At 37.8% G+C, this 72,089-nt stretch overlaps 1 pseudogene; it reads left to right on the top strand.

The window, feature by feature from the left end:
* The first annotated feature begins 64,912 nt into the window (after positions 1–64,912).
* Positions 64,913–68,995, top strand: LOC147483313 (uncharacterized; annotated as a pseudogene).
* Positions 68,996–72,089: the final 3,094 nt, after the last annotated feature.

Genomic DNA, 72,089 nt, shown 5'->3' with positions numbered 1-72,089 from the left:
AAAAAATAGGAGACAAAAAACTAAATTGCTAAAAACAATAATTTCCACCGAAAATGATTTTCTTAAAACCCTTTAGATTTGATGCGCCATCCACAGTGTAATTTAGACATTTATTCAGTTAAAGATTCAAAAAATCACAATTACGACTACAATAATTACGACATATTATAATTCCTTAGATATATATTATAATTATACCCTCACTAATCTAATTTTTGGAACACTCGTAGGGACTCCAATTTTTCTAAACTCTATTATTACTTATAAAAAAGTAGGATATAAATAAGAAAACAATCCCATCTAAAGTTTCAGAGAGTCTCTAACTTTTCCTAAACACTATAACTAATTATGAAAAAATAATCTCATCTAGAGTTTCACAAAGTCGCCAACTTTTCCTAAATAATATAGCTAATTACGAAAAAAATATATGAGACAAAAACTAAGTTGTTAAAAACAATAGTTTCCACCGAAAACGATTTTCCTAAAACCCTTTCGATTTGATGCGCCATCCACAATGTGATTTAAACATTTATTCATAGTTAAGGATTCCAAAAATGAGATGTACCTAGTTTGAGAATGTGAAATGAGGTATGAAGCCATGTAAAAGTTGTTTCAATGTACCTAGTTTGAGAATGGTTAGACTATATGTCCAAACCACACAATTTTGTAATGTTTTCTTTTTTATATAATTTCTACTTAACAAGCAAAAAAAAAAAAAAAAGGATTCCAAAAATCACAATTCTTGCCACAATAATTACGACATATTCCAATTAAATTTATAAAATTAGGTTTGAATTCATTTTATAAGTGAAGTTTTACTTACATACTTATTTTAATGTACTTATATAATTCGGCGGAATAACGAGATTCAGTTAAAGTGGACGTTGGGCTTAAATAAATTATATACCAAACATAAACAAATTACATGTGAAAAATTAAATTATACAAAAAATAACATCAAAAATATATAATAGAAAATGAAGAAAAAAATAACGGCAAAACAATAATGACAAATATTTTAAAACATATATAATACTGCATGAAACTAACGTCAAAGAACAATTAATGGGGAACCGAAAACTGGATGCAAATGTATCGAACTAACCTCAAATAATATTTAACAGGAAATCGGAAACTGGATGCAAATGCAAGCATTAAACTAATTTTAAAAAGTAATTAATAGAAAATCGGAATATAGATACAACTGCATTAAACTAACCTCAAAGAATAATTAATGGAAAATCAAAACTTGGATGCAAATACATCAAACTAATATCAAAAAATAATTGTTGGAAAATCGAAAACTTTATACAAATGCATTGAACTAACCCTCAAATATTAAATTAACGGGAAATCGAAAACTGGATGCAACTGCATTGAACTAACCTCAAAGAAAAATTAATTATAAATTTGAAACATGATGCAAATGCGTAGAACTAATTTTAAATAATAATTAACAGGAAATTGGAAGCCGGATGCAACTGCATTGAACTAATCTTAAAAAATAAACTAGATGCAAATGCATTGAACTAACCTCAAAAAATAATTAACGTGAAATTGGAAACTAGATGCAAATTCATTGAATTAACCTCAAACAATAATTAACGGGAAATTGAAAACTAGATGCAAATACAACCTTATCAAATAATAAACGAGAAATCGGAAACTGTATGCAAATGTATTAAACTAATCTCACAGAATAATTAACAGAAAATTAGAAACTGGATGCAAATGCATTGAGCTAACCTCAAAGAACAATTAACAGGGTATTGGAAATTAGATGCAAATGTATTGAACTAACTGCAAAAAATAATTAATGAAAAATCAGAAACTAGATGCAACCGCATTGAACTAACCTTAAAAAAATAACGGGAATCGGAAATTGGATTCAACTGCATTGAACTAACCTCAAAATATAAATAATAGAAAATCAGAAACTGGATGCAAATACATTGAACTAACCTTAAAACATAGTTAGATTATATGTTGTGAGAATGTCTCGATAAGTATAGTTTTGCATTTAAAATTGTGTTTATCTTATCTCTTTCCGTATAATTGGTAACTCCTTGCTATTCAAGTAACTTGTTTTCAAAAATGGGGACCAAAGCTTGGGCGACTGGATTCAACATAACTTAAGTTATCCCAGTGATCTAGTAATCCTTTTCTTGCCGCGTTTAGTTAAAAAACTTTTGGTTCTCTATTCTTATCCAAAACCCTTCGTTGTTTTTTTCCTTTCCAGGCAAAAAACCCATTGCTGTTCGTTCGAGCTCGGCAATGAATTGTATTAGCTGTTATTTCTGTTGGTTCGTTTTCCTTTCTCTGGCAAAATCCTTCACTGATTGACAATGTGAGTTCGGAAAGGAACTTTTTTGTTTCCACTTTAGGTAAAATCATTCACTGGTACTCCTCTGGTTATCTACAAGTGTTGTACCCTTTCCGGTCAAATCCTCATATGTTTTCAAAGTTGAGTTTGGAAAATATCTAATGCTTAGTATCTCCATCATCTTTTTGGTTACATTAGTGGTAAAATCCTTCATTGTCCACAGTGATAGTTTGTTAGTGTAATCAAATCCTTTCTTTTTTTGTTCGCATCCTTTTTATTTCCTCTCTTCTATTAACCCCTCGGTTTCGATTCCTATGGCTACGGTACCCCTTGGTTTTAGTAGAGGCAGACACCAAGCTACCTTCCCAAGTGGGAATGGTGTTAAATCTTCAGCACAAGGTGAAAGTAGGAATAGCGTGGAAGCTGAGATAACCAGAGAATCTTATGGGAATATAGCTAAAGGCAGGATGAAGCAAACTGTTGATGTCTCAACTCTGCCTCTGCCGACCAAGAAAGATGATAAGCCAGCTATTAAGATCCCTCTAAGCTCGTTAGAAAGAGGAATAGAAGCATGTAAGTTCGCTCTTATTGCTCGCTTGGATTCAAAAGTGTTGAACTTAGACTCTATTAGATCGGAAGTCAGCAATGTTTGGGGCTGACAGGAACTCTAAAGCTGTCACCTTTGGGAAAAGGATATGTGGTTTTTAGACTGGATAATGAAGGAGACTTTAATAAAATCTTTTTTGGGGGACCTTGGCACCTACAAGGGCAACTGATAAGGTTTATGAGGTGGATGCCGAACTTTAACATAGAGACTCACAGACAAACCTCTGGTTTTGTTTGGATCAAGTTTCCAGAACTACCGTTTGAATACTGGGAGGTGGACATTCTAATGAGTATGGGCAGAGGTTTTGGAAGCCCTATTCGTGTTGATATGAACTCGCTGGAACACAATAATGGTTACTATGCTAGCATACTTGTGGATGTTGATCTGTCCAAAGATATACCAGATCAAATATATGTTGACGTGTCAGAAAGAGGTATAGAGTTTTGCCAAAAAGTTCAAATAGGATCTCTACCCAAGTTTTGTAGCCAGTGAAAAATTGTCGGGCATCTAGTAGCAGAGTGTAGGTAGGCATCCAACAATAATGCTCTAGCTACTATGCCCCAACAGGTAGTATCCACATCACAACATCAAGCTCGGGACAAAGGAAAGGAATCGATGACACAAGATGCTCAGGGACAAGAAAACAATGTAAGATTGTCTAAGAGCCAAAGACGAAGATTGAAGAGAAGGAATCAGGCTACAGAGTGGAGAACTATCACCTCTACAACTATCTCGGCGCAGCCACCATTGCGTAGAACAACAAACTGAAGTAAGCAAAGGGCTTAAACCTCTTCAACTAACTCGGCGAACCCATCGCCGCAGCAGACAACTCTGAAGGATGCAGGGTCGTAGCTACAAACATGGAACAACCAAGTGAAGAAGGATCAGGTCCTTATGTAATAGAGCAGACTCCTTCCATTTCTTGCCAGGGGGAGGAGGTAGTGCAAAGAGCTCCATAATCTATGGAACCAAATATCTCTCCTCACATTGTGGATGTGCCTATTGAGGCAGAACAAAATGGAAGTATTGTTGTATGGAATGCGTAGCTGCAGAATTCAGCTTTAGTTGAGGAGCAAGCTCTAGTCCTTCATGACCATGAAATAAGCATGAATGAGATATTAGAACAGGAAATGACTATGGCTTTTAACATGGAGGCTAGCAGGTTTCACGTGCTAACTGACTTTACTGAGGAGGAGGAAACATTGGATTTAGAGGAAGTGCAAGAGGAAATTCAGTTTTTTCATGACAAAGTGCTAGAGAAGGATGCTACTGAAGCTAAGCCAACTACACCATTGATGCCCAATGGGGTTGTTACACATTCGGGTAAAGTCTGTGGAGCAGCAATCAAGCAATCTAACAAAAAGTACCAAGAAGCAACATCCAAGAATCAAAGCAGTGGTAAAAAGGGATGGGGCATACCAAAGGGCTCCAAGAATAAAAATCACAGATGATTACATCAATGTGTTTTTGGAATGTCAGAGGTACTAATGACATTGAGAAAGCAAGGGAGATAAGTAAAGTACGAGTAAATAAAAAGCTTAGGTTTTTCGCTTACTTGAGACCAAAGTTAGACAAAACAAGTATGACTATATACGAAACATTTGTTGCCCTCAGTGGGAACATACAAATAATTATGGTAAAGATCCAGCAGGCAGAATTTGGATTTGCTGGGATTCTTACTTGGTAAATATTGTGAAGCTACAAGACTCCGACTAGTTTATCCACTGTCAAGTTACATTTAAGCCTACCAATGAAGTCTTTTTGCTAACAGTAGTGTATGCTAGAAATTCTAAAAGTCTCAGAGAAGCTATTTCAGGGGATATAAATGTTCTTCAAAGCTAAGTGATGCTTCCTTGGGCAGTAGTTGGTGATTTCAATAACATAACTAAAGCCGAGGAAAGGATGGGGGGAAGTCCTATGCACCTTAGAGAAGTCGAGGCCTTTGTGGAATGTTTACAAAGGTCAGGATTGTCTGATCTGAGTTTTAATGGGTTCTTTTTCACTTGGAATAACAAAGTAAAAGGTAAAGGCAGAATACAGTCCAAGATTGATCGCTGCCTAACCAACAGTTTATGGACTGATGTGTATCCGCTATCAAAGGCAGAGTTCTTACCACATGGGGTATCAAATCATTCACCAATCCTTCTCTTTTGGCATGATTATGAAAGGAAAGCTATACCTTTTAGATTCAAGGATTATTGGGTAGAATAAGAGGAATTCCAAGGCATGTTGCAAGAGGTTTGGGAGGTACAATTGTTTTCAAATCCAATGTACGTCCTCATGCAGAAACTAAAACTTTTGAAGGCCAGAGTTAAACCTTAGGCTAGAGCTCAGTTCTCAGATATTCATGGTAGAGTTGAGCAAGCTAGGGAAGTGTTGTATGATATGCAAAGGCTATTACAAGCTACACCTTGGGATTTGGTGGTAGGACAAAAGGAAAAGGAAGCTCTTCAGAAATACAGTGACTTGGCAAGAATAGAAGCGGCTGAAATCAAGAGTAAACAAGATGAGTTATGGGGCTAGAGACGGAGACAAATGCACGCCATATTTCTTCAAATCACTAGAGGGAAAAAAAAAGCTAAGAATGGCATATGGTGCATACAGAATGCAGATGGGGATACTGTAACTGGGCAGGCCAAGGTTATACAATCGTTTGTGGGATACTATACTGAGATTCTGGGGTCTGAGGCAGGGGAAATATGTGGTATGGAGTTATTCAATAGTCTTCAGGTTAAATATATCATCTCACCTGCCATGTATCTTCATCTAGACTCTGAAATTACTCCTACGGAAATTAAAGAAGCTCTTTTTGGGATGAAAGAAAATGCAGCTCCTGGGCCAGATGGTTTCACTCCGTTTTTTTCAAGAGTTGTTGGGAAACAGTTGGTGGCGATTTTACACATGCTATCCTTAATGCTTTTAAATTTTGTAGATTTCCTAGAGGTGTCAATGCTACCTTTATATGTCTCATTCCTAAAGTTAACAACCCCTCAAAGGTTGAAGACTTTAGACCTATAGCCTTGTGTAATACCATATATAAATGCATTTCTAAGGTGGTAGCGAACAGAATAAAACTAGTCATTAATGACATTGTGCAGGCTAATCAATCAGCTTTTATTCCTGGCAGATCTATATAAGACAACATTTTGCTTTCACATGAACTTCTCCGGGGGTATGATAGGAAGCATGGCACTCCTAGATGCTCAATCAAATTGGATATCAGGAAAGCGTATGATACAGTGAGCTGGGATGCTATCTTAGCTATGATCAAGATTTTCCACTTTCCTCCTTCAATGGCTAAATGGATAGAGATGTGCATTGCATCCCCTTCTTTCTCAGTCTTGATCAATGGTGCCCCAGAAGGTTATTTTGCAGGCAAGACATGTATACAGCAAGGAGATCCTTTATCACCCTATCTGTTTGTTCTAGTGATGGAAATCCTCAGCTCGGTTATTATGCAGAACATCAACAACAAAGCCATCTCTTTTCATGCAAAATGTAACAGAGTGAGATTGTCACATCTAGCATTTGCGGATGATGTCCTCTTGTTTTGTAAGGGTGATTGTGCCTCTGTGAATGCTGTTAAAGAGTGCTTAAAATTTTTCAGAGAATCTACAGGGTTGAATATCAACAAACACAAAACATCTTTATTAGCCGGAGGGTTAAATTATCAAGATGCTCTAGCTTTGGCAAATATTTTGGGGGTGGAACTTGTGAAACCTCCGGTGAGATATTTAGGCCTTCCACTCATATCTGCTAGATTGGGAATAAGGGAGTGCCAACCTTTTGTCGAGAAGATCACTAAGAAGATTGCAAACTGGAAATCAAAGTTACTTGCTCATGCAGGTAGATTGCAGTTGATCAACTCAGTTCTTATTTCTTTCTACACTTATTGGTTGAGAACCTTTATTCTCCCAGTAATTGTTCTTGAACAAGAGGAAAAGATATGTGCACAATTCCTATGGACTGGTACAACCATGAAGAAAGGCCATCACCAAGCATGTTGGAGTACAATTTGTCTCCCCAAGGATGAGGGTGACTTAGGAGTTATTAATCTACAAAGGTGGAATCTAGGAGCATATTGTGGATTAATCTTCAAAATGGTGACAAGAGAGGTTACTATTTGGGTTGATTGGACTTGGAAGCAGCATATTAAGGATTTTTTTTTTGGTCCATGAGTATACCAAAAGACTGCCCGTGGACTTGGAGAAATGTGTTAAACACTAGAGTGGTTGCAAAGAAGTTTATCAAGTATTCGATAGCAAATAGGGAAAACACTTTCCTATGGCATGAAATATGGTGTTCCCGATCTCCGTTAATCCAAGACATCGAAGCTATGGCTGCTTGGAATTTTCCCCTGAACTTTAAAGTGAGTGTTCTCATGACTGATGGAAGCTGTAATGATGAAGTACAAGGGATACAATTCCCTGCACTGAAGGGAATCATAATGACAGTGGAGATAAATCAGCACCTTGACGCGGACTTCGTAGTCTGGACACCACATCAGAGTGGACTTTTTACCTCCAGCAATGCTTATGCAGCTTTGTCTCCTGAACGAGAGAAGAAAAGATGGTGTAAAATGGTGTGGGGACGATGGGTGATGCCGCGACATTCCTTCACCACTTGGCAGTTATTTTCGAACAGTATGCCCACACAAGACAAGTTAGTCTGTAAGAAAATTATCACTCAGTCGGCATGCTGTCTTTGTTCCTCCAGTAGGGAAATTCTCTGCTCACCTATTCTTTGAGTGTCAATACTCTAAAGATTTCTTCTCAAGAGTAAAAAGACTGATGGGCATCTATACATACAATAGTAAAGCAAATAGGGAATCGGAATCTTTGTTGAGATTGTGTAAAATACCGGAAGTGGGTGAGATATGTAAGGTATTCTTTTGTGCTTCGGTCAACTTCATCTGGAAGGAGAGGAATGACCAGAAGTTTCGCCATACTACTAAACCAACGGAGGCAGTGTTTCATAAGTTGGTTCGTGACTTGATAACAAGTAAAAACGATAGTTTTACCTACGAATAAGCTACGAAACTCAAACGCAAGTAAAACTAAAACTGATTTATGCTTAATATTATCAAAGTTTTCTACTCTCAATGCTATTTCAATATAGTTGGAATAGAAAGTTCGTTCCACTCCTAGTTCTTTAGAATTCATGTTAACTAAGATTATCAGTTCTATCAAAGTCAATGAGAGTACGGATTATATAATTATGCTAACAACGATGGAAATGACATAATCGAAATATTCTAAATAATAAGATGGCAATTAAAATACTAAGGTTCGAATCTAGATAAAGAATTAGGGGAATTTGATTCTACCTTAACTCGACTTAATTTACTAATGAAGAATTGTCGTAATCCGAATTGCAATGCTTTCGCATAACAATTGGGTCTTTCTAATCCCTAATTGTTCATGGTAATCTCTACCAACTAACAACTAGCATGTGAAGTAATCAAACATATTCTCATGGTGAACTAATTACTTTCTAGAATGGAATAGAATATTACGATCTATTCTACGCTAATCAAAATCAAGTTTCATCAAGGCTTCCTCAAACCCCTTTAATAGAGGTTTTAGCCTTGAATCATTGCACTATCATTTCTAACACAAAAACACATAGAACAACCCATTATTGAATAAATGATTAAACTCATAAATCTAATTGAACAATAATAATAATGATTCCAAATGAATTAAAACAAGATTTAAACTTAATCTAGAACTAAGATGATGATTAACTAATTATCAAATTAAGACAACCTAATTATGAAATTAAGACAACTAAAACTAAATAAGGATTAAACCAATAAACTAAATTGAAATGAAAACTAATAATTTCTTATAAAACTAAATCTAATTCTAAATAATATTCATTCTTTTCTCTAACTAATTTATTGGAATGTAAAACTAATTATATATAGTAAAAACTAGATCTAAAAACAAGTTATTGGATAATTGCTAAGTTAAAAAAAACTAGATGCTTAAGGGCTAAGTTTTAAGTCTTCAAATGGAGGAGACTAGATCCACTTTTTCGTGCATGGGCTGAGGAGTAATGTTTTGGGCCGGAAAATCGAGCCAAAAACCTAATTTCTTCAGTCCACAGGGGCCTTTTTAGCTGGAAATGATTTCAATAGCCTCTTCATCTAGTTTTGCTACTCTTATTGGGTCAAGGCTTGGTCCATTAGAAATCTCTTTCCGAATCGGTCGTTTTAACATAATGTAGGCCCAATTTTGAGGTCTGAGTCCAAAGATATGGCCTTCGGAAGTTCAGCTGACTTTTGTGCACTATTTCTGCCCGCGTTGACTTTGACTTTTTAGCTTTGACCGGGATTTAAAAAGGTTTTTTCTCCTTGAATCTTGGCTTTATATTATAGAACTTCTTACAACCAACCTTTGCTTTTTTATCCGCAAAAGGGACGCATTTATGCACATATTCGACTCCAATGCCTAAAATACACAAGAACACGATAATATTACTAACTCTTACTTATTAATCACATAATTGGTCAAAAGCGATATTGTTAAAGGGGTTAAAACAACTGTTTTGGGCTCTTATCAAACCACCCCCAAATAGCATTTTGCTTGTCCTCAAGCAAATATGAGAAATTAGAAAAAGTGACCAAAAATGGAGTTCTAACTAATCTCGTTTCGCCGAGTGCGATTACATTGACCATATGCAACAAGGCCTTAAACCACTAGAAATTCCCTAGTAGACGAGTTATAACCTCGTGAGAGTTTTTCAATGAAGGTACTCACAAACTTCATCTATACTACAACGACTAAGAAATATAACTATTGTTTCCTTATTTATTGTCTCAATTATCTATACATCTCACTAGCAATGAATACAGAATAATCAAGTCGAAACCTAAGCTAATATATGCATAATAATCAATCATCTATGAATAAACATATATACAATGAGTAATACTATGAAATGCACTAACAAAGTCGGGCCAAACTTTGGAATATCGTCCCCAAGTAGGTCCTCACATAAATGTCAAGACAAAAACACTCGATTTTTCTCGCTCAAGTTTTCATTTACTCTGTGTGCAAGCACACTTTTACCTTACACTCTCAATGACACACAAGGAAGCCAAAGTCGATCAAACACATCTGCCACTTACTATCACACTAACATATTCCTAATTGAGCTAGAGGTCTTACTTAGGTGTTGCAGAGATTAGGTGATGGTTTAAGAATGAAGGAAATAGATATTAAAAAAGAACCAGTCTGAGATAATAGAGTCTTCATATTATGTAACTAGAGAAAACCTTGTTATTTACTTTTGCTTCTACACTTTGTTTCCATCCTTAGCCATTTTTTCTTTTTCTTTGGCTTTTGACTCCTTTGATTCTATTTTTGGAGTTATATTTATTTATTTATTATTATTTTTTTAGATGGAAACTCTCTTTTCTTATTTGAAGCGACTAACAAATTCTTGATTTCAAAGGTCTTTCCCTTTTATATTCTTCATCTCTATTCTCAGACTCATTCAAAGAGTGGGTAGGCTGATTTTTATTTTGTTTTGTAAAAGGGTAAAGGATTTGAAGTTAATGAAAGGGTTTAGGTTTGAATTCATAAGTTTTTATCAGAGGGGCGACTAGCGGAAAATAATTCATAAGTTTGAATTTTTGGCTATATCGATCCAAAGAGGGCCTAAATTCTCGCTTAGGATATGGTATAGTGATCAAGCAAGTAGACGTGTGATTTCTCTATCCGGAATTTACTTATCCTTTGTGTCATTCTCAAATGTTTCACTCATATAAGGCTTTATGCTATATTCTCAGAGGATTTGTAGAATAAAGTACTCTAGCCTAGATTTCAGAAACTTACTGCCAATACAACATAGATACTCATGCAATATGTTTATAGAAAGATGCAAAAATTATTACCTACATATTAACCTAAGTTTCTAAAAACTATTCTAATGCAAAAGCTAATGTGAAACTTCTAGATTATTAAGAGCATAGAGAAAGAAACAAAACCAATATTCCTAAGTGTATAACATAATCTTTTTATTTATTTTTTTGAATTTTTGAAATTTTTAATAGAAAACAAGTGCATATTATACATATCTATATCCTAACAGATGCCTTAAATTACATGTGTTTCTATGCCACCCCCAAACAAAAAACATGTTTTGTCCTCAAAGTATTGAAATAAAAAGGGTAGAAAAATATCATGGAAACGCGTGAAATTTTGTAACATCTGCAAAACAAAGTTAAAACATACTAATATAGAAAAATAAAAATAGACGCAACTCTATATGAGTTCCACCCGTTATGGGGTTAACAAGAATCAAATTTCTGAGTTCCACCCGTTATGGGACATAAGCAAACATTAACTGAAACTAAAAAGTTACCTTATCTCCAGCGTTTAAACGTCATCCTCATCCTCTTCATAGGACCAAGGCTCTTTTGCGTCCTGCCACGCTATGATAACTTGCCAAGCCCTTTCCCATGTATCATCAACCCGTGCTAACCTATCAAGTGTTACTCGGTCTGATAGGGTGTAAGGAGCAACCAAATGAGGTTGCACCTGCCATCCCGACCAAGTCATAACTCAAAATGAACGAACCACGCAATTGGTGGGTCTCATGGTTTCAACCCTAACCCAATCCGTGAACTGGGTACAGAATACAGGTAAACAACCGCGCATGATGCGGCAAACCAAAACAGGCATAAGAAGATACTTATGCCTCATGCTATGGGCTCTCTTTAAACTAGCCACTAAAACTCTGGGAATGTTATATAGGCGACGTCCCTCAGCTAAAGCAAGGAAAACGTCACTAGCGGTACTATTTGTAGAAGTGAACTGCTATTCCCCTAAAATATTCATCAGGATGAATAACATAGTGGTGCCTACATTCAGGGACAGGCTACCAAAGGCTATGTTATATCCCCCCTGGTCCATTACACGAGACTTACTGAATTCTAGTGTGTATAGGACAGACTTACTCATGGAAATACGCATAGTCATAGAGGTATGCATTATCGGTCATATATCTCCACGTGTGTATAGGATCAGGCAAAGGCAATCCCGAAACCAATGCTACCAAAGACTTACTGAATTCTAGTGGCGTGTCATCAACTACAATGGAGAATTTCTATTCTCCATCTTGGTTACAATAGAAATTAACATGATTGTAGAAATATGCAGTAAGCTGAGGTGAATACGAGTCGTCGTCACTTACCAGTAGATGTCGCCATCCTAACTACAAGATCCTGTCGCGGAACCAACCTCCATAGGTCTTGCTTCCCAACAAGTCTTCGAAAGACTGCTCAAGTATGACTGTAAGAGATGTCATCACAAAACTACTCTTTAGAAGAGCTGCAAACGACCCTGGAACAACCTACAAAAAATCAGAATTTTTCGCGGGTTACGAAGGTCGTCGGCGGGAGCGCCGAAATAGCCTTTGGTAGGTGCTGGTCGCTTCAGGGCTAAATCGAAGTTACAGCGCTTTTAGTGCTAGGCTACGTAATTGGTCTTGGTAGGGGTGGTCAAGGTCCGTGTGTGAAGAATAGGGTGCAGTGAAAAATAAAAGGAAAAATTGGAGTTTGAAGGTGAGAGATGAAAGTGAGATGTGTGGGTTTTGAGAGTAGAATGAAGGAAGTTTATATAGGGTTTTAGTTTCTAAAACGAATTAACAAGTTGCCAAAAAAATTTGAGGCATATGCCTGAAACAAAATATTTCCAAAACCTAAAACGGAAACAACCCATATTCCTTATTCCAAAACAAACCTAATATCTTTTAGATTGAATTTAGAATAGTGATAATAGAATAAAATGAATAGTCTACTCACGAAATGAACGATGAAATCAAAACGTAAGTAAACTAAAACTATCTTAAGTGCCTATATTATCAAAGATTCTACTCTCAAGTCTATGAGATATAGTGGAGTAGAGTGATTCGTTCCACTCTTAGTCCTTCCGCATGCTATGTTCTCAAGTGTAAGTACTCTAAACTTAAAGTCTAATGAGAGATTTACGAAAAAGGCAACTAGACTACGATGCAACTACCCACGAAATGCAACTAGTTGACGATGGGAATAACTAAGGGAATGCTACGTTGATTCTATGACAAGGAGTTGGAGGGGGATTGATTCAACCTTAACTCGACTTAATCCTATTAATCCACTTTAATCGTCAGAACCGAATTGAATCGGCTTCGCTAACAATTGGTTCTTCCTAATCCCTAATTACACATGGCATTCATACCAATTCATAACTAGCATGTGAACGATTAAACCCATTCTCATGGTGAACTAATCGTTTCTAGAGTGGAAAGGAAATTACGATGATTCTACAATATTCGGAATCAAGCTTTCATCAAGGCTTCTCAACCCCCTCTAATGGAGGTTTAGCCGAGAATCATTACGCAATCATTTCCGATTACATTTAAACTAAACATGATATAAATAATTGAAATTTACTTAATTAAACAATAATGAAATCTAATTTAATGACTCAAATGAAATAAGGACAGGAATTGAAATTAGATCTAGAAATGGAAATGACAAAAATCGAAATTGATAAAATACTACTTTATTGATCTAATCAAAATGAAGAACAAGATTCAAAGGTTTAATCTAATACAATAATTGAAATGGAACTAAACTTAATTAATCTACATGAAAAACTAGATCTAGAATCTATTTTAATGGCTACTTTCTATTCTAAGCTACCTTTATTTTCTAACCTAAAAATCTACCCTTAACAAAGAGCTAAGCTTTTGTTTTTATACATTCAGATCCAAAAATCGTGCATGGGCTTGGAGCCATGTTTTGGGCCAGAGAATCGCCTAAAACCCAATTCTTTTCAAATTCAAAAGGCCTCTTCACCGCAGTTGGCTTCAACAGACTTTCCGTCCACTTCTGCTCCTCTGATTGGGTCAAGGCTTAGACCATTGGAAATCTCTTCCGAGCCGGTCGTTTTGACATAAGGTAGGCCCCATTCTGAGGTCTGAGTCCAAAGATATGTTCTTGGAAGTTCTAATCGACTTTGTGTGTCAAGTTTACGCCAAGGCCGACTTTTCAGCTTTTGGACGGGCTTTTAGAAAGGCTTTTTGTCTTCGAAAACTGGCCTTTAATCACGGAATTCCTTAGTAACCGACCTTTGCTTCTTTATCTCGCTAAAGTGGCACATTTCTGCACATAATGGACTTTGAAGCCTGAAATGCATAAAAACACGTAATCAGTGTTAACTCTTAATTATTACTCACATAATTGGTCTAAAAGTATGACTGTTAAAGGGTTAAAACTACAGTTTTGGGCTCTTATCAAATAGCAACTTTCTAACTAATTGAAATTTCATCCTACCACAATATCTAATCATAGTCATGCCAATCTCGGCAACATTACCAACAATTATCGCAAGATTACTTCTAAAATGGTGGATCATATAAAAACAATGCTAAAATAACAATAAAAAACAATGCTAAAATAACAAGATTACTTCATCGCAAGACTACTCAATTCAACAACTTAACATCCAAGCTAATAAAAACAATAAAAAATAACATCAAAACAACAAATTTTTCTAAACAGCTAGCCACAACATGAAGATGGACCCTGAGATGAAGATGGGGCCTGTGGATGAAGATGGGCCCGAGCTATCCGATCCTTGGCGACGACGCCATGCCTCACAGACTCCCCTCGAGGAAGAACCTCCCATGGGTGGCATCGTTCTAGAATCTCTACTTGGAACCGGCGTTGGCCTCCATAAATGCCTTCATCTACGCCAATGCACATCCCCGACGTTGACAAGAGTCTCCATGTTATAATCGGTGTATGGTAGTTTGACGAAGTTTGGGAGATCTTCACAAATAGTATTAAGAGAACATATGCCTCGATGCAAAGATCGACATGCGTTCCAAATCAGAAGTACAACTCTCCAAAGCATTGGCATCCAAACATGTCATCTCCTCATCATCCGACTCAACCTTTTCCACAACCCTCTCCGGGCAACCTCCAAGTCTTCGATATATCATGTAAATACTTTGCATTTGAATGCGAAGTTCAAGATAATCCGATCAGATTTCGAGTAGCTCTCAAACTCATCATGATCTTTCTTATCAAAATAGGAAGAGGTGTAATACTCTTCCCAACTCCTCTAATCATATTTATCAAAAACTTCGAGGATACATAATTCATACTTCCTCTCCTAGAGTATCTATAGAACGTGACGACAATTCAGACTGATGTGACTGACTTTCTCTTTTCCAATGACATTCCTACCAATCCATTGAGCTACAGCCGGCTGGTTGGTTCGCAGAGACGACTGCCGAATACAATGTGAACTCGCATTGTAGTTTTCCTCTAAAACCGTCTTTTTCATCAAAGGCTCGATCCCAACAATTTGGGATTCCTGCAATGTGGCTACTAGATTGCGTTCTTCCTCCATGCCGAAAATATGAGCCAACAAATTTCTATCCACTTCTCTCTTTAATTTATTCACCTTCACAAAAAATTTATTACCATCCAACTCCCTCGCCTTATAGAATTGTTGGACCAAATCGTCGCGGATAAAAGTCGTTTGGTCGAATACCACAAATCGCCCAATCCCTATGAATCATCTCGTCACTGTGAAAAGTGGTTGACAATAAAAGTTTGTTCCGGCAAAATTCTTCGTCTTTGAGTCATTGAAGTTTGGAGTCGATTTGTGGCTTGAGTGCAATGTGGGGAATGCGTTTGAATCAAACTAACTCAAAAATTGGGAGTGGGCGCGGTGGTGGTTCAATTTTTTTTGGATTTTTGTTATGTTTTGGTGGTGCAAACTGTTGGAATTGGTGGTGGAGATGTTGTGGAGAAATTTTGGAGTAGGGGAATCCTAATTGGAGTGGTGGGTTTTGGTTTTGGTTTTGGGGGGGTTTTTTTTTTTTTTTTTAGGGTTTAAAATCGTTAATGGCGGAATTGGAATAGAAATCGCAAACTGATTTTGGTTTGAGGAGGGAGACGCACGTGCGCGACACATGGTGTGAGATTTGGGCCCAAGCCCAATTCGATTTTTCAAAATTTCCATTTTGCCCTTATGTATAAAAATTTAAAATTGAAATTGCCGATTAGTTATTTGTCCGATTTTTAATGAGATATGAAAATGATCGGGAGAGAATTTCTAATCCAATGATACATAAAACACTCTATTCTAACCGTGGTTGACATATAAAAAGTGGAAAATGCCTCAGATCGCGGTATATGACGACTTCGAGTATGATATACCGTCGCTGAAAATCCTAAAAATCGTTGGCAAAAGGCCAACTGGCGTTGCAAAGGCATTTTGCAAAAGTGGGTCACAAAAGCTAAATTGCGACAAAATATATGGCGTTGCAAAGCTTCCAGTCTTTTATGACGCCATGGGTCGTTGTTAATACTTTTTCCTCATTGCTATTTCTATTTTTGAAACTAAACTAATTTTGAATTATTTGCCACGCATAGCATTGCAAAAATCTCCTTGTAACGACACTCAATGGCATTGCAAAAAGGTCACCTGTAACTGCACTTTGTGGCATTGCAAAAACCAAAGCCTTTAGCAGCAATATTGTCTGTCACAAAAGGCTTAAACAATTACCAACACCCAGAACGCGGCAAATAGGCTGTTTTTATTGTACCTCAAAATGCTCTACTTCTACATTTTACGTATTATATTATATATATTTTGAATCCTTTCAATTTATAAAATCATGCCCAATGCAATTTATGAAAATAACAATAACAACCTCATATCAATTGACAAATCATAACAAAATATATTTTATTAACTAACATCAATAATTACAAAAGTATTTGAATCATCCACACCATTGGTGTTTGCCAAAACATTGAATCGCACAAGTTCTTCAAAACTAGATTTTAGGGAAATTCCCAAATGTCGTATTCCGCCAATTGCTGATTTGAACAACATCCACCCAAGTTTTCTTCAATAACCTACCGGCAACCAATGCCAATCTGGTACAACAACAAATTAAGAAAAAGACACATAAGTAAACTTGTCTGATACATTACTAAAGCTAAAATGAATTGATGTAAGTAATGCACGATAACATTGTTACATCTAATAAAAAAAAATGTGGATATTAGCATTACAATTCAAATTGTTTTCCACAACAAATGCTTCACATCAAACTCTCTACTGATCTCCGGAGTAGTAATCAACTAATCATACCATGATTCACTTGCTAAACACTACTAGAGTGCTTGAAAAATGACCTAATTAAAGACCTAAAACAAAGAATTTATATAGAAATAATTGGGATAAAATTAATGAACTTATTTTAATTTGCCATGGATATAAAAGCATAACACTAAAATGTCAAAAAGAAAGTAAGATGGCAGCGGCGCCATTTGATAATAAAATAAAATGAATAGTCTACTCACGAAATGAACGATGAAATCAAAACGTAAGTAAACTAAAACTATCTTAAGTGCCTATATTATCAAAGATTCTACTCTCAAGTCTATGAGATATAGTGGAGTAGAGTGATTCGTTCCACTCTTAGTCCTTCCGCATGCTATGTTCTCAAGTGTAAGTACTCTAAACTTAAAGTCTAATGAGAGATTTATTGAAAAAAGGCAACTAGACTACGATGCAACTACCCACGAAATGCAACTAGTCGACGATGGGAATAACTAAGGGAATGCTACGTTGATTCTATGACAAGGAGTTGGAGGGGGATTGATTCCACCTTAACTCGACTTAATCCTATTAACGATTTAATCGTCAGAACTGAATTGAATCGCTTTTAACAAATTGGTTCTTCCTAATCCCTAATTACACATGACATTCCTACCAATTCATAACTAGCATGTGAACGATTAAACTCATTCTCATGGTGAACTAATCGTTTCTAGAGTGGAAAAGAAATTACGACGATTCTACGATATTCGGAATCAAGCTTTCATCAAGGCTTCTCAACCCCCTCTAATGGAGGTTTAGCCGAGAATCATTACGCAATCATTTTCGATTACATTTAAACTAAACATGATATAAAGAATTAAAATTTACTTAATTAAACAATAATGAAATCTAATTTAATGACTCAAATGAAATAAGGACAGGAATTGAAATTAGATCTAGAAATGGAAATGACAAAAATCGAAATTGATAAAATACTACTTTATTTATCTAATCAAAATGAAGAACAAGATTCAAAGGTTTAATCTAATACAATAATTGAAATGGAACTAAACTTAATTAATCTACATGAAAAACTAGATCTAGAAGCTATTTTAATGGCTACTTTCTATTCTAAGCTACCTTTATTTTCTAACCTAAAAATCTACTATTCTTTACTAAAAAATCTACCCTTAACAAAGAGCTAAGCTTTTGTTTTTATACATTCAGATCCAAAAATCGTGCATGGGCTTAGAGCCATGTTTTGGGCCAGAGAATCAGGCCCAAAACCCAATTCTTTCAGTCCAAAAAGGCCTCTTCAGCTGCAGTTGGCTTCAACAGACTTTCCGTCTACTTCTGCTCCTCTGATTGGGTCAAGGCTTAGACCATTGGAAAGCTCTTTCCGAGCCGGTCGTTTTGACATAAGGTAGGCCCCATTCTGAGGTCTGAGTCCAAAGATATGTTCTTCGGAAGTTCTCACGACTTTGTGTCTTCAAGCTTTCGCCCGCGTCGACTTTTCAGCTTTTGACCGGACTTTTAGAAAGGCTTTGTCTTCTCGAAACTTGGCCTTTAATCACGGAATTCCTTAGTAACCGACCTTTGCTCCTTTATCTCGCTAAAATGGCACATTTCTGCACATAATGGACTTTGAAGCCTGAAATGCATAAAAACACGTAATCAGTGTTAACTCTTAATTATTACTCACATAATTGGTCTAAAAGTATGACTGTTAAAGGATTAAAACTACAGTTTTGGGCTCTTATCAAACCACCCCCAAACAGCATTTTGCTTGTCCTCAAGCAAAGATGATAAATTAACATAAGTGACCAAAAATGGAGTTCTATCTACTTCTAGTTTCGCCGAGTGCGATTGCATTGACTATATGCAACAAGGCCTTAAACCACTAGGAATTCCCTAGTGGACGAATTATAGCCTCGTGAAAATTTTCCAGTGAAGGTACTCACAAACTTCATCTATACTACAACGACTAAGAAATAAAACTATTGTTTCTTTATTCATGCTCCAAACTATCTATACATCTCACTAGCTATGAACAAGAATAACCAAGTCAAAAACCTAAGCTAATATATGCATAATAATCAATCATCTATAATAAACATATATACAATGAGTAATACTATGAAATGTCTAGCAGGTCCGTTTTGAAACTCGAATAAGCGTCCTTAAGTAGGTTCTCACAATAATAGTCAAGATACAACACTGATTTTTCCACTCAAGTTTAGCTACTCTAAGCAGTAAATGGGCACACTTTACCTTACAAATCTCAATGACAACAAGGAAGCGGAGTCGATCAAACACATCCGCCACTTACTATCACACTAGCCTATTCCTAATTGAGCTAGAGGTCTTTATTAGGTGTCATGGGATTAGGAGATGGTTTAAGAAGGAAGGAAATGGATATTCAAAAAGGACAAGTCCGAGATAATAGAGTCTTCATATTATGTAACTAGAGAAAACCTTGTTATTTACTTTTTTTCTACACTTTGTTTCCATCCTTAGCCATATTTTTTTTTTTCTTTTTATTTTTTTTTTTTTGGGCTTTTGACTCCCTTTTATTCTATTTTTTGGAGTTTTTATTTTATTTTTATTTTTTATTTTTCTTTTCCTTGGATGGAAACTTCTTTCTTTTTTTCTAAAGCAATTAACTAACTTTTTGTTTACAGTGTTTTTCTCTTCTTCTTTCTTCCTCATTCTATTCGGACTTATTCTAAATTGGGTGGGTTGATTTTTTTTTTTTTTTTTTAATTTTGTTTTTTTTTTGTTGTAAAGGTAAAGGATTTGTGGTTTATGGAAGGCTAAAGAAAGGCTCAGAGGGGCTTAATTAGCGGGGAAATAATTCATAGGTTTGAATTTTGGCTATATCGATCCAAAAGGGCCTAAATTCTCGCTTTAGATATGGCATAGTGATCAAGCAAGTGGACGTGTGATTTCTCTATCCGGATTTTACTTCTCCCTTGTGTCATTTCTCAAATGTTTCGCATCATATAAGGCTTTAGGCTATATTCTCACAGGATTTATAGAATAAGTACTCTAGCCTAGATTTTAAACTTATCGCTAACAATCATAGATACTCATGTAATATATTTATAGATAGATGCAAATATTATTACCTACATATTAACCTAAGTTTCTAACAATTATTCTAATGCAAAAGCTACGTGAGACTTCTAGATTGTTAAGAGCATGGAGAAAGAAACAATACCAATATTCCTAAGTGTATAGCATAACTTATTTATTTATATTTTTGAATTTTTTAAAATTTTAACTAGAGAACAAATGCATATTAACTATATCTATATCCTAACAGATGCTTTAATTACACGTGTTTCTATGCCCCCCCCCCCCAAACAAAAAGCATGCTTTGTCCTCAAAGCAATTAAATAAAGAGGGTAGGAAAAATACCATTGAAAGCGTGAAATTCAGAACATCTCAGAAACAAGGTTAGAACGCACTAATATAGGAAATAAAACCGACGCAACTCTATAATGAAGTTCTACCCATTATGGGGTTAACAAGAATGAAATTGCTTGGGACATAAAGCAGACACTAACTAGAATGAAACTTACCTTTTATCCCCCCGCGATTACTCGTCATCTTCCTCATTCTCTTCTTCCATAAAAGTGAGGTTCCTTCGCGCCCCGCCATGCCATGATAATTTGCGGGCTCCCGCCCATTTATCATCTATTATTACTAACCTATTAAGAGCCACTTTGGTCCGACGGGGTGTAGGGTGCAACCAGATGAGGTTGTATCCTCCACCCTTGCCAAGTCATTGCACGGAAAGATCGAATAATACTATTGGTGGGTCGATAAGTGTCGACCGTAATCCAATCCGCGGAAGCGCGGTACAAAAACAGGAAAGAAACATAGCATAATAACGAGAAACTAGAACGGGCATAAGAAGGTACTTATGCCTCATGCTATGGGATCGAGCTAAACTAGACATCAAGGTTCGGGAAGGTCATGACACATACGCCCCGTGGCTAAAGCAAGGAAGACGCCGCAAGTGGCATCATTCACGTAAGAAAACGCCATTCCCCTAAAATGTTTAGCATGATCCAAAACATAACAGTTCCTATGTTCATGGACAAGCTACAAAAAGGCGACGTTATATTCCCCTTGGTCCTCAATACGGAAAATGCCCGCCATACGACTCATGCAAAACTCGTAAGTGTAGACATACATATTATCGTAACCCAATAGCACCATGGGTCTTGTATTTCAATGGGCATAGCAAAGTCCAAGAACAAATACTAGCAAGAACTGGTAATTTCCATTAGTTCATTATCAATGTTGATGGAGAACACTTGTTCTCCATCCGGTCTTTCAAAGAAAATGCAGTTATCGTAAAAATAAGATGCTAGTGTTGGAGAATAAAGTGCATCCGGTCTTACCATAAGTGGCTCCTACCAACTTAATGTGATCGCCACAAAACCAAGCACCATAAGTAGTGCTTTGGAACAAATCTTCAAAAACTGTTCCGGTATCAATGTTGGAGATGTCATCTCAAAATTATGCCCGAAAAGCCGCTAATGATCCGGATACTACGTAAAAAACTGGAAATTTCCGGTCCACGGAAGTCGCGGCGAGCGCTCTCGATGGCGGAAGGCTGAAGAAATTGAAATTTCCAGTGTTTGAGCGTGGGTCGCCAGCTTCAAGCCGAAAGCCGCCTCGACAAAAACTCGAAAATATACAGAGCGCCGAAAGTGCGCATCCTCAGAAGCCTTGAAAGCGCCGGAGTTGCGTAAAACTCGAAAATGAGCCCAAAACGAGGGAATCGCGGAGAGTGAAAGGTGAGTGATGGAGTTTAAGTGTAGTGTGAGTTGTGAGGATAGATTGTATCAAGTTTATATAGGTTTAAAGTTGCTAAAATGGATCGGGAAGTTGCCAAAACTGATTACGGCAGCTCGAAATCCTAAAATTTCCAAACCCGAAAACGGAAACAACTCATTTTCTTGATTCTAATTCAAACCTAGTATCTTTTAGGTTGATTTTATGATAGAATGTACCTATTTAATCTAGATTTCATCCTACCATGATATTTATTCATATATATGCCTAAACAGCCATATTTTCACCTTGACTCCGCAAGAATAAATTCTAACACGAGGGTTATATAAAAATCATCTTTGGAATAGATAAAACCACCCCAAAGAAGTTGGGAAGGTGGGGTCAATATTAAACAACCACGCATAATGAAAATGACCCATTATATTAAAAATAACTTATGCGGAGTACATTTCACTACAAAATTCAACTTACGGAAATAAACTTACATAAAAATAAATGACAGTAATGAAACTACAAATAAAACATAAAACATCAAACTATACTATCCCTAGCTACTCCGAATCGGGTGGGCGGAAGGCACACACTCGAGACCGCTCCCGGAGCTCCTGAAGAGCCAGCACCATTCGTCCTTCGGGCGACGATGCTCATGCCTGGATGGTGTGCCCCAGAAGGAGAGTCCCCTGACGTGGGAATCGTGGTCAAGATCTCGCCCCGAATCGGCGTTGAGCTTCTAGCTCGGCGCCATCTGTTCCCCCTCTCGCCCTCTCGGGTACGGAGCTCGGTTGTGATGCATCGTTGTTCGTCGAAGTCCGGAGGTCTTCACAGATAGTGTTGTGTTTAACGATGCCTCGATGGATCACAGCTATGCGCTCGTGATTTGTCCAAAGACCTCTCCAAGGCATCCCGTCAAAAACAGGTCAAGTCCTCCTCATCCTCGAAGGCATCCCGATGTCCCCCAAAGCCTCCCTCGGCATTCTCAGCTCCTCCATCCTCTTCTTCTTCTTCTCTATCCTCAGCCAATCTCCAAACCCGTTGGACACACTCCTTATAGATGCGAGGGTTACGGTGGAGAGTGATGTATGTCCGATCAATCACCGAGTCGCTTCCCCCTCAACTTGAGCATGATCTTTGTTATCAACATAGGGAGAGGGCAACAAACCTCCCTACTCCCCCTAATCATGCTAGTAAAACTCTAAGATGCTAAGAAGTTATACTTCCGCTCTTGGAGTATCCATAAGATATGGAGGCAGTTCAGCCGATATATCTGACCTTCCCTTCCCTCGGATCGTTCCGACTAATCCACCGGGTCAGAGCAAACCGGGTTGGTCCTAAGGGAAGCTTTGTCGTTAACACAATGCGATCTTGTATTGTAGTCCCTCCAATAACTCGCCTCGCATCAATGGTTCTACCCCATTATGCTGGGACTCCTGCAGGGTGACATCCAGATGGATTCTAGGCGGAATGCCTAGAATCTCAGCCAACAACGTACCTTCACTTCCTTCCTTCTTCGCCACAACTACAAAAATCCTAGTCCCTTCCAACTCCCTCAGATCAGAGAACGCCGGACTAAGTCCTCGTGGTAATAGGCTTCAGTCGAAAGTACCACAAGCTACTCCAGCCTCGAAAGTGATCATCTTGTCACCGTGAAAACGGCGAAGTGGTCGGGCGGTAAAAGCTTTGTTCGCAAAATTTGGCGTTGTTGAGCCATTGGAAGTTTGGAATGTAGTGGGGGTTTAAATGTGATGTAGTGGTGGGATTTTAATCGACCGGTTGAAGCAGAAGTGGTGGTGGTGGAGTGGTGGCGCGGCAGCACCAAAATTTTAAATTTTCGGTGGTTTTTAGTGATGTAAATCGGTGGGAGTGGTGGTCGGTGGTGTTTGGAGTCGATTTGGGTTGGGATTTGATTTTGGGCGTGGGTTAATTCTCGTTTTCTTTTTATTTTGATTTTGTTTTTTTTTTAGGTTTTTGGAGCTTGGCGTTAATGGCGGAATGGAGAAGAAGATCGACTGTTGGTTAAGGAAAGGGCGCGGTCGCGCTGTCGGTGGGCGCGGGTTGGGACCAAGCCCAAAATCGAAATTTGTGAATTTTTTTTTCGATTTTTCGCGAAACTTCAAATCAAAATTGCCGCTTCATTACCGGTCCAATTTTTGCGAATGAGATATGGAAATGATCAGGAGAGAATTTCCAATCCAATGATCCATAAAACACTGCATTCCGACCGTGGATGACATATAAGATAGTGGAAAACGCCTCGAAGTGCGTGCATGACGTACGTTATGCGAACAATTGAACTCTAAATTCATGGATTATGTCAACCCGAATCGTAATACAATAAAACGGCCTAAGCAACTCTAATGGGACATAAATATTTAGTACGGAACATTTAACACCCCACCCCCCAAACAAAATTTTTTTACAACGGCTTAGAAAATTTAGAAAATTTGTTTTAGTCGATGGGTCTTTTAAAGTCGATTATATAGACTTCCTAGGTTACTATGCTTATTCTTTTATATTTATTTATTTATTTTATTTTTTAAATTTTAAAAAGAAAACAATAAAAACAAGAAGGACATAATTCACCCCATAGAGAAACATGACTCAAAAAAATCTGAGAAAACATGCAAGAGTGGAAAACGTGAATTATGTTTAAACGTGGACTTAGGTTCCGTACTTACAGCCACACACTCCATAGAGGGCCGGTTACCTTTAATGGTGCACTCTCCAATATATGGAAATGAAAGGAAATGCACCAAACACAAAAGTTGAGTCGTTTATAGTCGATATTCGAGACTTTATCTAGACGATGTATGAACATGCAGGTTTATCATATATCAACAACCTAAATAATTGTGGATCATTCCATAAATAAATATCACAGAAAACATATCCAAACACAATCAAGCACCAAGATTTCCTATGACTCAACCTAGTGAAATGAAAGCTAAGTCGGATAACCCTATTATGTAACCTATCATGCACTTTATTTTTCATTTTTGAATGAGTGGGTATTCTAGTAAATAAGTGTGGAAAAGTGAATGGTTGTGGAGAATATGGTGGATATGGATAAGTTGTAGAAAGACAAACATGTAAACAATGAGGATGTGGTTTTAGCACAAAACTCATTCATTGTGTGTAGGGTCTGCCTCAATTCTGAAAATGAAGGTGTCAAATGGTTTGTCCTTCCAAGTAGTTGTTTACTAGGTGGATTTAAAAAATTATGGAGCACGGAGAAACAAAAGGGTCGAAAGTGCAAACTCGATTCCTTTGAAAGGGTGGAAGGAGGGGAATCGAGGTGGATGTTGTGCAAAGTAGTTCTTGATAGGGTGATTCATCACTTGCTCAAGAAACTCATCGAATTGCTCATCTAGATTGGTCATATCCTCGCTACTATGATAGTCCTCTACATCTTTGAGAAAGTCATCTATCTCATCCTCATCCGTAATATGTGTATCGACTCAGTGTAGGGATGGAAATGTCGAGTCCGAACTTCCAAAGGAAAGAAATTTGGGCATATGATTATCGTGGAACGTGTTGTTGAAATAATCTCGAAAGCAACGCCTCGATCATGCTAACCTCTCCATCCATAGATTTTAATCGGGTAACTGGTCCTTGTTTTAAAAACATTGACTTCAACAGTAAAGATGGCCAAAAGACATAGACATTGAACCATCACACGCAATTAATGAGCGCATTGGCAGTTGTGCCTTAAAAGGACGCCTCTAAGATGATCGGACAGAGTCATTAACGACTTCGTCGGTCGAGGATGACAAAATAGGCGGATAGTAAAAATCCTGAATTTTTACGGAACATTTTCGACGACACCCTTAGGATACTTAATAGACCGATCAGCTAATTGCAACGCCATTCTAGTGGGTTGCATCTCGCCTAGACCTATTTGTCTTTACAAATAAAACGGAGTAAGTTTACACTAGCCCCCAAGTCTAATAACGCTGGTCGTCAGATAGGAATCTCCTAAGGTGCATCAGACAAAGGGATCTACTGTGGTCCTTGTATTTAACAATTCCATTATGTTGAGATAGAGTTGGGAATTGTTCTCGTTAAAAAGGCCTCTTTTGGTATATATTGGTCTTACGCCTAGTAGTACACAATTCCTTAAGAAACTTAGCATGGTGTGGTAGCTTTTTTATAGCTTCGAGGAAGGGAAGGTTTATAGTTAGATTCTTAAAAACATCCCTAATCTCCCGTGAATTTGTATCCCTAGTTAACATGACTAATTTTTGTGGAAACGGTGGTTTCGCTCTATATTTAGCAATGGTATTACCTCGGTGTTTAACCGTGGCTTCCTCGTTTCTTAGGTTTTGTTATAACCGGTACCTCTACAAAGATGGTGGTAGGCTCTTCAGTTTCTATTTCGTATCTAGTAAATATAGCAGGTGTAGGGGCTACTGGTGGGGTAACTATAGACATAGTTACTTTGTTATCAACTACTCTACCAGAACGGAGAGTGGTGATGGCCTTTAGCTCACCTACATTTTCATACTCGTTACTAGTATTATTGGTTACCTCAAAGGCTGTATTTGTTGTTTTAGGATTATGTATTTTGTGACCTGGCAACACACCTTTGGGTTGGGCTTTATCTTGAGCCAACTGTTTGGTTAAATTATTAACTGATTGTAGAAGTTGTTGGTTAGATTGAGCCATGGTTTGGAAAGTTTTTTGGCTCACTTGTATGAAGGTGTCAAGACGATCCGGTTGTGTGGGTGTAGTAGTCACGGTGGTGTGGACCGGAACTATTTCACGCGGAATTATTTATGGGTGGATTTTGGTAGTTATTATTTAGGAACGATACCTCTATTAGCATTATAATTATTATAATTACTTTGACCTTGTGCTTGACCTTGTCGAGGTTGCACTTGGTTGTTATAATTATTAAAATTCCCGACTCGCCCTTGTCGAGTGGGGCTTGGTTAAAGCCGCGAGAGGCCTAACATATTGGTTATTGTACCCTTTAAGGTGTGACGCTTTGGTTATTTCTCCAACCGAAGTTGGGATTTTGTCTCCAAGGGCTTTTTAGGTTCACTATTAATGGAACAAGCCTGTTCATAGGCTATAGGACAGTGGGAGTCGGGATGCTCAGGGCTCCAACAGAAACTACATGGATTTGAATTTACATTCATGACGGGGATTGGCTTTTGTTGTACAGAAATGGCCTCTACCTTTTTTGTGAGGGATTCAATTAGAGTTTTAAGCTCAGGATCTGATTTAACCTCAAACATACCGTAGCTTTTAATCTGTTGAAGAAGAAGAACTAGCGGAGCGGGAGTAATCGTCACTACCCCCAATTATTATTACGCTTAGTCTGATCTTCCAAAAATTTATATGCCTCTGAGGCTCCTTTACTTAAGAAACTACCCCCATTCATTATGTCTAGGACTTCTTTATGGTGGTGTAGAAGTCCTTTGAAAAGGCAACTAACTAACGTGTCTTTCCCTAAGTTATGATGTGGACACTCTATAAGGAGATCGGTGAAACGATTCCAAGCCTCCTGAAAATGTTTCATGAGGATTTTGTCGAAAAGAAATGAATCTTGAAAAGCATCTCATCCGCCTTTAGGGGTAGGTAAAATGTTCCATAAACAATTTGAACAAGTTTAGCCCACGAAGTCCCACGTAATTAGGCGTTTGGGCAAGTTAACCAAGACGCCTTTTTATCGGCAAAGGTGAAAGGGAATACCTTTAATTTAATTTGTTCCGCACCAACCGTAGGATGGTGGAATGTTGTTAGGACTTGTTCAATCCTACGATGTGCCGATAAGGTTTTTCATGGTCTAATCCATGAAAACGGGTAACAAATTAAAATATTTGGGGATTCGAAATCCTCACTGGTCCGCTAGAACGATGCAAGATTTGGGGATATCGCCAAGGCTTTGTAGAAGTCGAGAGAGGCCTCTCTTCTTCGTCGGGCATCAGGTCGTGATGTGTGTGAAATAGTAGCTAGAGGTGTAGTGGGTGGTATACTAGATAGACTTGTTTGTTGACGTTGTTGTGTAATTACGCTCGTGTTTTGTTCGCCGCACCTTAATCTCATACAAGGCTAAAACCAAACTTAGCTAAACACATCAACACTCCAAACAATTTCGATATACTAGTATAAACCTCTAACAGAGAGCGAGGTGTGGAAGAAAGGAATACCGATGACAAGGCCCTTGCTTCGCTTTATGAATATCGCCTTGTTTACGCTTGTTCGGTGTATATAACAAAAGTTAGAACACTGAAAAATATGAAAGATCAAAGTTCGAATCAAAACCGCCGAAATCCGGCAAAATTTGCTAATAGGATGAAGTGGTCGCTCAGTGTATTTTAGAATTCCAGAGAGTCCCAGGGCTGGTCGCCCGAGGATGAGTTAGGGCTGGGCCGAAGCAAGGTAATTTTACCCCGAATTTTTCAACTGAAATGGACAACCACAAGATGAATCAAACATGGGTGGGTGGGTGAAATGGGACTTTAAGAACAAGTACTAACACTACTTAAAACAATAATAAAGTGAAACTAAGATGGCGCGCCATTTGATAATAAAATAAAATGAATAGTCTACTCAATGAAATGAACGATGAAATCAAAACGTAAGTAAACTAAAACTATCTTAAGTGCCTATATTATCAAAGATTCTACTCTCAAGTCTATGAGATATAGTGGAGTAGAGTGATTCGTTCCACTCTTAGTCCTTCCGCATGCTATGTTCTCAAGTGTAAGTACTCTAAACTTAAAGTCTAATGAGAGATTTACGAAAAAGGCAACTAGACTACGATGCAACTACCCACAAAATGCAACTAGTTGACGATGGGAATAACTAAGGGAATGCTACGTTGATTCTATGACAAGGAGTTGGAGGGGGATTGATTCCACCTTAACTCGACTTAATCCTATTAACGATTTAATCGTCAGAAATCCGAATGAATCGGCTTCAGAGAACAATTGGTTCTTCCTAATCCCTAATTACACATGGCATTCCTACCAATTCATAACTAGCATGTGAACGATTAAACCCATTCTCATGGTGAACTAATCGTTTCTAGAGTGGAAAGGAAATTACGACGATTCTACGATATTCGGAATCAAGCTTTCATCAAGGCTTCTCAACCCCCTCTAATGGAGGTTTAGCCGAGAATCATTACGCAATCATTTCCGATTACATTTAAACTAAACATGATATAAAGAATTGAAATTTACTTAATTAAACAATAATGAAATCTAATTTAATGACTCAAATGAAATAAGGACAGGAATTGAAATTAGATCTAGAAATGGAAATGACAAAAATCGAAATTGATAAAATACTACTTTATTGATCTAATCAAAATGAAGAACAAGATTCAAAGGTTTAATCTAATACAATAATTGAAATGGAACTAAACTTAATTAATCTACATGAAAAACTAGATCTAGAAGCTATTTTAATGGCTACTTTCTATTCTAAGCTACCTTTATTTTCTAACCTAAAAAACTACTATTCTTTACTAAAAAATCTACCCTTAACAAAGAGCTAAGCTTTTGTTTTTATACATTCAGATCCCAAAATTGTGCATGGGCTTGGAGCCATGTTTTGGGCCAGAGAATCAGGCCTAAAACCCAATTCTTTCAGTCCAAAAAGGCCTCTTCAGCTGCAGTTGGTTTCAACAGACTTTCCGTCCACTTATGCTCCTTTGATTGGGTCAAGGCTTAGACCATTGGAAATCTCTTTCCGAGCCGGTCGTTTTGACATAAGGTAGGCCCCATTCGAGGTCTGAGTCCAAAGATATGTTCTTCGGAAGTTCTACTGACTTTGTGTGCTGTTTCTGCCCGCGTCGACTTTTCAGCTTTTGACCGGGCTTTTAGAAAGGCTTTGTCTTTTCGAAACTTGGCCTTTAATCACGGAATTCCTTAGTAACCGACCTTTGCTCCTTTATCTCGCTAAAGTGGCACATTTCTGCACATAATGGACTTTAAAGCCTGAAATGCATAAAAACACGTAATCAGTGTTAACTCTTAATTATTACTCACATAATTGGTCTAAAAGTATGACTGTTAAAGGGTTAAAACTACAGTTTTGGGCTCTTATTAAATAGCAACTTCCTAACTAATTGAAATTTCATCCTACCACAATATCTAATCATAGCCATGCTAATCTCGGCAACATTACCAACAATCATCGCAAGATTACTTCTAAAATGGTGGATCATATAAAAACAATGCTAAAAGAAATAATATCACCCCCCAAACAATTCAGGAAGGTGGGATTAACGCAAAAATCATCGCAAGCGGTGAAAAAAAACCAAATTAAATTAAAATCAAAATTTAAATAACAAATAACTACCGAATTCAAATTTAACTACTCAATTCAACAACTTAACATCCAAGCTAATAAAAACAATAAAAAATAACATCAAAACAACAAATTTTTCTAAACAGCTAGCCACAACATGAAGATGGACCCTGAGATGAAGATGGGGCCTGTGATGAAGATGGGCCCGAGCTATCCGTCCTTCGGCGACGACGCTCATGCCTCATAGACTCCCCTGAGGAAGAACCTCCCATGGGTGGCATGCGTTCTAGAATCTCTACTTGGAACCGGCGTTGTGCCTCCATAAATGCCTTCATCTCTGCCCAATGCACATCCTAACGTTGGACAAGAGTCTCCATGTTATACTGGTGTATGGTAGTTTGACGAGTTCGGAGATCTTCACAAATAGTATTAAGAGAACATATGCCTCGATGCAGCACTGACATGCGTTCCAAATCAGAAGTACAACTCTCCAAAGCATTGGCATCCAAACATGTCATCTCCTCATCATCTGACTCAACCTTTTCCACAACCCTCTCTCCAGGCAACCTCCAAGTCTTCTGGATATATTGCGTGTAAATACTTGCATTTGAATGCGAGTTCAGCATAATCCGATCAGATTTCGGAGTAGCTCTCAAACTCATCATGATCTTTCTTATCAAAATAGGAAGAGGTGTAATACTCTTCCCAACTCCTCTAATCATATTTATCAAAAACTCGAGGATACATAATTCATACTTCCTCTCCTAGAGTATCTATAGAACGTGACGACAATTCAGACTGATGTGACTGACTTTCTCTTTTCCAATGACATTCCTACCAATCCATTGAGCTACAGCCGGCTGGTTGGTTCGCAGAGACGACTGCCGAATACAATGTGAACTCGCATTGTAGTTTTCCTCTAAAACCGTCTTTTTCATCAAAGGCTCGATCCCAACAATTTGGGATTCCTGCAATGTGGCTACTAGATTGCGTTCTTCCTCCATGCCGAAAATATGAGCCAACAAATTTCTATCCACTTCTCTCTTTAATTTATTCACCTTCACAAAAAATTTATTACCATCCAACTCCCTCGTCTTATAGAATTGTTGGACCAAATCGTCGTGATAAAAGTCGTTCGTCGAATACAACAAATGCGTCCAATCCCTATGAATCATCTCGTCACTGTGAAAAGTGGTTGACAATAAAAGTTTGTTCCGGCAAAATTCTTCGTCTTTGAGTCATTGAAGTTTGGAGTCGATTTGTGGCTTGAGTGCAATGTGGGGAATGCGTTTGAATCAAACTAACTCAAAAATTGGGAGTGGGCGCGGTGGTCGCGGTGGTGGTTCGATTTTTTTTGGATTTTTGTTATGTTTTGGTGGTGCAAACTGTTGGAATTGGTGGTGGAGATGTTGTGGAGAAGTTTTGGAATAGGGGAATCCTAATTGGAGTGGTGGGTTTTGGTTTTGGTTTTGGGGTTTTTTTTTTTTTTAGGGTTTAAAATCGTTAATGGCGGAATTGGAATAGAAATCGCAAACTTATTTTGGTTTGAGGAGGGAGACGCACGTGCGCGACACATGGTGTGAGATTTGGGCCCAAGCCCAATTCGATTTTTCAAAATTTCCATTTTGCCCTTATGCGCGCAAAATTTAAAATTGAAATTGTCGATTCGTTATTTGTCCGATTTTTGCGAATGAGATATGAAAATGATCAAGAGAGAATTTCTAATCCAATGATACATAAAACACTCTATTCTAACCGTGGTTGACATATAAAAAAGTGGAAAATGCCTCGTACTGTGTATATGACATACTTCGAGGCGTATATACCGTCGCTAAAAGTCCTAAAAATCGTTGCAAAAGGCCAACTGGGCGTTGCAAAGGCGCTGCAAAAAAGTGGGTCACAAAAGCTAAATTGCGACACAATATATGGCGTTGCAAAAGCTTCCAGTCTTTTGCGACGCCATGGGTCGTTGTTAATACTTTTTCCTCATTGCTATTTCTATTTTTGAAACTAAACTAATTTTGAATTATTTGCCACGCATAGCATTGCAAAAATCTCCTTGTATCGACACTCAATGGCATTGCAAAAAGGTCACCTGTAACTGCACTTTGTGGCATTGCAAAAACCAAAGCCTTTAGCAGCAATATTGTCTGTCACAAAAAGCTTAAACAATTACCAACACCCAGAACGCGGCAAATAGGCTGTTTTTATTGTACCTCAAAATGCTCTACTTCTACATTTTACGTATTATATTATATATATTTTGAATCCTTTCAATTTATAAAATCATGCCCAATGCAATTTATGAAAATAACAATAACAACCTCATATCAATTGACAAATCATAACAAAATATATTTTATTAACTAACATCAATAATTACAAAAGTATTTGAATCATCCACACCATTGGTGTTTGCCAAAACATTGAATCAGACAAGTTCTTCAAAACTAGATTTTAGGGAAATTCCCAAATGTCGTATTCCGCCAATTGCTGATTTGAACAACATCCACCCAAGTTTTCTTCAATAACCTACCGGCAACCAATGCCAATCTGGTATAACAACAAATTAAGAAAAAGACACATAAGTAAACTTGTCTGATACATTACTAAAGCTAAAATGAATTGATGTAAGTAATGCACGATAACATTGTTACATCTAATAAAAAAAAAATGTGGATATTAGCATTACAATTCAAATTGTTTTCCACAACAAATGCTTCACATCAAACTCTCTACTGATCTCCGGAGTAGTAATCAACTAATCATACCATGATTCACTTGCTAAACACTACTAGAGTGCTTGAAAAATGACCTAATTAAAGACCTAAAACAAAGAATTTATATAGAAATAATTGGGATAAAATTAATGAACTTATTTTAATTTGCCATGGATATAAAAGCATAACACTAAAATGTCAAAAAGAAACAAAATTACGGATCAAGAGCAAGCACTCTGAATGGAGAAATGTTACTCTTACCTCTTGATATAGCTCTCTCATCTCTTAACACTGTGTAACCAAATGTCAAAACTTGTTTACTTCAGTCACTCCTGTGCACTTCACACCTAGCCAAGTAATTGGCCTAATCATTCTGATCCCCTACCAAACGATAGTGTTTAATGCAGTTTAAGATTTAAAACCTGATAGTCTTACTAGTATCAATACTAGTTTAGGGGACCCTGGATCTTACTAGTATCGATACCAGGCCCGGTCTCAATGCCTTGTACTAACAAAGGATTGAGCTCCAACTTATATTATAGAAAAGAAATCACCATATTAATTTTCTCGCTAACAAGTACTAAATTTCAGCACACACATATCAATGTTTTTCTTATTTTAAAACACTGCATGGTGCACAAAGTACAAACCATTGCACTATAGAAGCTAGGTAGATCATTCTATGTTAAGCCAAAGGCCCATAACTTAATTATAATTTGCTCAATGCATACAAGAAACACTACCACTGCAAAATAAAATCTTACCAACACTCGATTCATTCTTCACTTAATTACAAACTCGGGTTGCGAAGTTGATTGTGTCCTCAATCATCGACTTATTCCTGCAACTATAAATACATGCAAAACTTATATTAGAACAACACTAACAATTGATATAAAATATAAAATATTACTTAGTCAAGATACTATGACAAAGGAACAGACCTAACTTGGCAGCTTATATGTGTTGATACAAATCCATACACGTTCAATTTCTTCTAATTAGTTGCATTTCTCAACCAACACCTGTATAAATTCATTGCCAATAGTCATAGAATTGAATGACATACACAAATGCATCAAACAATGTAGTACATATAGGATCATTACTTCCAAATTAAATCAAATTACTGCAACCATGACTACAAATGCTAAGCAAAAATGTAAAAGAATACTAAAAGAAAGAAGAACCAACCTGAAGAATGAATGTTTCCGACTTTTATTCTCTAGTAGTAATTTTAGATTCTACACTTGTAAAATAAATTAAAAGAACCAACCAGAAAAATTAACCCAAAAAGAATCCAAAACTAAAACCAATTAACCCTGAAAAAAGTAGCAACCAAAAACTCGAAGCTTGGCCGGTTGGAGTAACAGAAAACCAAAAAACTAAATTTTCAAATAGTAAGAAATAGGTTGCTACTTTTAAATGACATAATAATCCGATCTGACATAATATACTTAAATACATTCTAAGCCTTGCTTCCTCGAAACCTATAGAGAAGACGATAAGAAAAAGGATGTTGCGTCTTCGTCTTTGCGTCTTCTAGATATGAATTACCGATGGTGTCTACCTAGCTAGTAAGAGGGTTTAAACTACAATCTAGAATCTAGCCTAATCTATTCTTACCTACCCCTTTTCCACTCAATCCAGAAACAAGATCGGACATTATTCCGGTTATTGTACTTTGAAGTCGCGGCAAAGCCAGATTCAAAAGAAAAGCAATTTAAGTGAGAGGATCGAAGGGGACGTAGATGAAGAGGTCCGGACACATGCATCCGCTCTGAAACAAGCTTGGTGTCCCCCGCCCCGACTCTTTTCTTCATATTCCCCGTGGTGATAAAGCTCTTATTGCAGTGCGCTTTCAATATTCTCCTTTGGCTCTTAGTCCAATTGAAGTGAAAGTGTAGGGCGCTAAGAAATATATGCAATTGAATCTTTATTCTGATGGTTTTTCTTTTGGGTTTTCTTTCCGTCCTTATGCTCAACCTCCCGCCTTTTGCCTGGTGCTCATGATGCGCTACGGATAACAAGGCCACCTTCACAACCTATTATTGAAAGAGAGTACAACGTACTATGAACACCAACAAAATTCAAAAGGCTTTTTTACTATCTCTGTTAACTGGGTTTTCAGTATGGTGGGCAGCAGCAAGAGAAAAAGATAGAGAAAAATAAACCCAATTTAGGGTTTTGGATTTTACTTTTTTATTTTTTGGTTTTTTGTTGGAGCGCCAATAATAAAAATAGGCCCGCCCATAAAACGTTTAGAAGAAATTAACTCCCGCCCATAAAAAGCCCAATAGCAACGCTTCTCTCGCTACAACACATACTACACCGAATAAAACATGGACATTTACAAAAGGTTTTTACAACGAAAGTGGCGTCACAAATGATTGAGTTAACTTTAACAGCAACAATGGCGTGGTAAATGATAAAGCCCTCTACAAAAATTGCATTTTTTGTTTTTTGATAAAAAAAAATTTATAACTATTTGCCACGCAAGAGGTGTCACAATAAATAAATTTATGTACAGTTAAGCTAATAGCACGACAAACCTTTAGCAGCCCCATATGGCGTTGCAATACATGACCTTTAACAACAATTTTTTGGCGTTGCAAAAGGGTGCGCTGCAAAAGACCCCTTTTGTTGTAGTGTTATGTGAATAAATGAAATCTAAATTCATAGATAATATCAACCCGAATCAAATTATGATTAAACGACATAAGCAACAAAAATGGAAACTTGAACAATCAAGGATGGAAAAACCAACACCCGACCCCCAAACAAATTTTATAGAACAGAGTTTAGAAAATTTGTTTTAAACGTGGATCTTTTAAAGTCAGATTCCCGAGACTTCATAAATTACTATTTTTATGGTTTTTTTATGGACACAATAAGTAGTCAAGACATAAATCACTCCATAGATAAACATGACTAAAAAAATTAAGAAAACATACGAAAGTGGAAAGCGTGAATTACGTTAAACGTGGACTTAGAATCCGGTACTTACTGTCACACACTCCATAGGGAGGGCCCAATTACTTAAATGATGCACTAACCAATATATGGAAGTGTAAGGAAGTACACCAAACAACAAAGGTCAGTCCTCATAGACGGGGTCCTGTCAAAGAACTTCCTCCACATCAGGGGACATTAACTCATGAAAATATTTTAACCGTTGGTCATTGACTTGAAAGGTACTGTTGTCCTTGGGATTTACCAAGGTGATCGCCCCGTAAGGGGTGACTTCAGTAACTAGAAAAGGACCGGACTAACGAGTTTTTAATTTTCCTGGAAAAATATGTAGACAGTAGTTGTAAAGCAAGACCTTTTGACCTACCACAAACTCTTTGTGCAAGATTTGCTTATCATGAACACGTTTCATGTTAGCTTTATAATCCTTCACGAGATCATAAGAATCGCTACGGATTTCTTGAAGCTCATTCAATTGCAACTTGCGCTTGGCACCCGCCTCATCAAAATTGATGTTAAGTCTTTTTATAGCCCACATAGCACGTTGCTCCAATTCAACGGGCAAATGACAAGGTTTCCCAAATACAAGTCTAAATGGAGACATACCTATAGGAGTTTTGAAAGCAGTCCTATACGCCCATAAGGCATCAGTTAGAAGCTTCAACCAAATTTTCCTATTAGGATTTATAGTTGTTTTGAAGATATTTTTGATTTCCCTATTAGAAACTTCTACTTGGCCGCTAGTTTGTGGATGATAAAGAGTTGCCACCTTATGTGTAAGTCCATACTTTTTAACTAGAGACGCAACAACTCTGTTGCAAAAATGTGTTTCACCATCACTAATGATGGCCTTAGGAATGCCAAATCAACAGAAAATGTACTCCTTAACAAAAAATACAACTGTCTTATGGTCATTGCTACGGCAAGCCATGGCCTCTATCCATTTAGACACGTAGTCCACGACAACTAGAATATATATAAAACTGTGGGAAACAGGAAAAGGACCCATGAAATCAATGCCCCATACATCAAAAATTTCTACCACCATGATTGGGTTTAATGGCATCGTATTATGCTTATTGATTTGCCCAAGTTGTTGGCAACGAACACACGTCTTGCAATGCACTTGGGCATCTTTAAAAATAGTAGGCCAATAAAACCCACATTAAAAAAATTTAGCAGCTGTTTTCATACCACTAAAATGGCCACCAAACTCTTTGTCATGGCAGAATAAGAGAACCTCATTATATTCCCACTGGAGAATACAACGACGAATAATCTGATCCACACAATACTTAAAAAGGTAGGGCTCATCCCAGTAGTATAGCTTAACTCTGGCTAAGAACTTCTTCTATTTATTTCTTGACCATTCATCAGGAAGAATATCAGACGCTAAATAATTCACAATGTCAGCATACCATGGTGCAGAAAAAATAACATATAGATGTTCATCAGGAAAATAGTCTGGTATAGACTCAGAATCACTATCATCGTCATTTGTTAGTTTAGATAAGTGGTCGGCAACTACATTTTCGACCCCTTTTTTGTCTTTTATTTCTAATGTGAACTTTTGTAGGAGAAAAATCCATCAGATTAATCTCTGCTTAACATCCTTCTTTGCGAGAAGGTACCTAAGGGTTGTATGGTCCGTGTAAACTAAAGTCTTAGAACTAACCAAATAAGGACGAAACTTATCTAAAGCATAAACGACAGCTAAAAATTCTTTTTCTGTAGTTGTATAATTCCTTTGAGCATCATTTAGAGTTTTACTAGCATAATAAATAACATTGGACTTATTATCTAGTTTATGTCCCAAGACAGCACTAATAACATAATCAAGCATCACACATGAGTTTGAAATGTTTAGACCAATCGGGAGGCTGTATAATGGGTGCAGAGGTTAAGGAAGCTTTTAAAGTTTCAAAAGCCTATTTACAGATAAAATTAAAATCAAAGATGGCATCCTTTAAAAGCAGATTAGTTAAAGGCCTAACTATTTTTGAAAAATCCTTGATAGAACGCCTATAAAAACCTGCATGGCCTAGAAAGGCTCTAATATCATGGACAATCCATGGTATAGGTAGAGACGCTATCTTATCTAGTTTGGCCTTATCTACTTCGATGCCATCACTAAAGACAATGTGCCCTAGCACTATTCTTTTTTTCACCATAAAATGACATTTTTCCCAATTTAAAACCAGACTCTTCTCTTCACACCGTGTCAAAACCTTAGACAGGTTAGACAGGCAGTCAGTGAAAAAGTCTCCATAGATAGAAAAATCATCCATAAAAATTTCCATGAAGCGCTCTACGATGTCACTAAATATATGAAGCATATACCGCTGGAAGGTACCAGGAGCGTTACAAAGGCCAAAAGGCATTTGTTTATAGGCATATGTTCCAAACGGATATGTGAAGGTAGTCTTTTCTTGGTCATCAATATCAATAATAATTTGAAAATAGCTAGAGTAGCCATCCAAAAAACAATAAAAAACATGACAAGCTAGACGATCGAGCATCTGATCTATAAAGGGTAAAGGAAAATGATCCTTTCATGTCGTGGCATTTAAACGTCTGTAATCGATACAGATTCTCCATTTCATAGGACCATGCGTGGAAACATATTTACCTTTAGCATTACGTACCATGGTAATCTCTGATTTCTTAGGAACTACATGAATGGGACTTACCCATTCGCTATCAGATATTGGGTATATGATATCCGCATCAAGTAACCGTAAGACTTCTTCCCTGACTACCTCTTTCATGGCAGGGTTCAAGCGATACTGAGGTTTGCGAGAAGTCTTTGCGTTATCCTCCAAATGGATACGATGAGTGCAAACATTAGGGTCAATTCCCTTAATGTCGTCTAGGGACCAACTAATCGCAGAACGATGTTTCCTAATCACCCTAATCAAACGTGCCTCTTCCTCCTCAAATAATAGAGAAGATATAATTACCGGATGACTACCATTCGGATCAAGTGGCGATATGCTTGCACACTTTCCACCCCAGGGGGGTGCTTCTTCTGAGGAGCAGTCTATGAGGCATGAGCATCGTCGCCGCAGGATGGATGGCTCTGGCCCATCAGGAGCTCAGGAGGCATCACCTTCCCATGTCCCTTCTACTACCAGCAGCGAGTGGTTTAGGAATATTATGAGTTGATGTTGATTTGTATTTGCTTTTTATTTTAGTTCGGATGTTAATTTATGAATTCCGTATTTAATTTTGAATTTGGTTGTTAAATGTTGTTTGAATTTCCATTTTAATATAATCCGGTTCTTTTTAAATTGTGCATTGTTTTTATCATTAATCCCACCTTCCCAAATTGTTTGGGGGGTGGTATTATGTATTCTAGCATGATTTTTGATATGATCCTCCGGTTTAGAATTGGTGTTCGAGTGAGAGTTGAGAATATTGCCGATATGGGCATCACTATGAATAGATATTGTGATAGGATGAAATCTTGATGAATTAGGCAGTTTCTATCCTAAATTCAACCTAAAAGATATTAGGTTTTTTTTGGAATAGAGAATATAGGTTGTTTCCGTTTTCGGGTTTGGAAATTTTTTTTGTTTCCGACAATTGTCTTAAAACTTTTTGGTAACTTTTCGATTCGTTTTAGCAACTTAAAACCTATAAAAACTTCATTCATTGTACACTCACAACCCACACTACACCTCACTTTCATTTCTCACCTTTCACTCCCACGATTCCCATCTTTTTATCCATTTTAGCACTATCGGCACTCGAGGCGCAGGCTGAGGAGAGCACGACACGCACCCTAAAGGAGCTTGCGACGCGGCCCTCTAGGCACCTTTTGACAGAATTTCATCAGAGTGCGACCTGCGCCCTACCAAGCCCTGAGCTGAGCGCGACCTGCGCCAACAACACTGGAATTCCAGTTTTCATCCTGAGCACGACCTGCGCCCATCCAAGGCACAAAGTGAGCGCGCCCTGCTCCCAAGTGCCTGGAACTTGAAAATCACCAAGGCTCACCCCGCGCCCTATCCAAACATTGGTGGAGCGCACCCCGCGCCCAGAACCCCGTGGTCAAGAAAAATTCCAATTTTTTGTGGGTTGTTCCAAGATCCTTCGCAGCTATTCCAACAAGTTTATTGGGGATGAGATTCCCTCATATCATACCGGAACAATCTTTTGAAGACTTATTCCAAAGTGACACCTATGGTGCGTGGTTTCGCGAAGTAATCATTCTAGCAGGATGGGAGCCACTATTAGTAAGTCCTGATGAACTTTATTTTCCCGCACTTACATCTTATTTTTATGATAATTGTAAGTTCTTTGATAGACCAGATGGAGAGCAAGTGTTCTCCATCACCATCGGGGATGAACCAATGGAAATTTCTAGGTTCTTGATAGCCTTTATGCTTGGACTTGCTATGCCGGCCGAAATACAAGACTCATGGGCCTATTTGGTGGATAATATGTACATGTATAACTATGATAATTTACATGAGCATTACGGGGTGGGAACCTTTAGGATAGAGGACCAAGGGGATTATAACGTCGCCCTTGGTAGCCTGTCTATGAACGTGGGCACTGTTATATTTTGGATTATGCTAAACATTAGAGGGGAATGACGTTATTCTTTTGTGAATGACAAAACTTGTGATATTTTCCTTGCTTTAGTTGGAGGATGTACACTCTATGATATTCCCCAGACCTTAATGTCTAGTTTATCCCGAGCCTATGGCAAGAGGCATGAGTACCTTCTTATGCCTGTTTTAATTTGCCGTATAATGCTATGTTTCTTCCCTGTTTTTTGTGCCCATTTCACGGATTGGGTTGGGGTAGACATTGTGAGACCCACCAATTGTATTATTCGATCGTTTCGTGCAATGACTTGGCAAGGGTGGAAGATACAACCTCATTAGGTTGCGCCTTACACCCCATCCGACCAAGTGGCGCTTGACAGGTTAGCTATAGTAGACGATAAGTGGCGTGAAGCCTGGCAAATTACCATGGCATGGCAGGATGCGAAGGAACCTCATTTCTTCATTAAGGATGAGGAGGGAAATGATTAAATGGGAGTTAAGGTTAGTTTTTATTTCAGTTAGTGTCTGCTTATGTCCCAAGCAATCTATTACTCATTAACCTCATAACGGGTGGAACTCTTATAGAGTTGCATCAGTTTTTCTTTTCTATATTAGTATGTTTAACCTTATTTTGCAGATGCTCCAGAATTTCACTCGTTTCAATGGTATTTCTCTACCCTAGTTATTTAAATACTTTGAGGACAAAGCATGCTTTTTGTTTGGGGGCATAGAAACACGTGTAATTAAGGCATCTATTAGGATATAGATATGTATAATATGCACTTGTTTTCTAGTTAAAAAAATTCAAAAATTTAAAAATATATATATATAAATAAAAAGTATGCTATACACTTAGGAATATTGGTATTGTTTTCTTTATCTACGCTCTCAATAATCTAGAAGTCTCACGTAGCTTTTGCATTAGAATAGTTTTTAGAAACTTAGGCTAATATGTAGGTAATAATCCTTGTATCTATCTATAAATATGTTACATGAGTATCTATGATTGTTGACAATAAGTTTATGAAATCTAGGCTAGAGTACTTATTCTACAAATCTTGTGAGAATATAGCCTAAAGCCTTATATGAGTGAACATTTGAGAAATGACACAAGGGAGAAGTAAAATCCGGATAGAGAAATCACACGTCCACTTGCTTGATTACTATACCATATCCTAAGCGAGAATTTAGGCCTTCTTTGGATCGATATAGCCAGAAATTCCAACCTATGAATTATTTTCTGCTAGTCGCCCCTCTAAGCCTTTCTTTAGCCTTTCATAAACCACAAATCCTTTACCCTATTACAAAACAAAACAAAAAAAAAAATCAACCTACCTAATTCTTTGAATAAGTCTGAGAATAGAGATGAAGAATAGAAAAGAGAAGAACCTTTGAAATCAAGAATTCGTTAGTCGCTACATAAGAGAAAAGTAAGTTTCCATCCAAATAAAAAAAATAAAAATAAAAGGAAATAAAGAGTTAGAACTCCAAAAATAGAATCAAGAAGTCAAAAGCCAAAGGAAAAAAATATATATGGCTAAGGATGGAAACAAAGTGTAGAAGCAAAAGTAAAGAATAAGGTTTTCTCTAGTTACATAATATGAAAACTCTATTATCTCAGACTTGTCCTCTTTGAATATCCATTTCCTTCATTCTTAAACCATCTCCTAATCCCCGCAACACCTAATAAAGACCTCTAGCTCAATTAGGAATAGGTTAGTGTGATAGTAAGTGGCAGATGTGTTTGATCGACTCCGACTTTCTTGTGTGTCATTGAGATTGTAAGGTAAAGTGTGCCCACTGCACACTAGAGTAGCGAAACTTGAGCAGAAAAATCAGAGTAGTTTTTGTCTTGACATTTATGTGAGGACCTACTTAAGGATGTTATTCCGAGTTTTCATAAACAGACCTGCTAGTTCATCTCATAGTATTACTCATTGTATATATGTTTATTCGTAGATGATTGATTATTATGCATATATTAGCTTAGGTTTCGACTTGATTATTCAGTACTCATTGCTAGTGAGATGTATAGATAATTGAGACATAGATAAGGAAACAATAGTTTATTTTTGAGTCGTTGTAGTATAGATGAAGTTTGTGAGTACCTTCACTGGAAAACTCTCACGAGGCTATAACTCGTCCACTAGGGAATTCCTAGTGGTTTAAGGCCTTGTTGCATATGGTCAATGCAATTGCACTCGGCAAAATGAGATTAGTTAGAACTCCATTTTTGGTCATCTATGCTAATTTCTCATATTTGCTTGAGGACAAGCAAAATGTTGTTTGGGGGTGGTTTGATAAGAACCCAAAATTGTAGTTTTAACCCCTTAACAATAATACTTTTAAACCAATTATGCGACTAATAAATAAGAGTTACTGCTAATTACGTGTTTTTATATATTTCAGGCATTAAAGTCAATTATGTATAGAAATGTGCCACTTTGGCGATATAAAGGAGCAAGGGTTGGTTGCTAAGAAGTTCTGGGATTAAAGGCCAAGACGGGCAGAAACAGCACACAAAAGTCAGCAGAATTTCCGAAGATCGTATCTTTGGACTCAGGCCTCGGAATTGGTCGTACCTTATGTCAAAACGACCGACTCGAAAAGAGCTTTCCAATGGTCTAAACATTGACCCAATCAGAGGATCAAAAGTAGATAAAAAGCCTATTGAAGTCAAAGCTAGCTGAAAAAGGGCCTATGGACTGAAGAAATTGGGCTTTGGGCTTGATTTTCCGGCCCAAAACATGGACCCTCAGCCCATGCACGAAAATGTGGATCTGGTCTCCTCCATTTCCACACACAAGACTTAGCTCTTAAGAAGGAATTAGCTTAGGTTAGAAGGTAGCCATTAGAGTAGCCATTAAAAAGCTTAGTTCTAGATCTAGTTTTTGGATTTATTTAATTAGTTTTCATTCCATTAATTAGTTTCATTCCTTGTTTTAGATTAGTTATTTGAATCATTGAATATCATTCATTAGATAAATAAAATAGTTAGTTCTTGTTAAATTTGATCTTGTTATTTAATGATTGTTTAGATTAATTTCGATTATTGTTATTTAATGATTTCTTAGTTGTTAATTTAGATTTCAATTATTGTTTAGTTAAATTTAATAAAGTTAGAATTTTTATATTATGTCTTAACTAGGATAGGAATATTGGGAACCAGAATCACTGATGCCCATAGCTCGTGGAGTGGGGTACCCAATGCAAATTGATGAAAAGACTCTTAACAGAGAGTATGGATACTATGCTAATATTTTAGTGGATGTTGATCTCTCTGAACCAATTCGAACCAAATCTATGTCAGAACAAAGAACAACACTTTCTGGCAAACAATGAAGGTGGGGAAACTTCCAAAGATGTGTACACATTGCAAGATTATGGGGCACTTAGTCATGGAATGTAGGAAGCTACGAAATGATATGCAAAATAACAAGGAAAAGGGTAATAAAGATAAAGAGGTGGTAGTGGATGTCACTCCCTCCTTGGAACCTTTAGGTAACAAACCTTTCAGAAGGCATGGAAGCAAAACGAATTCAGGAGAAACAAGTAAACAAGGGGAGAGTTTCTAGAGAGAAAAACACAGAAAAACCAAAAAAAGTACAGGTCCAGAATATGTTTGAAGGGTTGGAAGTGGACGAGTTACATACTATTGAGGACCAGGAACAACAAGTAGATGACTAGGAGGAAATTCCACCTATTACCACTGGGCTGGGAGAGACTCATATACAAAGTCTTGGAGTGGAACAAAATGTGGATTAAGGAATCCAAAATACCCCACACATTCCTATGTAAGAGACCAGGCAACTAAAGAAACAACAAGCCCTGTCAGAGTTGAGACAACTGTAGCAACAACAAGCCCTATCAGAGACCAGGCAACTATTGCAACAAAAAGTTCTGTCAGAGTTCATACAACTGTAGCAGCAGCAAGTCCTGTCAGAGACCAGGCAACTATAGCAACAAAAAGTCCTGTCATAACCCATGAAACAGAAAGTTCGAAAAAGGGTAAGAATACAGCAGCAGTGGTGGGAGACCAAACTAAAGCAATGGACTCTCCAACACTTTTAAGAGAGGATTCTCTACTAAACTATAGAAATAGGGATAGCTCTGTCTCTCGGATTCATACCTCCCTAGTTGGAATCATCATAGCAGACTCGGAAGCAGAAAAAGTTTTACATCTTCTAGAAAAAAAAAAAAAGGTTTGAGAGTTAGAGGATAAACCACCTGATGTAATCTCTCCTCAATCCTTGAGTAAGGCTGATGCTGCAGAAGCGGAAGAGAGTGCACAAGTCCTTACTAACAAAGGCACTCATAAGTCACAGTGGAAACAACAGAAAACTGATTTACCCATCACTAGGTCCAGATCCTGATTTAGGACTGGTAATAGGGAAGAATAAGGTGGCTCTCGCCATTAACATCAATAAATTTTCATCCTTCACAATGAGGTGCATCTTTTGGAATATTAGAGGAATTGCAAATGACAAATCGCAGAACCATCTATCCAAGCTTATCAATAAATGGGATCTAGATCTTGTGGGTATCACAAAACCTAATACTCTTCCCAAGGATTTTCCTATCAATGTTCTCCACTCACTAGGAATGAACAATACCTTTTACTCTAATCCTAGTTCAAATCCGAATCGAGTTCCCAATCTCTGGCTCATCTGGAAAGCTTCGATCCCCACTCCCACTTTGATTCATTTTTCAAATCAACATATTACAGTGATGATTGATAGAGCTCTCATTACCATAGTTCATGCTCACTGTATCTCGGTGCACAGAAGGCAACTCTACTAGAATTATCTAACATCAATCCACTCAATATGGCGTGGCTGATTCTTGAGGACTTCAACACCTACCTGAGTATTTCTGAAAAGAAAGGTGGAAACCATCTTACTACAACTTCTATGAATGAATTCAGGGACTTTATTAGTAATAACCAACTAATGTAAACTCCTAGCAGTGGATATCAGCTCACTTGGTGGAACAAACAAGTAGGGAGTTTCAAAATTTTGGGCAAGTTAGACAGAATTCTTTGTAATGCAAACTGGGGTTCCTTATTCTTTGGTTGGAAGTATCAGGTGTCTAGCCAAATTTGTTTTGATCACTCTCCTCTTCGGGTGGAAATATCAGCATTCCTCAACCCTAGAACAAGCCCTTTAAATTCTTTAATATGTGGTGTACCCATCCTACCTTCAGAGACATAGTGCTTGACAGTTGGTAGCAACCAATTTTGTGAAATTCCATCTTTATTCTTACACAGAAGCTAAAAAGGTTGAAGGGTGTCCTGAAGAAGTGGAATAAGGACACTTTTAGCAATATCAAAGTCAAAGTGGAAGAAGAATAAAAAAAATTAGAGCAGATGTAGGAACAATTTGAGAAAGGAAATGTAACAGAGGATTTCGCTACTCAAATGGTGGATTAAGAAAACCAAGTGGAGTTATTATTACATCAAGAGAAAATGTTCTGGAAACAGAAATCAAAAACAAAAATGGGATTCAGACAATGACAGGAGTACTAAATTCTTTCATGCTATGGCTAATAGAAACAGAAGCAAGTCATTGATAACAGAAATGAAGACTGATGAAGGAATCACTCTAGATACTCAAGAAAAAATTAGAGATCATATTGTCAGACATTATACCGACAAATTCAGGAAGGTAGATCACATCATGGACTGGGAACTCATTCACCACATGCCTCAAGACCTGCAATCGGAGGATAAATTCCTCACCACTATTCCGTTAGCAGAGGAAGTGAAAGCGGTAGTTTTTCACCTGAATCCAGACAACTATCCAGGACCAGATGGATTCTTTGGGTTTTTCTTTCATCACTATTAGGATATAGTCAAGCATGATCTAGTACGAGCCATCAGTTACTTCTTTATTAAATCTAGATTGCCCATTGGATTTAACTCCAACTTCATTGTTCTTATCCAAAAAGAGAAAAATGCCAATCAGCTAGGAAAGTTTCGTCCAATATGCCTCTCCAACTTCATTTTCAAGGTCATCACCAAGATTCTAGCCAAAAGGTTGTCTCCAATTGCAGAAAGAATTATCAGTAAGGAACAATATGGCTTCATTCCCAACAGAAACTCCCAACAAGCCATTAGTCTAGCCTCGGAGCTAGTGAATGAATTGCAAACACCCAGATATGATGGAAGTATTGGAACCAAACTTGACATCTCTCAAGCTTTCGATACTATGGACTAGAACTTTATTTGGGCAGTGATGTAGCATGTAGGATGATCAGATGGTTGCAAGCAATCTTTCAGAGTAATACAACGTCAATCATGATCAATGGAGGTCCTCAGGGATATTTTTCAATAGGAAGAGGATTAAAAAAGGTGATCCTCTCTCCCCGATGCTCTTTGCTCTGGCGGAAGACTGTCTAAGTAGAAGCATCAACAAATTGGTTCTTCATAAGAAAATTTAGCACATGGTGGTTAACTCCAAATATTCCAGTCTTTCTCACTTATTGTTTGCAGATGATATTTTCCTTTTCTGCAATGCTAACATAAGGGGCATCAAGTAACTTGTCAAACTTTTTAATAGATATCAGTTGACCTCTGGACAACTCATAAATGAGGAGAAGTGTAAGATTTTTCTGAGCCCAATGAATAACAGGAATTTTTTGATTCAGGAGGTTATGGGTATAAAAGAAGGCAGGTTACTTGAAAAGTATCTTAGGGTTCCATTGATTATGGGCAAAGTGACAAAAGCTGCGTTAGCACCTTTAGTGGACAAGATTAGGAATAGAGCTACAAGGTGGGCTGGCAAAATGCTCTCCTTCCAAGGAAAAGTAGTCTTAGCAAGACATATTCTTAATAACATAAGGGGTAGGGGACCCCGTTAACAACCTCGCTTACCGATCAAAAAAAAAATGTTCTTAATAACATACCAGTCCACAACATGGCAATCTACAAATGGCCAAACTCAGTGATAAAAGAATGTGAGAGCATAATTTGAAATTTCATCTGGAGTGGTAACCTTGCGGAAAGGAAATCTTTTACGGTGTCATGGGAAAAAACATGTAAACCGTTGGAGGAGGGAGGTCTGGGCATTAGGAGACTCAAGGATATCAACCTCTCAATGCTAATAAAACAAGCTTGGGGCTTGCTTACTGAGGAGAGTGATTGGTCTGCCTTCATGCGAGGCAAATACACAAACAGGTCGGGTACATGGACTGACTACAAGACCTCGATAGTCTCGAAGGGTATTGGATGGGCTCTCAAAGAAATGAATCACCTGCATGGATGGGTGGTAGGAAATGGGGCATCAATAAATGTTTGGAGAGAGAATTGGATCTATCAAAAACCGATTTGTGAATTTTTCTAGGAAGAATGTAAAGATATTAGGAAGCTCCAAGGCCGACTCAATGAATTCATACAAGGCAACCTTTGGGACTTCTCCAGCAACATGACTCAAGTTTTGCAGCTAATTGGTATCAATACCTCTCATCTGTAGCAACCTGACAACTCAAAGGAAGATGAGCGAGTCTGGCTCTCAAACGTTAAGGGGAAGTTTGCAGTTTCAGCAGCGCATGAGGATATTCGGAAGAAAGCACCGAAGCAAAAAGGATGCAAGTTCATCTGGAGCTCTAAAATTCTTCCAAAGACACAAGGTATAGCATGGAAACTGATTCGGGGGGTTTCCAGAACAGATGACATGTTACAAAAATGGAAGACACAGCTGGCCTCTCGATGTTATATATGTAAGCAGTAGACAGAAAACCTGGAGCACATTCTCTATCACTGTGAATTAGCCAAGAGAGTTTGGGATCATGCTAGAAATATCTTCAGCATTACATCACACATTGATTCCTTCAATGACATCATGCAACTGGCCAGACACCATAGCTCATTGATTCTAGATATGTGGAAAGCTTGCTCGCTGACAAGTCTGGTAAGCTTATGGAAGAATCGAAATCAGGTGCTCTATGATCAGAAGAACTCCAGCTTTTCTAACATTTGCTTTCTGACTAGAAGGGTCATCATCAGAGCATACTACAAATCGTCAGGTACCATGAACAACACAGTGACCGAAATGAAAATTCTTCACACATTCAATCTCCAACACAAACTAAGAAGAGCCCCAAAATTCTGGAATGTTATTGGCTCATCCCACCTCCTGGCATCATAAAAAAATAATGTGGATGGAAGTTCACACGGGAACCCAGGTAGGGTTGGTTAGGGAGTGATTCTCAGGGATGACATGGGTAACATTTTGGGGGCAACAGCAGGAGGCCTTGTGGTATCAACTAACTATCTGGCAAAAACTTATGCTATTATAGAAGGGATTGAAGGACTGGATTGGGACTAGAGATATATTTGGGTGGAATTTGACTCTGCATCGGTTGTCAAAGCCTTTCAGGAAGACAGTGCATTGGAGGGTAAGAACAAAATGGAAGCAACTTAGAGAGAAAGCATCATGGATCAATGTTACAGCTACATGGAGGGAAACAAACTCAGGTGCAGATAGCTGTGCAAGACATGGGGCAGCATTGCAAAATGGAGAAAGTAAATGGTGGGACAATAAACCTCCTTTTGTGAGAAATTTGGAGAACCACTTTACTACTTACTTCCGATTCATAAGCTAAATGTAGGATGTAATAGGTGGGTACACAACTGATGATACCCATACTAAACAGTTCTTACCACTTCATATTCTTTTTCCTTGTAACATTTTATTCATTTAATCAATTACCTTTTAGCGAAAAAAATTGACAGAGAAAGATCTATGTACTGATATTCGACATTAATGGTAACATCTTCCCTTTTTCTCATTCATTTTATGTACTTAATTTTTATACATTGAGGACAATGCATATGTTAATTAAGTTGGGGGGAAGGTGTACTTGAGAAATGAATTTTGAAAATTGGTTTTCAAAACAAAAAATCTTTTTGTTTTCTTTTATATTATTAGCATGAGAAAGATGAATTTTAATGATGAGTCTGGGATATATATTCTATATCACTTAGTGTTGAGTTTACTGAATAGTTGATATTGTTGATTTCATTGATGGTTAGACTATTTATTATGCTCAGACATAGTTCTTATTGATAGAATTCTTTATCAAGGCACCACCATAGTACTTGGTTAGTTTTGTGTACTTCTGCTAGTTGAGAGATTTAAACCCCTAGTAAACTGGAAGTAGATTTTTTAGACTTAACCCGTGAGACTTGAGCTTTATACCCATTCTTTGGAGAGTTCTTATGTAAAATCCGAGTCTTCGTGGCTCAACTTCTTTCAGTTCTTTATTTCGTTCTAATATAGTCTCATTATTCCTTAACTTGGTTAATCACGAAGTGACATCAACTGGGGAGATAGCCATTAGGTCTTGTAGTCTATTCGAAATAGATTATCATACTGATAAGTCAAGTAGTGAACCTATCCAGCCTTTATCCCACCTAGTATAGTAAGGCCATCATGTTAAACCATTTTGATACATCAAACAAGGTAGTGGAAAGCAAACATATCAAATATTAATCGAGGATATACCACTAAGCAAGAGAAGAAAAAAATAGAAAAAGAAAAAGAAAAAGTTGAGCAGATTTGATGGAGAAGCCAATACAAAGGAAGAATTTTCTCTACAATACAGAAATCAAAGACATCTTCCAAGAAAGAAGCAAAACCCTTAGTGTTCTTCAGAAACCCTTCGAATCCTTTTTACCTTTCCTTCATAAACCAATCCCAAGCCAAGTTACATCCCATGACTTATCACTACAGTATGATACAAAGTCTAGAGTAGGTGAAAGGATGCTAAAGCGAAGGACCCGACCATTCATATGTGATTGACATTCCTTCCATGAGACTACTTTCATCCAGAAGTCCATTTTTCAAGGTCGTATATGGGATGTTCGCATTCTTTATTCTTTTCCCCCACATATATGAGGTAAAATAGTAGACCATCTTCTGAGAGATTTTTTTCTGAGATTATATATGACCGGTGAGGATTGAAAGTCGAGATTATCTATTTAAAGGTAAACTAGGAATTTCGTTTCTTGGATAAGAGAGTATAGAAGATTGACTAAGTACACGCATAAGCCTTGATTGAGAGTTTTATCAATTTTTTCTACCTCCCAGCATAATCTATGAGTCTTTGCAGAAACGAAGTTAGCAATGGAGACCTGTCCATTGGACTAAGCACTAAGTTGGTGAGAATTTTCTCTCTCTGAAAAATACTATCATTCTTAAACTTTCTATTGATTGATTTTGTGGGTAGGTATATCACCTAAAAACCCTCACGAGACTATAACTCATCTTTTTTGGGGAACTTAAAGGTTTAAAGCCTTGTTGCATAAGGTAAATGCAATCGCGATGCCTGCGAAAGTGAGTTAGGATTTTATTTTTATTAAGATGTGATTTTGATCACTTATCTCTTTTTTATCTTATTTGCTAAGAAACTAGAAAAAGGCTAGTTGGGGGTTATGATAAGTTCTTAAAAAGTGTATTTTAACCCTCAGTTATACCCATCTTATTATACTAATAGTACTTGTAAGTTGTGTTTTATAACTTTACAGGTGAAAAAGAGAGTTTTGCCAAATATTAGAGTTAAAGGGGCAAAACGGAGCAATTCGGAGTATTAAGGATCACATGGGAGCTCATGGATAATTATGAATAAGGCCCAAGGTTTCGAAGCTATGAGAAGATACGACTTGGACCTATTTTAGAGCTCACTTGAAAGCCCAAGACAAAAAGACTGATCAGCTCCCAAATGTGCGTTTTATTATATTTATATCACTGCATTACAACCCTTCTTACTCATAATAAACAAACAACTCATAGCTTTTACTACCTTTTGCAGGTTACAGGCCATTTTAGACCACTTATCATAAAAGATGCATATTAGTATCAAAATGAGTTTTATTAACGCTTCTTATGAAAACTCAAGATGCTATGAAAAAGTGTTGAAAAACTCAAAAGTCAAAGTCAAGGTCAAAGGTCAAAGGACTCAAACCCAGAAGATTGAAAGTCATATCCTTAACTCAGAAGACTGGAGATGGATGACCTTTTCACAAAAGAAGACTTGCTCAAGACCTAGCTTGCTCTAAAGAAGATAGAGAAAAAGCAAAAGCAAAAGCATAAAGGAAAAGTAAAAAACAACATAGTGAGGTGTCTTGATTGTAGAGGGAGAGGGCAAATCAGTCATTGTAAAAGTAGGAGTATAAAAGTAAAAAGTAGGGAAAGAAAGCATTATCCAATTTTTGGTTTGACAACCCAAAAATTGAGATCAATTTATAATGCTTTCTTAGGTAGATTTATTTTCTTGCAATTTAATTTCTTGTATTGTTATTTACTTATTTTCAATCTATTTTGTTTTATTTATTTTCTTGTTTTCAATCTTCATTTCATTCTTGCTTCCAATACTCGTGTTTTCAATCTTTTCATTTCAAGCACTTGTCATACAATCTTGTCATTCACTACGCCATAACAGCATTTTTGTGACACCAATTTGGCGTCACAATTAATTTTTGTGACGTCACAAATTTTTGTGATGTCAATTTGGCGTCACAATTTGGCGTCACTGATTTTTGTGACGGCATTTTGGCACCACTATTTTTTGTGACGGCAGTTCGGCGTTACTAATTTGTGACGGCATTTTGGTGTCACTAATTTTTGTGACAACATTTTGACGTCACTAATTTTTGTGACAATGTTTTGGCGTCACAAATTTATGACAGCATTTTGGTGTCACAAATCTTTGTGACGGTGTTTTGGCGTCACAAATCATGTTTTTTAGTTTTAAAAAAATATATAAATAATTATTTGTTATATAAGCATACAGCTGTTGGTCATATATTCTGAAACTACCTGCAGGTGCTTCAATCACTACTATAAAAGTCTTTCCATTCATCTACATCTCATTACCATTTCACAAATAAAAAAGACTTGTATTAAAAATAGTTAATATAACATTGTATTCTCAATTCTCAACAAACAATATTATAACGGTAAACTTGTTACAAGCTGTCAAGCTATATGTGTAGTCCCAAATAATAAATTTCAACACTTATATATTCACTACCAAAAACACAAGTTGCAGTCATTGAAGTTATCAATGAGTGTAACTTGGTGATAAAGTCATCACCTTTTCTTCTTTAATCTTCATGTTTTCATCTTTCAACTTCATGTTTTCAATGTTTCTACTCTCTTAACACTAGTTTTTCCATACTCATCAGGAATAGAAGAAAAATATGAATAGGAAAAGTTAAAAAGTTGTTGTTTTCACTCATCAATCATTCCTCCCATCTTAAGATTTATGAAAGAAACTTCAACCACTACCACCACTACTATTACTATTTCAAATGGCGCCGCCGTCATGGATCTAAGCTTGGGAAGAAGATTAGCAAAGACAACCATTTCTAAACTCTTCTCCTTCATTTTTTTTAAATTACTTTCAAGTTTTTTTTAGTTATTGTCTATTTATTTACTTACTCGTGTTTTCTTGTTTTATTGCAGATTTAATCAAATGGAACCCACCATTGGAACACCACAAAGGAGCAACAGAAGTTGTCGGAAGCTCGGAGCAAATGGGAAAAAAATGAGCCGCACCTGCGCCCCTACAAGCGGCGCCCATGCCCGCGTCCACACTGCCTTGGTCCGCATCCGCACGTTTACCTGCACCTACACCTCCTTCAACCCGCGTCTGTCCCTCTATTTTCACAGAACAAGATTCCGTAGGTACAAATTCTTCTTTATGTTTCGTAGTTTAATTTAGTAGGATTAGTTTAATCAAACTGTTAGCCATTTGAAACTAGTTAGGTTTTGAATGTTTAATGTTTTAAAAAACCAAAAAAATATAGATATAAATATTTTAAAATTACAAATACAAATACAAAAATATTAGTTTATTTTCAGTTTTAAGTAAATAATAGTTTTAGGATAATATCATGTTTTTACTTTACCATGATTATTTTTCAAAAAAAAAAAAAAAAAAAAAAAAAAAAAAAAAAAAAAAAGGATAATATAAACTTAGATAACGATTAGGATAACTAGGATAAAGTTTAGGATAATACCAATCTTGTGCCTAAAGTGAAAAGTCCATTGTCTTTTGGTTGAAGTTTAATAATTTACCAAGTGTTAATTAGAAGTTTGATCTACTTAGAATATTTGGATGCGTGAGGCGAGTAGTGCAACATTACGCTCACGCATCTCAAATCAACTTGAAGATTAAAACTATAATCATTGACATTGTTCTTTTCATTAATCTAGTTAAGTAATTATAAAGTTATATAGTTAAGTAATTATATAGTTAAGTAGTTAAGTAGATATATGGTTATTAAGTAATTATATAGTTAAGTAGTTAAGTAGATATAAAGTTAAGTAGTTAAATCGTTAAGTAGTTAGTTTTTTACTTTACATTAATTGTGCAAGTTAAGCCCACGAAGGCAAAGTTGTAAATTATTGGTTGTGCCACATTTTCAACCCGACTTTTGGGTTTAGATAGTCAAAATTTGTAACCGAACAAATCGCTCGAATTGTTGGGCTTGATTCTCAGATCACATGCCAACCAACGTCGACTACACCTCAAACAGCGTGTACGCATGGCTTGAGAGGTAAAACCCTCAACCTCCTCGCAACTCCCAATCAGAGGATACTTGGTGTTTACAAAAGCATGCTTGTGTGACTTCGTGTTTAACTTCCACACTATATTTACTTTAACGTGTATAAGGCTAAACCCGAGCCACATAATAACCATTGGGAAGTCATTACCCGATGTAGATAAATCGAACGATGCTTGTTACTTGAGGCCCAACCAAATAAATAATTAAAATCAACTAACTAAAGCCAAAAGCAGTCACGTTCCTCTAGAAAAGGACAAAAATATAGCCACAAGGATTTAGAGTAATCAATTACCATATTCCGGTGGACGAACTACCTTCCTCACTCCCCTCCTCCAGATTCACCGTGAGTAAGTTTCTTGGTAGCACACCACTTGGTGAAGTGATTGCTTACTCTTCTAAGCCGTGTGTAGATCCCACCTAGTTTTGCGCCAACTGTTCGTTTCAAACATGGCATAGTAATCTATAAACTAAGCAAAATATTTTCAAAAAACCAAAAAAATGAATTTCTGTTGTTTGTGCATCATTCTTGTTTGAGCATTCATGGCTTATCAATATGCATCGTAACCGTCATGGAATTACAATGCAAACCCAGAACCTTGTTCTTTTTGCAGTAGTCCTTATCACTGGTTATCTCATTGTCCATCATATACCGAATTCGAGTCTACTACGGGAAATCCTTACGATTACAAATATCAATTTTCAAACTTCCCTATTACCCAATACATGCACAAGTTTTCTAGTCATGCCGACTATTCATGGAATTCCACCACAAATAGTCAACCATCATTCATGTATCCACCTAGTCAGTCAGATTACGGTTTCATTAACAGTCCATCACCATACATATCTCAGTCCATGCCAAATTCATATTTCACTCCACCATCTATCACAGACCAACTCTACTAAATAATGGATGAACAATCAAAAACAATTCAGGAAATGACACAAACCTTGTGTTTTCTCCAATCCAATTCAAATGATACCTTCTCTGATCCCCAATATTCATGACCAATCAAATCTCCATCAACATCCACCTGACTATCGTTAGAATTCCAGCTATTATGAAAATGACTACATGTCTGAAGTCAGAGTTTCTCTCATATGCCTTAATGCATCATCACCCACAATTGAGAAAACTCCGGCAGAAGAAAGTCAAGAACTTGTGTTGGAGATTAACTCGACAAACTTGGACAATGACATTGAGAAAATTTATGAAGATATAGGAATAGAGGAAAAAGAACATCAAGTGCCCGAAAAAGAGGACATAAAATCTATGGTGGAACGAGGATCTCAATTTACTTTGGTCGTTCAAGACTTAACAATGGAAGAGATTTGTGACATCCTTACAATTTCTAAAATAAACCACAATTTTGTGGATACGCCCAAGCTAGATGAAGAGACTTCTGAATTCTCGAGAGTATGTGATAGCCACCACCCAACCACCATTCTCCCAAGTTAACACCTCTTTCCATTCACTCATCTAACATCACCAAGATTTCTATCTCTCCTTTATTTTAAATAAACCTTAATTTCGCACTTGAACCAATCACCTTCGAAATACTTCATAATTTTTTAATCCTCCCAGTAAATAGACTTTGCCCAATATACAAACACAAAAGTCCATCATTTCAATAGTTAAGAAACCTGGTATGTCATATTCCCCATCATTTGAGCCTCATAAAGGACATCTACTACCAACCTCTCACTCTTTTGGACAATTCAAACATGATGAATTATTGCATAATTTCCATGAAGTGTTACATAAGCATCATTTTATCATTCTGCATCTTACACTCCAACTGCATCATTTCATTCTGTTTGGGGGTAAATGCTTTAATATATTTTTCATGATTGATCCCCAACTGTTTAGACAATTAGTATATAGTTAACAAACATATCATCCATCTTACGCATAGTCTTGGGAAATCTGACTTAAAATGACCCCACGTATAGTCTTGAATATCTAACTATAAAATATTCATATTATACTTTCTCGATGCATTCCATGGGAGTCCTTAAGGTAACCAGGCCCTCCTCTTAGAGTGTATGGTTGTAAGTGTCGGAACCTTAGTCTACGTATATCTCGTATTTTCTTTGTAAAACATTTTTTACTCGTCGTTTCAGTAAGTGTGACCCTATAGAACGAGTATACAATTTTCTTTTTCTTTCTTTTACATTTCTTTTCCAATATAGTTGTTTTTTTTTCTCCGTTCTCATAATAGAAGATTCTCAATATATCAATAGTTATGTGATTTTTCCAAAAAAGATAAAATGGACAATGGATTCCACCTAAACCAACCCTTAGAAGTATCCAATCTCCATTCTTCTAAGGGAGGTTTGAGAATCAGTTATGTGTTGCTAAAGGTTGCCCATATCACCATGCACTTAATGTTTCATCTTAACCCACATAGATACCAATTGTCCCTTGCTCAACAATATATCATCACCTCAACCAGAAAAAGTCTATGCTTTCAATGTACCAAATGCACCATGGAGGCAACACCCAAATTATACATGGGGTACTAATCCACAAACCCATCCACCTCTAGGGTTCGTTCACCAATCACGTCAAACCACCAAATACATTCAGACAAGGACAAAGTAGCTACAACAATCAGAACAGAGCAATGGTTCCATCCCATTTTAACCATAACTACCAAAATCCACCAATCAACAACTAAAGAGACCTAGTTCTAGTTACATCACCCACTAGTGTCCAATCAGATAAACCCTTCCATTACGTCTTGCGCAGTAAATCCCCCAACACACACATAACTGAAGCCACAATCTGACTAGATTAGGTTCAATAAATAGCCGACATGAAAGTTGCATGAGATTACTTGTTATGGTTTGTTTTCAAAATTAGAGTTAAGAATCACAGCTTTTGAGTACGAGTATTTTAAAATATCTCTACATAGTTTTCAAAAGTAGAGGATATAAAAATGAAAATTATACGCCCCAGAGTAACCAAAATGATACCAGATTAACGTATAATTTTATCTTATTGTCAAAACCTCTGTATGGTTAGAGATATCTTTTGGTTGGGAAAACCAACTAAAAAAAAATTAAAAAAAAAACGAGGCGTCTTCAAACACGAATTAAACAAATAGTATAACAAAAAGTGATATTTTTCTTTGTTTAATTCTATCATTTGCCTCCACCTCTCTATATTTGTTTCGAGAATCTAACATTAAAATACTCAAACCCTTATTTTTAAAATCTTTCCCCTTCTCAACCTATTTTTCAAAAATCTCATAATTTTCAAAAATACAAAAAACCAAAAAAAAATATCATCATAGAATAACTATGTAGCTTACCATTACAATAACCCATGTATTTCTCATTCTATATCAAACAACCCACGCTCTAAACTTATTTGGGGGTGGTATATTTTCATCATGAAGAATAGAATATAAGCGTACTACCATTTTTGCTCATGTTTCTATGGTAATCTCTTTCCTTAGCTCTTCAAACTTTGAGGACAAAACATATTTCTATTTAGGGGAGGTATAGTAATATTTTGCAAAAACTAGGCATTTCTTATATTAGTTATAGTAGTATATTTCTTCCTTTCTTAATTTTTTTTTTTTTTTTTTTGAAAAAGACCAAAAATATTTTTCTGTTTAGTATTAAAGGTCTTGTCTCCTTTTTCCATGATGAATAAATAGTCTAGAAGTTTCATTATAGCAATAGAGTAAGGATTCATTCTTCGAACTTAGACTAATATATGTATAATAGTTTCTGCATCTTTTCATGAATGACATTGTTTCGACCCCCACATATGTGGCAAACGTCCATTATTAGGGGTCTCTATTTTATTCGTTTAATCAACAGGGCTAAAGCCTAATTCACAATATCATGGATCAATATACAGGCCCATTAACTCATGTGTCTAAGGCTGAACCTTAGCCACATGGTTTGCCACTAATGTACATTGATTTATGTTCAGATTCATTTCTTATCAAAAAGATAATTATCAGTTGACAGTTATACTCCATTACAATTACTCAAGCTACAAGATTACTTGAGCTACAAGGACTCTCTACTCTACCTATATAAATACCACATTATTTTTCATAAGGAACTACGTTGAAACTTGATCCCTAGATAATAGATCTTGGGTACGTAGGCAGCCATTATTTGGTTCAGTTTCATCTCCCCCCAACATCAAATTCCTCTGTTTCTTAGTGCGTTCTTTACCATTGCTCGTTGTGTTGAAGCGAGGTTATTGCCAAAACATAATTGGCTTCGCCTGTGGGGATTTTAGAATTCATTATCACATTGAAACAATCAAAATGGTAAGCACAAGAAAGCAGACCAAATAGTCGACATATTCCTCCCCGCTAATAATACTCGCAACCCTCGAAATTCAAATCGCCAATGCAAGAACCGTTGAACAATCAAGTTGCTCCCTAGTGGTGGTAGGATCAATTCGCAACATATAATCAGAAGAAGAAGACACCGCCGCCGCTACCGCGAACGGCGGTACAAACGCGCCTCGAAAGAAGGCGCCGCGAAGAAAGTATAAGGAAAAACTTCATCCTGATCGGACCGACCGAGGGAAGGCCGACCTCACAGATTTGTGGAAAATCGCCATCTTAGACAGGTCCGTCCAGACAGGGAAAAAAGGCGTCACGGAAGAAAGTATAAGGAAAACCTTCATCCTAGACTGGACCGACCTGACAGGGAAGGCCAACCTCGCAGATTTGAGAAAAACTGCCATCCCAGATAGGTCCGACCAGGTAGGGATGGAAGGTGTCACAGAAGCAACTAGAGGGAAGACCACAATCCCAGATAAACTACCGACCTAGATAGGTTGGTTACACACAAAGAAAAAGACAATCTCCAGTCGGACTCGAAAGTGTGTACCGCCTAAAATCTCTAACTCTTGTAAGAGGTAATGGCAGGTGTCATCTTCCACATAGGCTCGACCGGGGGCGTCTGTCTGTTTAAATCTTCTGGGTGAAATGAATTTCACTTTTCAATACAATTTTTTCCGATCTGCTGGGAAAAATAATGGAGGCTTATATCGATGATATAGTCGTTAAATCGAATGATACGGGTGATCATCTTTCCGATCTTTAAATTGTTTTTGATAGGCTTAACAAGTATAACATGAGACTCAATCCCACCAAATGTTCTTTTGGGCCTCTCTTCTGGAAAATTTCTGGGATATCTCATGACTCGTAGAGGTATTGAGGCTAATCCTGATCAGATACGCACCGTTATTGATATGCCATCACCTAAAAATAAGAAGGAAATTCAACGACTTTATCGGGTCGGGAAACTTTGCCGCTCTTCATAGATTTATTTCTAAATATTCGATCGTTGTCATCCCTTCTTCCGGACTTTAAAGGGGCGGCAACTTGGAACGTTGATTGTGAGATGGCATTGCAACAACCGAAGAAATACTTGGTGATCCTCCTATATTGACAAGTTCTTCAACGGGTCAACCTATTGGCATATACCTAGCAGCTACAACTCAAGCTATTAGTGATGTTCTTTTCGCCGATGATGGTAGACCCGTCTTTTTATTCAAGAAGACGTTAACCGTGAGTCGAAGTCTCGTTATTCAAAGATGGAAAAATTGCACTTGCATTGGTTCATGCCGCTCGTCGGTTAAAACCATACTTCCAGGGGAGGTTGGTCAGAGTTTATACTGAGTATCCCTTACGCAAGATCTTTCGTAATGCACAAGAATCAAGCAGATTAGCCGAATGAGAAAGTTATCTTAATGCATATAACATTGTCTTTGAAAGTCGCATTCATCGAAAAAGGACATGCTCGCTTCTTTGGTAGCTGATTTTTCCGATTGATGATTCTCCTATTGACGATTTTTGCTCCGGGAAGAATCTATGGAAGACATCTCGTCGCCAATAACCGGGGCGATTAAGACCAACTTGAAAACGCAATTCCTAAACCCATTGACCTATGTATTGTTTACTCTCGGATGGCTCCCATAGTAAACTGGGTCGGGAATGGATGTGTTTTTGTTAAACCCGGTGGAGAAAAGATTGGGAAATGTGTGACTTGGCCTTCGCGCTTCAAATAACGGCCGAGTATGAGGATGCCATTTGTGCCTTGAGAACAGCTTTGATTGATCGGGGGGCGAAAGCTCCAGTTATACACGGATTCTCGCCTTGTTGCAAATCAGTTTGGTGGGTCTTTTGAAGCAAGAGATGAGCGTATGGCGGCTTATCTTAGTTTGATATATAGTCTTGCTCGACAATTTGATAGCATCTCTATCACTCAAAGACCCCGAAATGACTTACGTCATGCAGATTCATTGGCTTATCTCTCCGCCGCCGTTAGAAGCGAAGGGCTTGACACATCACTTTTGCAGTCATTTTTTCGTCAATCTAAGTTTGAACGTTTTTACACTCGCTTAATTCATTACTATCATTACGAAAAAAATATGACAAAGTTACCACATTTAGCTTTGTCAGTCTAAGTTTGAACGTTTTTACACTCGCTTAATTCATTACTATCATTACGAAAAAATCTGACAAAGTTACCACATTTAGCTTTGTCACTCTAAGTTTGAACGCTTTTACGCTCGCTTAGTTCATTACTATCATTACGAAAAAATCTGACGAAGTTACCACATTTAGCTTTGTCAGTCTAAGTTTGAACGCTTTTACGCTCGCTTAGTTCATTACTATCATTACGAAAAAAATCTGACGAAGTTACCACATTTAGCTTTGTCAGTCTAAGTTTGAACGGTTTTTACGCTCGCTTACTCATTACTATCGCTACGACAAAATCTGACAAAGTTACTACGTTTAACTTCGCTAGTCTAAGTTTGAACGTTTTTACGCTCGCTTAGTTCGTTAATATCGCTACGACAAAATCTGACGAAGTTATCGCATTTAACTTTGTCGGTCCTAAGTTTGAACGCTTTTACGCCGCTTTTAGTCCATTACTATCGTTCCGACAAAATCTGACGAGGTTACCACGTTTAGCTTCGTCAGCCTAAGTTTGAACGCTTTTATGCTCGCTTAGCCTAATTTTGCAAAGTTAAGTATGCATTGGGGGTGTTTTTCTCTACATGGGGGCGTCTCGTTCTATTTCATTTCAATTACATAAATCTACAACATTGTCAGTTTTCCGCAGATATGTTATCTGACACAACAACAATATTCAATAGAAAACCCATCTTTATTTTTATTTTTCATCAAAAGAAGTTTTAGCTCTATGGTATTACATTCACACAATTACCTAATCAATTGTCTCTGTCAATTGTCTTACGGTCGCTCTATTAAATCTTCGTTTTCTTATTCGAAATTTGCATTTGTTTAGCTAAGCCGGTTAACTATCTTTCGATTTTTTAAACATTAGACCGATCTTTCTACTTAAAATTTTTTCCGAGCGGACGAAATCATTATTTTTTCTATGGCATCAGGCCAATCTTTCTCCAAAAATTTCCGAGCAAAAATTTTCAAGCGTCATTATTTTTTCTATTGCATTGTGCCGATCTTTCTATTTTAAAAATTTTCCAAGAAAAAATTTTTCGTTTTCATTATTTTTCTAAGGCATTGTGTCGATCTTTTTCTACCTAAAAATTTTCCGAGTGAAAATTTTTCGTTAGCTTCATTATTTTTCTAAGGCATTGTGCCGATCTTTCTCTTTAAAAAATTTGGAGTTTAAAATTTTTAAATAAATCAGTAGACACCCCATTTTTGCACCTCAGGCATAATTCATTCACGATTTTGCCTTGAATTAAATTTGATCATATAAGATGATTTGCTTTCTAGAGTCTTCTTTTCTATATCAAACTTCTTTCTATTCATCTTCTTTTAGCGTCTTTAGACTCTCCTCATCATGTTCTAGCTATGGCTGAAGTTTCGTTGCTTTCTGAGTTTTGAGATGAAAATGACCAAAATGCCCCTGTAACCCTTTGGAGCCCAAATCTCGTTTTTTCCACTCTTTCTTTGGATGAGATTATTTCATATTTGAATTCCCCTTGAAAAATCCTTCGAAATGAGTACAAGCTTGCCTAGGTTACTTTTGGATTTCGGAAACCCTAATCTTGCCCTATCCCGTTTCAGCCCGTTATGCGCACTGTTGAGTGCAACGTTTTTTTGGAGTAAGATTTCGACCCAAGGATATTTTTAAGAGTTCATGGACCTTCCTAATGGATTAATTAACAATTTTTGTGAAGAAGAGTTTGCCTAATTTTGACCTCGGTCAAAGGGAATTTGCAGTGTTCATAAAATGGTCAAGATGGGCCTTTTTGGTTGGATTTGGACATATGCTCATGGGCTGTGGATCCAGCTCGAGTTGGACCTTTTCATTAGGGTTTCTAGCCCATTTTAAAGCCTCCAAAAACCTAGATAACCTTCCTTATTTGTTTGATTTGATCTAAAAAATCAAGAATATTCTAGAAAATATGCCATTTTGGAGCCAAGTTTGGAAACCCTGGATTATGGGCTCATTAAGGACGTGTAGGGCTTGATTTTTTGCCCTAATCCATCTGAAATATCCAAAAACCAAGGGCCAAGATCGCACCCCTTATCCCACCTCTTGAATCAAGGGCCAGATTTAGGAGGTGCAACCAGAAAGAGATCAAGCCATTGGATTTTTCTTCATCAATACTCAGCCATTGGATCAAACTCATTACCATATTCAAATCCATCCCAAAAAGCTATAAATATGGGTCTCATTCACCCATAAAAAAATAATCTAGAGCAAGCTAGAGCTAGGAATTCGGGGTTAATAATCTGGACCTAGTTATTCAGAGCTAATAGCCTTCTTTTCTTCAGTGTTCTTCATTTTTTCTTTCTAATTCTTCATTTTAGCCTTCTTTTTCTTCTTTTTCTTCTTGTCGATCTTGAGTAGAAACTTCTTTTCACCAAAAGTTGTTTTTTTCCTCAAATCACCTGTTTCAATCCAAAAATCACAGTTATCAGTTCAAGATCAAGTTTATCATCAATCAATCAATCAATCTACAATCAAGTATGAGGCAACATTCCAAACAAGGTGACATCTTTTTTTTTTCTTTTATTTCCTTTAGCATTGCATATTAGGTTATCTTTTTTTATTATAGCATATAGTTATTAGTTTTTAATCCAACTTGGTAGATTAATTTTTCAAGCTTTCTTCGTTTGCCTATCTTAACACGTTACACCTCAATAGAAGTGCGGGTTTTACCAAGCGATTGGTGGTGCCTAAACCTTCCCACATCGTGACCTTGACTCGAACCCAATAATCATCTAGTTTCGAGGGTTAGTCCTTCACATAGGTTTTACTCAACTTTTCCTTAATAAAGTTAGTGGCGACTCTAAAAGCAATTGCATAGACTTAGGTACACATTTTTGTGCTTACAATTTTTTGGCGACTCTGCTGGGGATATCCCTAGAGAGTCAGACTTACATTTTCGTTGAGGTGTTTCAGTTAAGATAGGAAAGAAGAAGGCTTATCCAGAAGCTAGTTGGAATAGAAGACCAGGGTTAAGGTTATCTCGTGCAACCATTAACTCGCTGATTCAAATGGAGAATCTACCAGACGGTTCTTCTCAAGAATTATCACGCCACCTATATCTTCATCACAGATGTATGTGCCACAAGGAAGTTCTCCACCAGCACCTCCAGCTGAGGGACAAATTTTATCAGCGAAAATTCGAAGTCCACATACAAGTAATTCTGGTGAATCGTCAATCCCTACCGGTCAAGAGGAATTAATGGAGAAGGCGATGGAAAAGATGTTTCTCAAGATGATGTCAAAGTTTGCAATAACTCCAAGTCTGGGTCAACCACAACAACCCGTGTATCACACTACCTCCCATGGTTAGTCCTAACCCTACCATTCTACCAACCTCATTACCCATCTCAGATCGACACATAGATCAACCCAATTGCATGTTCCTATGTCAACCCATACTCCGTCCCAATTTTTTTCTCAGGATAACACAACCTACATGCCTCAACCATCCACTCATCAAACTTTTCAAAGCCCAAACCAAATTCCAACTACAACCATGATGTCCAACCCATTTATGTTACCAACCCCAACCTATTTTCCACAAACTCCACAACCACTATTCTACACGAACCCCCAATACCAAGTGCAAAATCCAATCCAACCACCGGTTGACCCCTCAGAATGGAGGAGATTAAGAAATTGAAAGAAGCAATGACCAAGATGAAAGGTGAAGACTGACCTTGATAATCTATGTCCATATCCACGGATCGAGTACCACATGGATTCGAATTTCCAAAGATGGAGCGATATGAGGGAACCGGTTGTCCAAAGGCTCACATTCGTATGTATGCAAGTTATCTACAACCGATGGGAATCGGGCCAGAACTAATGGTTCAACTATTCCAGAGGAGTCTTAAGGGTGCAGCCCTTACTTGGTGGATGAATACTGAAAACAAAAAAAAATCAAGACTTGGCCTGAACTGGTAAACGCTTTCGTAGCTCACTTCTCTTACAACACTGATATCCAAATGGGCCGAAGGCAACTTGAAGCTTTGAAGCAAGGTCTGAATGAAAGTTTTACAGAGTACATTACAAGATGGAGGACAAAAGCGGCCCAAATCATTGATAGGCCCACGGAACAGGAGCAAATTAGGATGGTTATGAAGAGTTTGAACCAAGAGTATGCGACCAGGCTAAGTGCCAGTTATCATCCGACATATCAAGCCTTAGTTGCCGCTGGATCACAAATAGAAGATGGGTTATCATCTGGCAATATTTCTCCCATCAGCTCAATATCTACAGGATCTAACCCGCAGAAGAAGAAGCCTCCCACTGTAACGGTGAACAACAAAGAAGCCAATGTGGTTGCTGCACAAGGTCAACCTCAGCCACATACGCAAATTCAATCAGAAGTGACAACTCATCCTTTCCCATCAAGTCGGTTTCATTCCAAGACAGGGGTTTTCCCAGGCAACAGAGACAGTTCACAGAATTGGGCTTCCCATTACAAGTTGTATTGAGGGCTTTAGTCCAACAGGGCTTGATTACGTTAATGCAGCCGAGGCCTCCTCCAAATCCGGTGCCATTCTGGTATGACGCTTCAAAACATTGTGACTTCCATCAGGCTCCAGGTCACACGACAGAGAGGTGCATGCTCCTTAAACATCTTATCCAAAACTTAATTGATGAGGGTAAGATAGATGCGTCCAGCCTCGGCACTCCCAATATATCGACAAATCCATTACCAATGCATAATGGGAGAGTTAATAATTTGGAAGCTGTCAAGAAAGATCCGGCATCATTCATCATTCCGATTAGACAGACATCCAATGTTAACACCACAAGGCCAGTTAATCTTCAAGATGCAGTCAGAAAATGCATGGAGCAAACAAAGCCTAGAGGTATCCAACTAAATGAGGTGGTAGCACCATTTCTTCATACTCCACAGATTCAAAAGCCGTTCAAGTTTACTAGAGAGCACCTGGAATCCTTTATGATGCAGAGGCCCATTACAACATGGGTAGATCCTTTGAATACATCTCAATCTACGGCATCACAAGTGGGGTCAGAACCTCAAGGACCCGTGATTCGCCAGAATCCAACTCAGCAGCAGGTGATCCAAACTCCGATCACAATCCCAAAGGTCCAGTTCGTGCCAGCCAAGAGTCACGATACCGAGGAGGTTATAGGGAAGAAATTAATTGAGCCCGAGAAAAGTACAGATGACTCGACAATCTCACTACATCAGTTGAAGCAATTAGAACCTAGTTTGGCAGAGGAATGTGTTGAGACTCACGGTTTGACAAGAGGAGGAAGGATATACAAGCCACCACACTTACAGAAGGATCAGGTCTTGGCCCAATAGCCTGACCCGCCCACGGCTACTGAACCAGAAAAGCAAGAGGGTAATGAAGTAATCCAACAATTGCAGAAAACCAAGTCCAATATTTCCATATGGGGCTTACTCATGGCGTCACCCCAACATAGGCAAGCAGTTCTTCAAACCTTGAACCAAGCTCATGTTCCGGCTTCCATCCAAATTTAACGATTTGGCGTACCACCATCGCTTCCCTCAGGAAGACAAACTCCATAACATTTTCTGATGATGATCTGACCCCAGATGGTATAACCCACACGAAAGCATTGACTATTACGGTGCATTGCAACAACCATAAGGTACCATTTGTACTGATTGACAATGGATCGGGTTTGAATATCGCTTCACCAATTCTGGCGAAAAGCCATTGGAATCATGCCGTAAGACTTCACTTTCACTAAGGATACAACTAGAGCAGTTCATGGGTTTGATAATCAGAGAAGAGAAGTCCTTGGCGAGTTTACAACCGACGTCCAAATAGGTCCAGTCACGTTCAAAGTCACATTCTTGGCTATGGACATCGAGGCTAATTACAATTTCCTTTTGGGCAGACCATGGCTACACCAGGCCGGCGCAATTCCCTCTACACTTCACAGAAAGCTTAAGTTCTTATGGCAAGGGAAGATTATCTGCATCATTGGTGATTCGGATGATCTGGATTCTTCAGAAGAGTATAAGGTAATACCAATGATTGAAGGAAAGTGTAACTACACTGAAGAACCATTAGGGATTGTGGAGTTTAGAGCACCCGACAAGGAGAAGCTCCCTACCCCGTTTTGCAATGGAAATCCCAAGACGACTCAGTTGTTCCGTGAGCAGAACTATTTTCCAGGACTTGGATTAGGAAAAAACCAAAACGGCATTTTAGAACCGCTGCAGATTCCTAGTCAAGATGATCGAAAAGGACTAGGCTATACTGAGGAGGTTGTGGAAGGACTGGCAGAATTGTTTATCGATTCTAACGCCACGGTGAATTATCTCAGATTGGCTCTACCTGATCTAGGGGCAGAGATTGAGGCTATTATTGATTCCAATATATTTTGGGGCGAAGACGACGACCCAGATCCAAACTCAGAAGTTACTATTTCAGAGCCAGATGTTAATTCCTATTCAGGATATCGCCAACTTAGGTTGGATCATGAGGCTAGACAGTTTAATTGGATAAATGAGGTTGGATCGACATCCTCCTCGTCAGGTATGGACTATACTCCATCTTTTACTTTGGCCGGTTCCCCCGGGTTAGATACTGACCCAGGAGACGAGACTGTCACTCCTTATCATGTCCAGTTGGACCCTCAGACCATACTTGATTTGGATGATTTGTTGAATATGGAATCTATTATTGACCCAGCTCCAGTGGATGTTAAGAACACGCCACTTTCTGACTCCCAGATGCAATATGAAATTTGGGAAAGGTTTCTAGATACTTTAGACTCTGATGAGGATCCGTTCCTTGACGGACATTATGATGATTGGGGAACTCAAATATGCATGACCGATCCGGTCCCCAACCAACATAATCCTCTCTTTGAGCCTTCGGATGAGTCCGATATGGCCCCAAAAAAAAAAAAAAAGCCCGTGAGACTTTCTGTTTCAACCCATGTATATAACAATATTTCAAAAATCCAAAAAAATTCAAATATTTCAAAAATCCAAAAAAATTCATATATTTCAAAAATCCAAAAAAATCAAAAAAGTTTTAAAACTCCCGCAGATATGATTTACCCACTTGCCTTAGGGCAAGATGATTGGATGACTTGTGCAGGTTATGACCTCCTTTCCCCCGACGATGAAGAAGAAATGGACAATGAAGTTGCTGAGTCCGTTCTTCCTCACGAACATTATGAAGACCGATCGACGCCAGTCATCAAGGAAACAGAGACAATTAATCTTAGCACCACAGAAGAACCACACGATGTGAAGATTGGTACAACTCTAACCCTCTTTGAGCGCAAAAACCTGATTGAATTGCTAAAGGAATACAAAGATGTGTTTGCTTGGTCCTATGATGATATGCCGGGGCTGGACACCAATATAGTAGTTCACAAGTTGCCACTATCTCCAGAAAAGAGACCAGTTAAGCAGAAACTGAGGAGGCTTAGACCGGAATGGATGCTGAAGATTAGAGAGGAAGTAATCAAGCAATACAATGCTGGTTTTCTAATGGTAACTCACTATCCTACTTGGTTGGCTAACATCGTCCCAGTCACTAAGAAAGATGGTCGAGTAAGGATGTGCGTCGATTACAGAGATCTTAATAAGGCAAGCCCGAAGGATGACTTCCCGTTGCCTAGCATTGATATTCTGGTCGATAACACTGCTGGTCATGAACTATTATCATTCATGGACGGATTCTCTGGATATAACCAAATCAAGATGGCAGAAGAGGACAGAGAGAAGACTTCGTTTATCACCCCATGGGGGACCTTTTGCTACAAAGTTATGCCATTTGGTTTGAAGAATGCAGGAGCTACGTACCAAAGGGCCATGATCGCTTTATCTACCTACACATGATGCATGTGGAAGTAGAGGTGTATGTGGATGATATGATTGTTAAGTCATGGAGTCGAGACGACCACTATGTGAATCTGAAGAAGTTGTTTGAATGGCTTCGTAAGTTCAAGCTACGGTTAAATCCTCAGAAGTGTGTTTTTGGAGCCACGTCCGAAAAGTTGCTTGGTTTCATGGTTAGCAAAAAGGGCATTGAAGTTGATCAGGCTAAGGTCAAAGCCATTGTGGAAATTCCCGCACCCGCTACGGAGAAGGAAGTCAGAGGATTCTTAGGGCGACTTCAGTATATTAGCAGATTCATTGCACAGCTCACGCCCATTTGTGAGCCTATCTTCAAGTTGCTAAGGAAGGATCAACCTAAGGAATGGAATGAGGAGTGTCAAAGGGCCTTCGACAAGATTAAGCAATATTTGTTGAAGCCACTGGTACTTGTTCCCCCTACCCCTGGCAAACCATTGTTACTTTACATCTCATCACGTAAACTTCTATGGAAGCAAAGTGCTTGGACAACATGACGATGTAAAGTTGAGCGAAGCTATTTACTATTTGAGCAAGTGTCTTCACAAGAACGAAGCAAACTACACTCCTATTGAGAAGACATGTCGGCACTAGTCTGGGCAACACAACGTCTTAGACACTACATGCTTGCATATTCAGTTTTGTTATTATCAAGGATAGATCCGCCAAGCACCGATGGAGAAGCCTATGATCACCGGGTCAACCTCACGTTGGTACCGCTTTTGGTAGAGTTCGAGATTACGTGATGTCACACATAAATCTATCAAGGGAAAGGCATTGGCAGATCACCTAGCAAAGCACACCCTTTGCCGGATTATCACCGCCAGACCGAAGTTCCGTGATGAGTATATTCCCCGCAAATGGAGCGCACGGAATTGGTAGAGCCACGGTGGACTCTATATTTTGATGGTGCTATGAATCAACTGAAATGGAGTAGGGGCAGTTCTTATCTCCCCGGCGAGCACGCACCGTTTCTATCGGACTTCGAAGTTTGAGTGCACCAATAATATGGCAGAGTATGAGGCTTGTATTGTTGGACTTCGAGCCGCACTACGACCCGTGATAAAGGAGATTGATGTTTTGGAGACTCCTTGCTAATTATCAGCCGATCACGTAAGAATGGAAAGTTAAGCATGCCAACCTCCTTCCTTATCACAAGTGCTTGAGAGAACTGGTCATGAAGTTCGACCCAGATATTTTCACTCACCTTCGGCGGAAAGGCAATAGCTTTGCCGATGCTTTGGCTACTTTAGCCTCTATGCTCAAGATTCCGGAAGGTGAAACATTTAGGCCAATCGAGATTATATCTCAAAGTGAGCCAGCTTATTGCTTTGCTATTGATATAGCGGCTGAGTCCCCTGATGGAGAGCCGTGGTACCATGACATTCGTGAGTATCTTCAACATCAACAACTCCCTAATGGTCTGACTAAAAGACAACGACGATCACTTTGGCTTTTAGCTTGACAGTTTATCATATGTGGAGATGTTCTATACAAGAGGTCGTACGATGGGATTTTACTCAGATGCTTGAATGAGAATGAAGCTCGGACAGTTATGACTGAAATACATGAAGGAATTTGTGGCCCTCACATGAGTGGGCACATGTTAGCTAAGAAGATCATGAGACTGGGATACTATTGGACAACTATGGAGACAGATTGTTGCAAGTACGTTAGAAAGTGTCATAAGTGTCGATTCGGGGAATTTGATGCCGCGACCGCCCGCCGAAGTTAAACCCATTTTCTCGCGCTTTGGCCCTTCTCGTTTGGGGGCTCGATGTCATTGGCAAGTTAAATCCTTTCAAAGATCCAACGGACACGCCTTTGTCCTTGTTGCCATTGATTACTTCACTAAATGTGGCGAAGTTCTTTCGCACCAACATTATTTGTCGGTATGGGGTACCACATGAGGTTATCACTGATAATGGTACATGCTTCAAGGGGAAGGAGTTTAATGCTATACTGCAGCAGTTCAAAATTCAGTGACATTTGTCTTCACCCTACGCACTCGACTAATGGGGGCTTGAAGCGGCAAACAAGACACTTGTCAGGATTGTAGAGAAGATGACTGAGACATACAAAGACTGGCATGAGAAGTTACCATATGCACTATGGGCTTATCGAACTTCAGTTCGTACAGCCACAAGGTCTACTCCCTATGCGCTAGTCTATGGAATGGAGGCTGTTTTACCAGCCGAAGTAGAAATGCCTACTCTACGCGTTTTGCAGGAGGGTGCCCGTTCAAAGGAGGAATGGATCCAAGCCAGAGTGGAGTCTTTGAACCTAATCACGAAGTTTTAATTTAAAGCTACAGTTCATGCACGAAGCTTAAGAAAGAATCGCCCGAGCATTTAATAAGAAAGTTCGTCCGAGGGATTTGAAGGAAGCGGTATTTGTTCTCGAAAAGAAATTAGGCCTAAACATCCGCACTTTAATCCACGAGGGAAGTTCAGACCTAATTGGGAAGCGGCCCTTCATTATTAAGAAGATTCTACCAGGGGAAAGCTGTGATCCTCACCGATCTTGACGGTGTTGAAGTTCTCCAATCCTACCAATGCCGACCGGTTAAAGAGGTACTTTTCGCGGACCCAACCTTGTTTTTTTAGACAAAGAGTATAGTGGAAATCTTAGAGAAATGATGGGACAGCCATTTTTTTCCCTCGATATATTAGCCTAACAAGCCCACCCAATGTCGTATGTTTCCTCTAGAAGCCATTTTGAGCCTTGGCCTCTTCTTTCATCCCCACGATTCGACCTATGTCCTTTAGGAAACCAGATTTACCCTTAGCCTACCCATAGATACCCCAATCCCATTTTATAGAACTTGTCATGATCGGAAAATCATTTTCATCATCAATTATTGATCGTTAAGTATCTACTATGGTCCCAATCTACAATATGCTATGATTACCCCCAATGGTTACCCCCAAGAGAAGCTGAAAAAAAAAAAAAAAAAAAAAAAAAAAAAAATCCATGCAAGGGGCAGTACAAATCAATTCAAAAGGCGGTTCATATGAAGTTTAGGATACTTTATCATTTTCTTTTCATGGCAAGTTCTACCTAAAAAAAAAAAAAAAAAAAAAAATCTTTATTCTCTTGACCCACTACCTAAGCCTACATTATAGTCTCATAAAAGTCCGCTCTTGATCTTTAGATCCACTATGTCTCCTAGTTGAGAAATGTTCAAGGTAAAAAAAAAAAAAAAAAAAAAAAAAAAGCTTTATTCTCTTGACCCACTACCTAAGCCTACATTATAGTCTCATAAAAGTCCGCTCTTGATCTTTAGATCCACTATGTCTCCTAGTTGAGAAATGTTCAAAAAAAAAAAAAAAAAAAAAGGGTTGGCATTAGAGGATACACCAATACAGTGTGATCCATTCAGAGGTTATCGAGGCCAGAAGGAATGTTTTCAGAAGTGTCTCTAAGAAGTTGTCTTATGCTTACTTTATGATCATTTTGAGTGGTGGAAAGGATTTATGGTTGGTTTTCGAAGATATAGTGGAGATCATGCAATCGATAGGAAAAGGGGTGGTGCGGCTTACTACTTTGTGGTGCTAAGATTAATCGCATTCTATCCCGAGGTCGTTCTCGCGGAGGATCTTCTTGTCGGTAACTCATTCCCACACCTTCACTTATTATTCAATCATTTGTGGTATTTTTTTGTTCTGTGGAATAAAAAAATGTTTTGTTTTACATTGTTTTCAAAAAAAAAAAAAAAAATTTTTTTTCGAAAACTTGGTTTGCTTTGGATGGCTTATGATGAAAAATCTAGGATTTCAAACACGTAGAAAATTCTGAAGCCAATATTCCAAAATAAACCATG

The sequence above is a fragment of the Coptis chinensis genome, chromosome 8 (genome assembly GCF_015680905.1).
Source record: "Coptis chinensis isolate HL-2020 chromosome 8, ASM1568090v1, whole genome shotgun sequence".
Classification (NCBI taxonomy): Eukaryota; Viridiplantae; Streptophyta; class Magnoliopsida; order Ranunculales; family Ranunculaceae; genus Coptis; species Coptis chinensis.
The sequence above is the reverse complement of the archived record's forward strand: the minus strand, read 5'-3'. Positions and strand labels throughout refer to the sequence as shown.